The sequence below is a fragment of the Schistocerca piceifrons genome, chromosome X, assembly GCF_021461385.2.
Source record: "Schistocerca piceifrons isolate TAMUIC-IGC-003096 chromosome X, iqSchPice1.1, whole genome shotgun sequence".
NCBI lineage: Eukaryota > Metazoa > Arthropoda > Insecta > Orthoptera > Acrididae > Schistocerca > Schistocerca piceifrons.
In genome coordinates, this window is record NC_060149.1 from 64,603,679 (window position 1) to 64,675,767 (window position 72,089).

The following is a 72,089-nucleotide window of genomic DNA, read 5'->3' on the forward strand; positions in this document are numbered from 1 at the left end:
AGGCCCTAACAGACTGTATAGTGAATATTTAAAAGACACAGCCCAAATTCTAATGTCAATGTGGACGAAACTCTAGAATGAGTGCATAAAAGCAGCCTCCATTTCAGAACAGTGGTGACAATTAATAAAATGCTATATAAAAGGAAAGGAGACCTCAAGAACCCTAACAAATACAGACGCATAACATTAGAATATTTACCTTTCAAAATATTTACAAAGATAACAATATAGTGAAAAGGATAGTTGCTACTCACCTTATAGCAGAGATGCTGAGTCGCAGAAAGGCACAACAAAAAGACTGTCATAAAGTTAGCTTTCGGCCAACAAGGTCTCTGTCAAAAGTAGACAACATACACACACGCACACAAACGCAACTCTCTCTCTCTCTCTCTCTCTCTCTCTCTCTCTCTCTCTCTCTCTCTCTCTGACACACACACACACACACACACACACACACACACACACAGCGATCATAGTATCTGGCAGTTCCTGCTAAAGAGCTCCTGCTAAATAGCATATGGGAGTACCTTGACGAGAATGGCTCTGAGCACTTTGGGACTGAACATCAGAGGTCATCAGTCCCTAGAACTTACAACTACTTAAACCTAACTAACCTAAGGACATCACACACATCTATGTCCGAGGCAGGATTCGAACCTGCGACCGTAGCAGTCACGCGGTTCCGGACTGAAGCGCCTAGAACTGCTCGACCGCCATGGCCGGCTACCTTCAAGAGAGAGAAAAGTTTTATGTAGTATTTAAAGAAAACTAGTGACAAAAAAAAACTAGAGGGAACTCTAAGTGAGAACAACATAGGGACACAAATCATAAGCTCAATACTGTGATGGAAAGAAAGAAGAACCAAACATGGGCAAAGGAAAACTTCAAGATGACACACATGATCGCAAGAATGGCAATTCATGGTTTCCACCACCTTATCCGCAGTGATGTCATATCATGAACCAACACAATGTGCGAGTGTAAACTGAGTCATCGAATGGGCAAACGTTACCATATAGAACTCTATACCAAAAGGACATAATAACTAACTAACTATGCAAACCACAATATGTAAAATTTATAATTTCGTGTATTACCTCAATAGTTCTTTGAACTTGTATGGCTATTTGTCTGCAATAGACATATTATTATAAATATTGTACTGGTGCTTCACAGTGCAACATTTTGTATTTCCATCAGTGAATCTGCAAATGACAACCACACTGTTTCAGAGGTGAATGTGGCTGCCACCCCCCTCATGGGCAGACTGTATCTGTTGTATTTTGTGGCTTACCTCGAACCCTTTTAGGGGAGACATTGGCACAACGCAATTAAGAGGACCTAGCATAGTGTTTTATCTGGGTCAGTCCATAAGTAAGTGGCACTGCCTCATTCTAGAACAGTGTTGCTCACATGGCAATACTAAGTGATAGGAGCTTGCAATGAAGATGATGATCAACCTATGATGACTCTTGTAGTGATGTGAACACAGTGTGTTCTAACAACTTGGTCATTTCTGCAACCAACTAGGTACCTTACAATCTCACCTCACTTCTTGAAATGAGATTATCTGTAGAGTTCTTGGACTGGCTACGAAAGCTTCAAAATGTAATTTCAGTTTGAGTTTGGGGAAGATATAAAAGTACACAAATGTCTTCGTAATCCCGATTCCTTATATTTATCATTATCAAATTAATTTTGTGGACCGATACTTGTGCATTCTATGTCTCTTATTATGACTTTTGGCAGCTAATGTGCCCAAGAGACCAAAAAAATATTTTCTTGTTGTTGACTTGCCTTTTAATGCTAATCAACAAACAAAATGAAACTTCCTGGCAGATTAAAACTGCGTGCCATACCGAGACTCGAACTCGTGACCCATGCCTTCGAGTCTCGGTACGGCACACAGTTTTAATCTGCCAGGAAGTTTCATATCAGCGCACACTCCACTGCAGAGTGAAAATCTCATTCAACAAACAAAATCCTTGAACATCTTAAAATAGAAGGTCACAATATTTCTTGATGACAGATCTGATTTTGTTTCTTTTTTTGGTGCTGAGTATCCAGTTCTGTCCATAGCTTTCACAGCTTTAGATTTTTGTATGCAGACATTGCTCATCAATTTTCAAGAGAATGTCTCTTTGATCCAAGTTGAAGAATAAACGTACCTGCCTAGTGCAATGCTCTCTAATATGCAAGTCCTAATGCAAAGTTTGTCCCAAATATTTCTAGGAAGTTTTTAGCAATGGAATGTTGACCCACTGATTTTCCTGTACCACATTGCTGTGCACTTTCATAAGAATATCTGGTGGTATTGCAATTGCATTGGTAAATGTCCTTCATCTATTCAGCAAGAACACCTTTCTTGCCCATTTAAAAATGCCACATAAGAACATTAGTTCATTCGCTCCAGCTTTGAAACATGCCTCTGGCAAAATGGATTTCAGTTGTATGCACTACTATAATTTACTGTATAACTGATGGCAGTGGCTCATCATCTCCGAGAGCATTATGTCATGAGTTGCTTTGCCGTGACTGTCTCCAACAGGCATATGGCATCAGCGTGGAATATAGACTGGACTCAAACTCACTCACTCTCCCCTTCTCTCTCTCTCTCTCTCTCTCTCTCTCTCTCTCTCTCTCTCTCCCCCCCCCCCCTCCCCTCTAGTTGACAGTCATGGCAGAACAGATCACATCAAATAGTTCTAACTGAAGTCTTACCTGAAAAGAAGCTAACCATTAAAGTGCTTTCCTCTCTTCCACTTATGTTCAGCTAATCAAGTACCAGGTGTAGTCTGTATCAATTTGCCAGCTTGTGCTTTCAGTTCCACCAAACCAGTCGTTTGTAACATATCACAACACAGACAACTTACACTGCCCATTCCAACACTGTTACTCATAGATTCCCCTATATGTGTCTTTCAGCATCATTCAAAACAAATTTCAAGTATTTACTTGCCTTAATTTGTCAAGCATTGTCGCCAACATCTCATTTTGTCAATATCTGTGGCCTAATCAGTTTTTTTTCTAAACTAAAAGGCATTTATCACTCAGAAACATACATGTGTGTGTCACTAGAAGATCCTTATTGTGACAGTAAACCTAACGGACAGCACACAGTCTCTCAGATACACATTCTACAGTTTCCTGCATTGCAGCTCAGCCTGCATCCACATATTGTCAGTACTACACAATATTAAGCAAGATTCAGTGCTCTATATGATGCTGTTACTGGAGGGGCACCATACCTCAGGTACCTTTACTTGCAGCTTTACAATGCCTGGTTATTTGTGGTAAAAATATTATAGGCTATAACACAGCTCTGAAACAATCATAAATTTGCTGACAATGCTTGAAAATCTGAGTTATGATGTCACCATTATAAACATTAAATTGTTGATCACACAGCAACCCAGACTGTGTACAATAGGGGAGGACAGAACAAAGACTAACTAACATACATGCACAATACAGAAACCACCTACATAAATATATACATCTGACACTACGTGACCGAAATCCCATAAGTTATTTTCTTTCACACAATACCAACAGGAAGTTCCCTACAGAGAAGCATTTGCTGAGGCTTGCAGCTTTACAATGCCTGGTTATTTGTGGTGAAAATATTATAGGCTGTAACACAGCTCTGAAACAATCAAATTTGCTGACAATGCATGAAAATCTTATCTGTAAAAGTATCATCTGCACTACTGGTTTGCAAAACAATCTGGCTTCCATCAGACACAATTATGGGAAATAAAATATATGCATAGGGAGTTGAAACCAATTTCACAGCTAAACTGATTAGAATAATCATTGTTTTACCATTACATTACCTCAAACACTAGGTATGTGTTTTTTAATTACTAAAACAGTGTCGACTGTAAATCCTGCATTCTGTGAGGATATGTAAGTTACGCAGTTGATGTGATAAAGCTGGCAACTATTGCTTTTTCCTTCACAAGACTCTTCTGATTACTAAGTGCAATCAGCAGAAGGAAAGCAACAAGAGAAGAGAGCTATTACATGTTACTCAAGTTTAAGAGTGTCTCTAAACCAAATGTATTTAAAACTTGCACTACATGACATACAAAAATATTAAATTAAAAATGTACACAATTCTATTAAGAATAAAAAATTTATAAATCAATACATTTCTGCAACTTTTAGTACCTTACAATCACATTTGCCCTCTTAAGTATGTACACAAACATTTTACAAATGCATGATTGTGGAATAAATACAGTGTATAAAAAAGCCATTCAAAACTTCACCATGCAGATACATGACACAAATTGTTACAAACACCACCACATATAAACAAGTGCTTACCTTTTTAAGTTAATGGTAAACAGGTCAGAGTGACTAGAGGACATACAACTGATATGAGCACATTTAAATAAAACTATGCAAAATTCAACATATCTGCCAAATACTTAACACACATTCAGCAGACTGTCTCACTACAAGAGCAGAGGCCACAGAAGAAGTCCAAACACTGAAAGACTGAAAAATGCCTCCTTGCATTCTGAAGGAACCATCAGACATGGACTCTCTGTGGAAACGAACTTGTCCGACAATTCTGTGCCCTTTCCACTTCGTCTTGAATAGTTTCCAAAGTTTGATAGATCGTCCGGAAACCAGGTCTCGCTGGTGGTTTGCGATTCCAGCAGAGTTTCATAAGTTCATACACGGACTTTGGTGTGTTGTCTGGACACTGTAACACATTACCTTCTTTAATGTACTTCACTACCTCTTCATGTGTCATTCCGTAGTATGGTTGAAGGGCAAATGAAAATATCTCCCACAGACAAACTCCAAATGCCCAAACATCTGACTCAACTGTGTATTTATTGTAAAGGATACTTTCAAGTGGCATCCACCGTACAGGAATAGCATCGTGTTCATCACCTTTATAGTAGTCTTGTAAGTAAATTTTTTGAGACAATCCAAAGTCTGCAATTTTCACCACCATGCTGTCATCTATAAGACAGTTACGTGTGGCGAGATCTCGGTGCACAAATTTTCGATCTGAAAGGTAAACCATTCCAGCTGCCACTTGTCGAGCAATATTGACTAAGTCAACGTGAGTCAGTTGCACATCTCTAAACATATCCCCATCACCTTCAGAACTTCTGACAATGTAATTACTAGGAGAACATGAACGCAAAAACTCATTCAAGTCTCCACGACCCATGTACTCAAATAAAAGACACATAGGACGTCCGATGGCACACACTCCGAGGAGCTTAACTATGTTTGGATGGTCAAATTCTGCCAACAAGCACGCCTCACGTTCAAAGTCTACTTGTAAATCTTCAGATGCCTCATCTTTGAGCATCTTCACTGCAACTAATGTGAATTCTTCTCCTTTCACCAACCCTGGAGCTTTGGCCTGAAACATCATATGAGAGAAGCATTGTTACTACCTCCACAAGAAACTGTGTAAATCTGCTAGAATAATTTCCTGCTGCATGACTAATATTTTTTACTCTTACTATCATACAGCAGAATGATCTTAACAGGGGTAATCATGTGCTGATAGCTATACAAAAATCTAAAGAAAGCATTACTTTATAATATCTGTGATGCACGAAGGGATGGCCACAGATGGAGTCCACATATTTATGCAACGTAAATTCATTAAAAAAAACTAACATAGCTACAACTTTTGTATTACTCATACATATTAAGATAACTACGATAATGTCATTGAGAGATTAACTATAACATCTGTGCACATTTTCTGTTGGCCATTTGGAGTGACTACACAGGAAACAAGAGATGGTAGCCTCACCTTGCTAACAGAGAACTACCAACAGAAGAAATGAAACATGTTTTGCATCTATTATCAGGTGCTGACAACATGTATATGCATATCTTCAAGAACTTAGCATCTCAGATCTTCATTTATTCTGATGTAATGCAATGCAAATAAAATAATGTGCTCCAGAAGCTACAGAAAACTCACAAATTACAAGGAGTCAAGAACTACATGAAATGGGTGCACACAGTAGAATAAGTTCTGTCAAGTTCCAATTGTTTCTTCAGCTACGAGGATTAGACTGTAATAGTGAATGTCTCAGAAAAATATGATTACCTGAAAAACTCTTCCAAATGCTCCCTGGCCTAAATCTCTTATGTAAATTATATCGTTTCTCGAGAATTCCAGTTTCTCCAGTTTTGGGTTGAGCTGTGCTCCTGTTCTATGATATGCCATGTTGCTAGGTAACTTGTCCAGATCTATGTTCACTTCCTGCAACACAACACCAATTTTAGGAAAGTTCGATCTGATCACATCTCACAAAGGAATCTCTACACAGTCACCATCCAGAGTCAAACATTTATTGCATCCCTTAACAAGTTGATAAAACAGAAGTCTGCTGCCTTAGATTGTAACCAGACTATCACATCAACTTAATGTTCTTCGTCGGAGACAAAGTGTTGGAAGCCCAGCCACTTTTTCATGCAAAAATAACTTAGAACCATGTCTAGGCTGTATGGCAGATGTTCAAAAATGTTGTGTTTGACTTGATGCAACAATTTTCATGTTAGCTGAGAAAAGTGTGGCCGTACATCATCCTGATCATTCGTCCTTCCACTCTTAAATAAACTACAACCATAACATACAACGCATTAAAGCCTCAGATTTTGCGCAACTGCTATGAAATTTTCTGCCACTGAAAACCAAATTACAGAACTGATTTAACATTTCGGAGATTTTGCATTGTAGCTCTAATTTTGAATGGTTACCGTAGGCAAATGAGAAGCACATGTGGCTTTCTCACCATAACAGCTCTACAACACACTGCATAAGTCAGCATAGTGACTGTTTTGCCCCCCCCCCCCCCCCCCCCCGCACAATCCATACTTCCCATGCTACACAAAATGGATGTTACTTTGTGAATAGCACTCATAACAAATACATTGATAAGTATACACCCACTGCTGAAAAATATTTCATAATATGTTCAACATACTTCCATACACCATGCAGTCTGTACTTCCTGACTGCATCTTCCACTAAAAAAGCTAGTTTAAAATTTTTGAAATTCTGTTTTAGGTAATAATCATAATAATAAGTAATAAGTGTAGAAGGTATTGTGAAAGACATGATGATTATAAGCACTGGCACAGAATATACACTGCCAGAAAAATAAAATCACTCAAGATTTATTGTTGCAACAGTACAAAAGTACATGAAACAATTACATTTACAGATCAATAGCACAAGCAGTTATGAGGTATCAGACATCAACCCATGCTGAAACACCCGTATTAGTGGATGGTGAAGCCTCCATGGGCAGCAATGCAGGTGCTGACATACGCACCCAGTCAATCGTACAGGTGGCAAATACTGTCCTGATATACATTATGCCATGCCTGCTTGACCTGTTCATGTAGTTCTATAAGGGTTGTGGGTTGACGAGTCACTTCTCATCACATCCTATCTTGCATGTGCTTGACTGAAGACAAATCTGGAGATTGTGCTGGCCAGGGATCTTGCTGCACATCTTGCAGAGCATGTTGAGTTTCACAGGCAGTGTGAAGAGCATTATTCTGTTGGAATGACACACACCTTCCTGTTACAAGAACGGCAAAAGAATAGGTCAAACAACACTCTGAACCTACCAAACACTGGTTATTGTCACCTCCAGGAACACCAAAGGCAAACAAGAGTTGTAGCATATAACACAAGTCCTGGGGCTGGAACCAGTGTGTCTTGTGACGAACATATTCTAGGAGATGCACTCACCAGTCTATGTTGTAAACACAAACGACCAACACTCACGTGCAGGTACAATCTGCTTTCAACAGTGAAGACCACGGCGTGCCATTCCATCTTCCAAGTGATTCTCTGACAGCACCAGTCAAGCCGTCGGGTACAATCTGCTTTCATCACTGAAGACCACGGCGTGCCATTCCATCTTCCAAGTGATTCTCTGACAGCACCAGTCAAGCCGTACATGTCGATGCTGTGGTGTGAGTGGAAGATGGGCTAGAAGTGTGTGTGCGCCTGTAATTCCATTGCTAATAAAGGTTAGCAACAGTTCGTGTTGACACATCTGGACTAACAAGACCTCTTACTTGTGCTGTGGTACCTGTACAATCTGCCACTGCTGCCCATACATTATGACAACCATGGCAAGTGTTTGTACTGCATGGACGTCCAGAACCTTGTCTACAGATGTGAGAATGATTATGCGACCACTGATACCAGCATCGTTGCACAACTGACGCAACATGTCCAACACGTGTGGCACTTCTCTGAAAGTACCATCCTGCCACTTGAAAGGTGACAAGCTGACCCCTTTCAAACTTGTTAAGTTGGCCGTAAGACACACGAGTGCGTCTCTATAGTGTGGTTGCCTGCTTGTTTCACATGTTTGCACCACACTGAGCCTTCTGGCTGTGAGCATTCCCTATTAAAGAATCGACACAGACTGTGCTCTGGTAGCTATGCCACTGAGCTACCTGTTGGCAGACAATGTCGAAACCATTATCGGTAAACCTACTATCCCCCAGGTGGCATATGTCGTCATCGGATCAAAATCGACATAGTCTTTTCAGGTGCACTATTTTTTTTTTTCTGGCAGTGTATAAAGAAATGACATCAAAAGAAATTTAATTATGTAAAGACATATCTCACATCTCGAGTTGCTGTAGGATTGTAACCAACACGGTGCTTGTAAAGGCGATGACAGAGCAGAAAAAGTAGCAGAATAATAATCAGTCCAACTAAACCCACTGCTGACAACAAAAGAATGAAGACAGGTGTGAAGAATTCTTCCATTACCACAATGGCAGGTTCGTCGTCGATCTCTTCTCTTACTGTGTCATTATCTGAAATCAGCAAACACCACATGGCATTAATAAATTTCATTTATTTGCAATATTCATCTTGTTTTGTAGAAAACTGCTAATGCTGTACAGAACAACTAGAGGAGGAACAGGGTGACAATGACAGAATAATTTGGGCGCACAATAATATACTGAGAGTTCACATTATCATAGAAATCAGGATTTATAGTAAAAAAAATGCTCAAAATAAGCAACAGATTATCTTACAAGAATCTACTTACAAAATTACAGTTTGATTGAGGAATGAAGTTTTTAGACACATACACACAACTCCAATACTGACCACGGAAAAACTTAACGGGAAAAGCAGGATGAAATTTAATGCCACAGCATCCTCAAAGTCATTAAGGGCTAAGCATTAGCTCAGCTGGACACAGTTTTAGGAGGAATTCGCCATCACCTCCTTGAGGGATCAATTTCAGCATTTCCCAGAATTTATGTAAATAATTCACAGAATACTTACTATAGGGCTATTGGGTAGCCAGGCTGGGAATCATGCTCTGTTTCTCCCACAAAATAGTTCATTGCCATAATCTGTAACTCTCTCTTACTTATAAGTGATGATATAGATTACATTTATCACAGTTCATACAGAGGCATAAATTCAGTCACTCCACATTTCTGGAAGGAACAGAAAGTAAAGTTGTCCTCAGTCTGAACATTGGTTTAAACACCAAAATGCTCTATTTATCGTAATCCTGCTGGCGATAGTATTTCCTTGGCTCCCTTCAACCTGTGAACTGACATATCCAGCCTGTTATAGGCGAATTTAAAGTGTAATGTGGAATCTAAATCATAGTAACAAGAAATTATAACTGAAGTTCAATGAACCTCATAAGTATGGTGTTATGAATCATTCCTTTATTTGTACTTAACCAGTGAAAACCTCAACAAGAACAGTTGCGTCAAGATATAAAATCGGAAATCCACTGTTTTACAACCGTGTCATGTTAAGTTCCTAATAATGTGCTGGCAGTGAGCACTTTTGACTCAAACCTCTAACATTTAGTGGCTCACTGTATAGCATATAAACTTTTCTCCCTTTTCCTTTTCCACATAAATGGTAAGTTCACAATACGTTATCTGCTAATGGTTACTGCCCTTTCACATGTACCTACATTTGGATGAAGTTTTTGAGTTTACAACTAAAATGTACATTTCAGAAAGAAACTAACCACAGACAGGTATTTCACAACGCTGCCAGCGGACCGTCTGGTTCATTGTGTAACACCACGGTGACGGTTCCTCTCCACCAGCATTGCGGCAGTAATTTTCTGCATTCTGAACCTCTGGAAAAACATCAGGAGGCCTGTTATGTGTGTGTGGTACTTGAGAGTCCCACCTTTGACAAGCTAGGCCATCCTTTGTAACATTCACAGTTCCCTGATAGAAACGTCCTCTTCCACGTATACAGTCATCTGTAACAAGATTTGCACTCAGCATAGGTACAGTATAAGCATCATAATTATATTTGTGCAACACATAAGACTGTTTACATGTTAAACTAACTTTCAGGACTTTTTACATGAACTAAATATCCAGTACTGTGAAAATACTTATTTACAACAATGAAGTCAAAGAAGAATGAACTTGTTTCTGTTTACTGATAGCTACTCTGGTATTGTCAGACATGCATATTTGCCCTTTAAATGTGTCTGATGGCAAACTGTAAAGTGGTCATTATAAATATAGTCATCCACACTAGTTTGTAATTTGTATGTGAAATGATAAGACACATCATGTGCATTCTTACTTTCAGATTAGGTTGTGGTGAAAAAGGCAATAGGGACTACATGAGCAGTTTAGTTGTTGCATCCTATTAACAAGCCTGTTAATCAGCTGTGAGGAACAGAGGGAGACCTATTAAATGTGACCTCTTGCTTTTGAAAGAACTACTTCATAAAAAACCTTCAAGAATGTCATTCTCAAAACACATAACTTGATGTGTATATCATCATCTAAAATAAATGACAGCTCTGCTGTAATCTATACAAGACAACCTAAAACTAATAACTGTGTCTACAGAGCTTGTGTGCATGTGAAAAATTCTCTGTTAATCGGATGTACCATATTTGTGTTGTAGGAAAGTTCTTTTAGAGTAATTACTCCACCCCCCCCCCCCCCCCACACCCACACACACATGCATGCACGAGCACCTATGCCCAACAGAATACTGTCTGGATTAACAGTGCCATTGCTGTATTTTGGCGGGTGGACTGTTAGTGGCACGGTTAAGTGTTGCGTGGGGTGGGTAGAGTGAGAGGGAGGTGGGAGAAGGATATGGTTCAGTTGTTACAGTCCACGGTGATACTGGATGATGAGAGGACACTCCTTACTCCTTTGTAGCTTATTCTTGGGGGTAGTGGAAGGATTTGGGGTGTGTAAGGATATGGCATGGGAAATCTGTCTGTGGACTAGGTTTCGGGGGATACTCTCTCTATGTGAAAGGCATCCACGTGTGACTGGGCTGTGTGGCAGAAATTTTTTGGTGTGGAAGGTATGGCAACTGTTGAGATGCAAGTACTGTTGGTGTTAATAGATTTAATGCGGGCAGAGGTTCAGATGGTGCCCTGGGTAGAAGAGGACCAGGTGAAGCGAATGGAAGAGAAAGTGTTGAGGTTGTGAAGGAATTTGGATAGGGTGTCTTGGCCCTGAGTCAAGATCATGAAGATATAATCAATGAACCTGAACCAGACTAAGGGCCTGGGAGTGTTTCCTCTAGATGGTCCATAAACAGGTTGGCACTGAAGGGTGCCATGCAGGTGCCCATGGCTGTGCTGTGGCTTTGTACACCTTCTCTTCACAGGAAAAGTAGTTGTGAGTCAGGATATAGTTAGTAAAGTGTATAAGGAATGAGGTGGTGGGTTTGGAGTCTGAAGGACATTGGGAGAGGTAGTGTTCAATAGTGACAAGATTATAGGCATGAGGGATTTTGGTGTATAGGGAGGTTGCATTCAACAGTGATGAGTGGGGATTGAAACAGTGATGAGAAGGGACCCAGGAGGTAAAGGGGTGGGGGATGGTAGAACGTCTGTGAAGGAAGTGGTTAGTACCTTTGGTGTGGGAGGCTAGGCTTCAGGCAATTGGATGGAGGTGCTGGTCAATGACAACAGAAATTCTTTCAGTGAGAACCCAATAGCCAGTTACATAGGGCATCCAGTATTGTTGGGTTTCCGAATTTTGGGGAGAGAACGTAGAACACAGGTGCGTGGTGTATTGTTAGGGTGAGGAAGGAGATGGACTCAGGAGAAGTTCTTGGAAGGGCCTACGGATTTCAGTATGGACTGGAGGTTGTGGTGGACTTCTGGAATGGCAGAGCTCGTAGGTGGAGAGGTCACACAGTTGGCGAATACGTTCCGTTAAGTGGTCACTGCGACTCATCACAACAGTGGTGAAGCCTTTGTCTGCAGGGAGAATGCTTACGTCACGATCTGCTTTCAAGGCTGCATAGGGCAGTCCTTTTTCTGATGAAAGGTTAGCGTTCTCAGGTAGGAACCTGGGGAAGAATTGTAAGGCCAAGGTTAAGGTAAGGAATTCCTGCAAGGTGACCAGAGGGTGATTATTCAGTGTTAGGATTAGGTTGGATTTGGTTGGAGGAATTGGTGGCAAAGAAGTGTTTTGTTTTCACTTTAGAGATCAGGAAAAGGAGAGTAGGTCTTGGACAACTCCGACACGGTTAAAAGTGGTTGTGGAGCTAAAAGTGGGATGTTTGGACAGGACTGAACTACTGTGGGGCTAAAGTTTTAGTGGAAAGGTTAACAACAGCGTTTTGGGTTTGCTTGGATTCTGGGTTTTGTGGGGTGTTGTGAGTCTCGGAGGAAATGGTAAATTGAAGATGTGAGCTAGGCAGGGTATGGCTGTAAGGGGTTAATGGGGTGTTCACTGTGAATAGAATGGGTGTTGATGGATAGTGGTGCCCCAAGGCAGAAGTGAGTTGTCAAAAGGTTGGACAATTTATGGATGTTGTGTCTGGAATGCTCCTGCAGCTGCTTCACAACCTAGGCTATCTGGAACCTTCCAACCACCACCACTTTCCTCCGCTCCTGCAATCATCATGACTTCAGTCTCAGTTAACCCACTGCCCCGCACCCTCCACCCAACAGTTCCCCCTCCTCCATCCTGTCACCGTCTCTCGGTTCACATCCCCATGTAGTCTTATGTGCCACTCCCCACTGACCTCTACAATCAAATAATGTGTAGCTCATATACCCGCCACCTCTAGCTCTTGCATTCCTAGCCAGCAAACTGGCTGCCTCCCTCGGAGCCGCTAGCCACCCATCCCCGGCCCCTCTCCATCAAGCCACGCCATCTGACACTCCCCCCCCCCCCCCCCCCAACCAATCCACCTGCCAAAATAAAGTATGTGTGTTTTTACTCTAGATCTTTCTTTCAGTATACATGTATTGACAACTCAACACTTCTGCTTTTAGATGTGCTGCACTCAATCTGAATCTCTGTTACTGAGAAAATTAAGTGATAACTGAACATTTTCTAATTATGTGACATTAAATGGAATGAAAGAGAACTGAGATATTCTCCTCTGTTTCTTCATATTCTGATTTCTTTCTTTAAAAAAATGTTCATTAGTGAGTGCCTCTATCAAGGACACTGGCTTTCTTCTCAAAAAGCACGGGGCTTTACACTTGCAATGCAAAAATCACTGTAAGTATTGGACAAAGCTTGTTCAAAGCACATCAGAACTAACAAAGAACTGTAGCATCCCTCTCTGTACAGCAGCAGTATAGAGTAAATGCCTGTCCTGGTTATGTCTGTATTCTAAATACAGAACCAAATTTTGTTTAAGTTCTATACCATCAGTTACTTAATGAACAGAGGTCAACTTCCCAAAGCTGATAACCAGTTAACTCTGAAATATAGCAGAACCCGCACCATCACAGCTGGCAGAATTGCTAGTTCTATCAAGATTTATTGCATTAACTTACATCCATCACATGACATCAGAGCATAAATGGATACACTTTTTATCACTACAATCAACAGCATACCAGATAAAAATAAAAATCAACCATAATTTGTGCGCTTCAGATTGGATCTGAGCTGAAAATTAATCACAACTTAGCCAGCAATGTCAACTTCATTGATTACTTTTAAAAAATAGTGATTATCTTAAAAACAGTGACTAAAATAGTTGTAACTTTGTAATCAATTGATTATAGGTTTATTTTACAGTAGGATCTTTGGCCTGTGTGTGCAAAGCCATGGGATTTTTAATACACAATAACACAATTGTACGAAGTGATTCTTCGGTTCCAGCCTCCTAGCATCAGTCCATCAACGCACCTGATGACGACAACTCACTGGGTTATCGAAATATTGCGCATATATGATATGAAAACCTGGTAATTCTCCCTACAACTTTTCCTTAAAAAATGTTTAGGAACTCAGTCCATTCACTACAGACTCATTATTCCAATTGTAAAAACAAATCATCTGCTCATGCTGCAGGGCTTTTTGCGAGAAATATAATTAAGAAACAGTACACAAGCTTGAAGATGACCTGTAGATTAGTAATTGCTCAATCTGCTTATAACAACTTGTCACCAAACTGCAATGACAGAACCACTGTTACTTCAGTTTGGAAACATATTATTACTTATCACTGAATTAAAAATTATTTGCTTACAAGTAATTTCATCAGTCTTCATTTCTGTGAGGTGTGCATAGGAACATACAGGTGTGGTCGAGTTCTTGTACACTGGTAATGCTTCACAGTCTGGCAGTGTGAAATGTCTACGTGACTTGAAATAGATGCCTCGCTGTTTCATATCTTCGATAAGTGCCCACTCATTGTAGCAGAAGAGTTGCCGCACAGCCACGCAATCTTCTTGACACAGAGGAAGTGTCACTGGATACCCATCCCGCAACCCACATTGTGGGAATGCGTATGTACACAGCAATTTCTGAAGACAGTAACAAGCAACAGTAAGAATCTCAAATACAGGTCAAACAAAAGCACAGTTTATAAATAGTTTTGCTGTTCTCAGATGTTCAGTACTGTTTGGTTCAAAATGGTTCAAATGGCTCTGAGCACTATGGGACTAAACATCTGAGGTCATCAGTCACCTAGAACTTACAACTACTTAAACCTAACTAACCTAAGAACATCACACACATCCATGCCCAAGGCAGGATTCAAACCTGCGACCGTAGCGGTCGCGCGGTTCCAGACTGAAGCACTTGGAACCACAAGGCCACACCGGCCGGCATACTGTTTAATGCAACTAAATTCGAAGGACTGGTCTAAAATTGTGTTACCTGTAAGAAGTCGTAACTTCACTGAAGCCATTATTATAACAAAAATCGATGAAAAATCTATAAAATACTGAACAGCAGATAGATATAGACAACACACACACACACACACACACACACACACACACACACACGCGCACGCACGCGCACACACACACACACACACACACACACACACACACACACACACACACAGTGACAGAAAGTAAGAGAGAGAGTGTGTGTGTGTGTGGGGGGGGGGGGGGGGCGGGGCACGCATGCAGTTTTGTGACAAGGGGAAGACGAGATGGTGGAATTTTAAATTGATAGTGTTTCAATGTTCCACCAATTATTCAGCTATTAGCCACTTCATTTCTTTGCAGTGTGCTCCCTGATCTAATACATTCTGCTGTTTACTTGTATACACATTCTTGTTTAGCATGTGAATGACAGATTTATTTAAGTATTACAGGCATTTTTTTGCATTCAAAGTGGATCTCACAGCACTGTCTGAGCCAAATTTTGTAATCACCATATATTATAAAAATGCATGTAAGTAAGTATGTATGTATGTATGTATGTACCATATCTCCTCCTAAACCACTGGGCTGATTTCCACCAAACTTGGTACACATGTAAAGGGATGGGGCTGAAAAAATTACTTTATCCCATGGCATGTGAATACCCATAGTTTATTCATCCAGTATTAGAGAACAAGAGAAACGTTACACATAATTTCAAACCTTTACGAAATGTTTTCTCATTGACAATCCCCATAAAATGGTGAAAGGAAAAAAGATTATGACTTACTACATTTTTCAATGTTCATGCAGTAAAGCTGCTGCATGAAGCATGACATTTTGCTTTATTACTTCTTTACAACTAATTGCTTTTGTGACACATTTCGCCAACAGTATCTACATATGCCACTGAAAGTACCTACAAAAATATATTATTGTACGACGACGTCATAAACACTGAGATATGTGAAATCTGCCACATTGTGCACAACATTTTAATTTCTGAGGTCTGTTCAAAAAATTCGGGAACGTTCGTAGTTTCATGCCAATGGTAAGTTGGCTTAAAATGCGGTTGGTATCCCTGCACACACCTGTGCTTAATGTGTAACTGCTGGAAGTTTCATTGTTGTATGTCTGTTAGTTATTCTTCAGAGTTTTATTGAGTAGAATGTTGTGTCATACAGTTTAAGAATTACGAGATGACATAGTTAGAGGAGCAATGCATCTGCATTATATTTTGCGTGAAACTCAAGAAAACATTTACAGGGACACATCAAATGATGCAGGAAGCCAATGGTGATGAGTGCTTAAGCCATACTCTGTGTTACGAATGGTTCACATGGTTTAAAAATGGCTGGATGGAATTTAAAGATAACCCTCATTCAGGACACCCTTGGACTTCTACCGACAATGCTCATGTCAGCATTGTCAATGAAATTGTGCATGCCAGTCGAAGACTGACTGTCCAAAAGATTGCAGAAGAGTGTAACATTTCAGTTGGATCATGTCATGAAATCCTGACACAGCATCTTGGAATGCATTGTGTTGCTGCCAAGTTCGCCCAATGGCTCATGACTCAAGACCAGAAAGACAGTTACTTTACAATCTGTGAAGAGATTTTGGATTGCACAAATGAGAATGAGATGTTCCTTAAGAGAATCATAACTGGTGATGATACGTGGGTCTACGGTTATGATGTTGAGACCAAGGTTCTTCACAATGGGTCTGGAAAGGTTCTCCAAGACCAACAAAAGCTCATGAAATTAAATGTCAAAGTCACGCTGATGGTTTTCTTTGACTTTGAAGGATTGGTTCATCATGAATTCGTGGCTCAAGGACAAACTGTTAATCGATGGTACTATCGGGACATGTTGTGAGACAAAGTGAGACGGAAATGGCCTGAAATGTGTCTCTTGCATCACGATAATGCACCTGCACATTCATCCTTCTTGGTGTGTGTGACTATTGTATAAAAAATGAAATCACTGTGCTGCCTCATCTCTAGATTTGCAATGATACACAACATAAAAGAAAATCTGCAAACAGCACTTCATGCTATCCAGCAATAGGCATACCAAGACTGCTTCTGGAAGTGTAAACAGTGTTGGGAGTGGTGTATCAATTGCAGAGGAAAGTATTTCGAAGGATACCATGCACAGTAAGCAAAAGGTAAGCATAGAAAAACTGTGGAAAAGTGTCAGAATTTTTTGAACAGACTTCTTATTACTTCTTTACTCTATTCACAATACATTTGGCAGCGAGTAGCCACATATACTACTGGATATACTTGCACAATTATGCCATTGTATGAAATAGCTGAAGAGATACAATGTCATAAAATACTGAGCTACATGAAAATGAACTACAGAGCGAAATTCACTAGAGATACAGTTGAAATATGAGTGAAATACGTTAAATGTATGTGAAATATATTTGACAGTGTGTACACAAGCATAACCATGGATAAAATGCTTGTCTTAAGCCCCTGGAATAATTTCAACTAAATTTGATTCTTATATTAGTTACAATCTTGAAAGAAACACTGCAGGGGTAGAAACCACCCACCTCCTATTGGGGTGGGGGGTGGTAATGTTGAAACAGAGAAGGGGAGAGAGGATGAGAGAGAGAGAGAGAGGGAGAGAGGGGAGAGGGAGAGAGAGAGAGAGAGAGAGAGAGAGAGAGAGAGAGAGAGAGAGAGGAGATGGACAAAGACTGGGGAGGAGCAGATGGCCAGAGGGGATGGGGGAGGAGGGGAGCAGAAGAAATTGACAGAGGAAGGGAAGGAGGAAATGGACACAGAGAGAGGGAGGGAGAAGATGGACTAATAGAAGATTGGAAGAAATAAACATTCCTGGGCAATGCCATGTACTCAGATAGTACTCTAAATAAAAATGGGTGGTAGGACATATTCTGACGCATCAAGGGATCGCCAATTTAGTATTGGAGGGCAGAGTGCAGGGTAAAACTCGTAGAGGGAGACCAAGAGATGAATATACTAAACAGATTCAGAAGAATGTAGATTGCAGTAGGTACTGGGAGATGAAGAAGCTTGCACAGGATAGAGTAGCATGTAGAACTCCATCAAACCAGTCTCTGGACTGAAGACCACCACCACCACAACAAGAACAACATCAACAACAACAACAACAACAACCACACTTGAATACAGAAACGGACACAGTAAACTTTAGCCAACTGCATATACGCCAAATAAACTAGCACAAAATACCCGATATGCACCAGAAAGAGACAGTGGCCACCACTGCATTGAACTTTTCATGCTCTTCTTCTCTTTGAATGAGAGAGGCTGTTTTAATGACTTGGACCAATTCTTTCAAATCTACAAAGATAATTTTTGAAATTAACTATCTTAAGATGGTCACAGAAATACATTAATAATAAGAATTATAATATGACTGAAACTCAGTAGATTTCACTCTGGATCAGTGGTTCTCAAACTTTTTTCCTCTGGGCTCCCATTATGAAGAAAAAATAGTATCTGACCCACCCCCCTCCAGTCTATATTATTAACAAAAAATAATCATTTTAATATTTATTCCTTGTTTTACCAAATTCAATGTAGAAGGATTTTATGCAACAGAAACCAAAACTACACAAATTATTATAACAAAAATATGAAGTATTTTTTTTATCTTCTTCACATTTTCATGTATTCAAAAACTATGAAATGAACAATATCTACAATTCAGCAAACAAGGACTACAAGAGCATTAAAAATTTAAATCACGAAGTTCAATGTGATGGATGAACTTGCTTTTGACAAGGAAGTTTCTCAAAACGGGTGTAATAGCAGAAACAACCAATCAAAGTTCGTTGCTTGTATTTAGCTTTGAATGGTAATTTGATTTCACAGCCACCAAAGCTGAACGGCCAGTCTCGTGCAAGTACATTGTTGCAAATGGAGTCAGGATCTTCACTGAATTTTGGCTTCGTGTTGGGAATTCCTTGCTAATATGTATCCCTCCAACTTCATTAAATTACTCTTTAGTGAAATATCAAAAGTGAGATCAATACATTGTTCTTGCTCTTTTATATTTAGACACAATGGTCCAAGAGCATTTTTGAATGGATTTTTAATCCAATTAAATTTATCAAAGTCACCACTGAAATACTTTTTGAAGTGAACTTTTCGTGTAGCAAGATGACGAAGTAGTCAGGCTTTTATCTCCAATGGAAGTATGGGATTATCTGTGTCCTTTAAGAGTGACGCTACAGTGGAGAACATGTCTAGCATGCCACTTTCCATTCAGTTTTGCCACAGTGCTAATTTCCTTATGAATGCCTTCACTTTTTCATTCCAAGACACTGCAGTTGCCTGATTGCCTTCAGAATATCTAGTTTCTCAAAAAATGTCAGTGAGGTAAGCCATTTTCAATAGAAAATCTCCGTTGCTGAAACAGTCTGCCAGAGAGTGACTTTTCTCCTTTAAGAAACAGGCTACCTCATTCCTCAGTTCAAACGTTCTGTGTAGTTCTTTACCTCTTGAAAGCCATTAACTATTACTTTAAAAAAAAGGAAAAGAAAGAAAGAGAAAGAGAGAGAGAGAGAGAGAGAGAGAGAGAGAGAGAGAGAGAGAGAGCAACTGAGTGTGTTGTTCAGCACCCATCTCCTCACACAGCACTTTAAAAAGCACCATAAAAAGTATAATGCAGTGAGTCCATTCTCCATCAAGAGCCACAGATTTAACTTTTGTTTGGAATCTACCATGAGTTCCAGACACTGAGTGAGCTCCATCTGTACATACTCCTATTCACGTGTTCCATGATATCCCATTTTGATTAAAAACAATATTGATAATGTCAAAAAGGCTTTGAACTGTAGGTGTTTTCAGTACTGGTTGACAGAAAAGCAATACCTCCCGAATGTTAGCTCATTAATGAAACGAACATAAGCAATCAAAGGAGTATCTTTATGAATATCACGTCACTTCAACCACTTGTTGTTCTGCAATTTATTGATTAACTGCTCAAGTAACTAGCCAAATGTCAAAAATTATTCTATGCACTGTGTCATTAGAAATAGGAGCAAATGAGTGATCAAACGTTGTTGACACTGTATCAATCACTACCGGTAAAAACCAGATTTTCTGCAGCTGTGAATAGTTCCTTGCACTTAGCAATCCTCTGCAAAATCTGGTAAGAGGCTAAGAGAGACTTGTCACATTCACTGTTTTAGCAAAGTTTTTCTGGGTAGACAATAAAACATTTAGTTTCCTGATAAAAAATTCTTTCAGTTTTCCCATTAATTCAGGCTGTTTGGCTTCAAGACATAGGCTTCATACTATCAACAAATAAAATGTTTAAACATATTACATACTGCAGACGTTCTTCATTATTGATAGTAGTTTTCGCCACACCTAGCAATAAATAGTTCTCACTATACCTTCTCATTTTTGCCTTTGGAGTATCTGCCTCCCCTCTGCCAGTTGATGGACCACTGGTGCATTCATGTCTGTCACTAACCAGGAACCACTTCATACTGCAGCCAAGTATATCTTGTGAAGTCTGAGAGACTGTAAAGGAGGTGTCGAGATACACGAGCCAAGGCTTACTCTGCATATGATAGTTAAGGATACAATCACAGTGCAGCAACAAAGGGTTATTTTGTCTATGGCTGATGTCATTCAGCTCACCTGATCATTTCACAAAATGCTACAAATATGACTGCAGTTTCACTGTCATCAACCACATCTGGCGTAACACCAACATTGGGCGAAATTCAATCCAGATCAACGGTATCTTCTTTGTTTGAAAGAAAAGATAAATGTAATTGTTTGTTACTAATTTTTTTGTTTTGTTTTAATAGAAGGTAGCCACTATGCACGCCATACCCAGTAGCTTGGGAATCACTGGATTAGATCTTTGTCATGTACCCTATACGTACCTGACACTGCATCTAAACATGAAAGCAATCTATACACAACACCGTAATGACCTTAACAGTATTGAATGCAGTGCATCATCATCTAGTAATGCGCGACTATTTGAAGAATCAATCATGGAAAATTTACACACAGTATATAAACACAAATGAAACCTATAAAGTGCATTCTTGATTAATATCAGGTTAAATACCAAGTTTCAGATAATTATTCCTACAAATGGAGATAAAAAAAAATGGCATCCTAAGCCTATCAGAAACAGAAAACATTGTAAACTACAAAAAACATCGAAACTTCCTGGCAGATTAAAATTGTATGCTGGACAGACTTGAGCTCGGAACCTTTGCCTTTTGCTGGCAAGTGCTCTGCCTACCCAAGCATGACTTACAAATCGTTCTCACAGCTTTACTTCCATCAGTCTCTTCTCCTATCTTCCCAAATTCACATAAGCTCTCCTGTGTACCTTGCAAGGCTAGCACTCATACAAAGTTCTGCATCAGCTCACACTTTGCTCCAGAGTGAAAATTTTATCCTGAACAGAAAATACTGTCAACTACAAAACAGCTTATTTTTCTAGAGGTGGTGGGCATTTCCAGAGACAGGTGTGTGGGGGACAGTGGTGGTGGGGGCGGGGGGGGGGGGGGGGGGGCAATGGGTAGTACAATAGTTAATTAGCTTAGGAAAAGCACTATATCCTATTACAATACCATCTTATTATAATACCAAAAAAACCCATATTCTTTCAAGACTTGAACTCCCATGTATAAAGACTGCTTCAAATAACTGATTACATTACAAATGAGTTAAGCTAAGTGAGAAAATGTTTAGGAAAGGTTTGAAATTATTCTTCAAATTTGTTGGAAGTTGTGACGTGTGCTCATTACAAGACACTGAATGAATACTAAAACTAACTAAACTTGGTCCGCGCAGGCCTTGGAAGGCACAATGGTACTGACTGACTGGCAGGACGTAGTCAGTTTACGAGACCAGAGTTTCTACTTCTCAATCAAGTAGCTCCTCACTTTGTCTCACAGGGACTGAGTCCACCCCAATTGCCAGCAGCACTTGGCAGACTGGACAGTCACCCATCCAAGTGCTAGCCAAACTTGACAGGCTTAACTCTGGTGATCTGACAGGAACTGCTGTTACTACTGTGGCAAGGCCACTGGCACACTGGATGAATACAGTCTGGGTAATTTGCACTCCATTTTAAGCGAAAGCTAGTTTTTCAGGCATCTCAATGTTTATGACACTGTCTTGTGTACTATGTATTGTACAATGACATAATTTTGCAGGTACATTACGTGGCATAGGTGGATACTGTCAGGAAAATCTGTTTCTCATAAAAGTTGGTAGTAAATAATATTTATAAATTAAAATGCCATGGCTGATGCTGAAGTCTGACTGCAGCAACATCGAAAATGTACCAAGTGATAAAAGTTTCTGCCATTCATCATTTTGTGTGTGTGTGTGTGTGTGTGTGTGTGTGTGTGTGTGTGTAGGGGGGAGGATGTACCTGGAGACAAACAGTTTCTAACTATGATACCTTATTGTGTTAAACTATTAATGTAAGATTATACCTCTTAATGAATGGATTATTACGGCATTTTAATTTTTTAAATTCAGTCAATAATCACGTGAAATAGTGATAACCCAATTTTTGTTGTCTCCTGGGAGCCATTATACAGGCAATCTGCAACTCATACTGGGTTCTAGGGTACCAATTTAGTAATACAGATAACATATGTAACTACATCATCATAAATATTTTATTAGTGCTGCAGTACTGTTTCTGCACATCATTCAACTGGCAACTGTGTTTTCAGTGAATGAACTAAGAGCTTGTTTGGATTTGAGTGCTTCCCAGGCAAACCCCACAAACAACATTCTCCTGCACTAATGTACGAGTGATTGACAAACTTCCATTCACAAACTACCGCATTGGTCAAGAGGTAGTGGCCTATCCATATACATAAGTTTTATTCATTTTGTGTATTTCTAGAAGTTCGTAACTATTACTGACTATGGTTTATTTGAAGATAATTTGTGCTTAGTAAAATATGTGTTGTTGAAGCATGCTTACAAGAGTGGTCACAGGGATCTTTTAATACTGCAACCAAATGTGTTGCAATTGGACTTGCCAGACAGTTCTGCTGAGTGTTTCGATCACGATGCACCAGCAGTTTTTCAAACTTTGGAAACAGCAGCTCGAGCAGCAGCATGATCTTGAGCAGAAGTTGATGGATCTGACATGTCACAATTGTTTCCAGCAATCCCTGCTTCTCAGCCACTCAATGAAGCTCAAGAGGACTGGGAAGTGTAACAAGACTGTTTACCACTCTATTTCCAAGCAAGTGACATTAAGTACCCTGAGCAATAGTAAGAATTTCTATTATTTACAAACCTACTACAGCTCTATTATCTTGTGGAAAAACTGGCTCCCTTACATGATCATTAACACTGCCACTCACCACCCATCACTTGCTTGTACGTGAACATTTTAATACAAAAATGCATGTGGTGTCTGCTCATTAGTGTTCCCTCAATACTGTATGGAAAAATCACACAGTTAGGCATCATAGATCATATTTTGTAAGTTGTAGCAATGTTTCCACACCACTTCTTGCCTGACACTGTATAAGCCACACTTACCTCTTGTGTAGGCCATGGATACATCACCACATGGTGTCAGGGTCATTTTATTCCATAATTACCAGCTGCATTGTTCGGCATATATTATGTTCACCTCCAATATACCCACCATAACACAAGAAAACTTTTCTGAGATACAGAAGGAGACACTGACAATTATCTTTGGTATACAGAAGTTAAACATTTTCCTGTATGGCAAACAATTTCATCCGGTCACAGATTATAAGCCATTGTCTGTATTTGGTCCACAGTCAAAACTGCTTGAATGGACATCTATGAGGTTAGAATCCCAGGCTCTTTTCTTATTAAATTCCCACTACTCATGATGATACATCAGCCCAGCATGCAAATGAAGATGCACTACCACCATTCCTTAGGGGTGCTGATGAGGAATTTGATAAACAACAAGCTGTCTGCTTTCACATTAATTCACAATTTGAACAGTCAGTGGAAGAGCTTCCCATCACTTCCAGATATGTCACAGCAGCCACATGTCAGGATCCAATCTTCAGACAGGTATGTCAGTTCATATAAACCGGCTGGCCACAGGTCCTTCATTTGGCAGCCTCTGTTGAATTGCATTGTTTCTTTTCATGATGCCATACCTTTCATCTCTTCAAAAGTGATCTGTTATTGAACTGAGATGACCGTCAGTGTCAAGAGGTGATTCTGGAGGTTCCGTACTCTCATACATTGTGACTCCTGCACCAATCCCACTAGGGCCCACTTTCCCCACACCAAAGACCAACAACAGCAGATGTAAGTTCCAGCTCCAGAGCAATATACGAGGCAATGGGCACCTGGCATTTCCAATTCTCCAGCCATTGTTAACCACTTCTATGGGTCTGGACAATACGTAGGAAACCCCACAGTCTATGCCTGGTCTGATGTCAGACCCACAGCCTTCTTCGGAACCAGCAGTAAGTTGTGAATTCAAACCACTGCTGATCTCCTGCCCCTCAAGCACCAGAAGCAGGAGCCACTACTCTATTACTCTACCAGTAGCAGCATACCAAACCACATCCATGACTTCCCTGCAGGATGTGCCACATACACCTCATTCTCCCACACAACAGCCAGGATGATTCTCCCCTATGGACTGATTCAAATGGGGGGGGGGGGTGGGGGGGGGGTGGGGAGATCTCGAAGTATCACTGTATGCATAAATCAATAAAATATAATTGCCCATATGTCCAGCAAGGTGACTAGGTGCAGCACACAAGGATACAACGCCAATGCCAGGTCAGGTGGCAAAACACTTGCAGCAGATTTAAGGCCTGTCACGGACCACCATGGCCTCACTTGTCACAACAATCAGCCAATGTTTACCTCTGATATTTGGCTAGCACCCTTCCCCCCCCTCCCAAACACTCCTATGGCTGAGGGTTTGTGTGGAGAGGGGTAACAAAAAAGCATACCTCATGAACATCTGGAGAAATTTCAACCAAATTTGGTAAATAGCTGACTTCTTGTTAGAATGAAAATATTGTGAGAGTAAATGCCCCCTTCTACCCTAGAGGTAGCAAGGGGAGGGGGGTGGTAATGATGAGGAGGGCTGACATGTAGAAACATGCAAAAAAAACAATCTATTGTAATTTTTTCCTGCAATTAGTTGACTTGGAATACTTTAAAACTATGAAGTGCTATCTCTCTTATTTGGTTGTTCACTGCATCAACCACATAGTGAGAACAAACACTGAACATAGTAAAAAAACATTGCCACCCTTTTGAGGCCAAACTTTATGCCACACAGCTAAATATCGAAGATACATTTAACATCCTCTCTCGTTGCATGCAGTAAAACAGCAGATAATCTGACAGTCGCTACCAACAGCAGTGTTTTTTTGGCAGAATTACAAGTTTCTTCACAAAACTTCAGAATTCTGAAGAAACTGCAGACGGAAATTTGCAACAGATATAGATGAATGTGTGAAATATGTTATACGTGCATGAAATATATTTAACATATGTGTACACGGGTGAGGCAGTGGGCAAAAAACTAGTTGTAAATATATAAACTTATGGACATCTGATATATGTCCTAAGAATCTTACCTCAGCAGCACTTCTGCAAGGTTCTTTAAAGCCTTCAATCATTTCCTGCCACAAACCCTGCACAATATGCTCATTTAACCAGTTTCCCATGTTATCATTTGACTGGTTGTACCAAACTGAGCCACTAAGATATTTCTTGCAAACAGTCCCATTGTATGTAGTACAGAAGCCAGAAGGTGGAAGAACTGGTCCTACGTCACCTGGAAAAAAGGGCAAAATGTATATTAAACAACTAATTCAATAAAAAAAAAGATATCTGGATTTCAGTCATAATTATTACTAGCTGCATTAAAGGATTAATATAATAAAAAAATAGGTTTGACTGTGGGTACAAATTGATGAAATGTGTCCAAGTATCTTCTTACTCCAACAGTGTTCTTTGATTTAACTGCATTAATTTCAATTTACTGGAGATGGTACTGAGACGCTAGTAAATTACCTTAAAAATAACACGGTATTATCTAATGGTTGAAAACTTTGATAAAGCTCTACTGCCGTGACACTTCAGGCAGTCCCCAGGTACATGTTGAATAAATGACTCCAGGTCTGCCACCAGCTCATTTTATGTAAATTCCACAATATTCACTCAAGGCAACTGCTCAACATCATCAGGTGGTTGCTGCTGGCAAGTAGAAACTACCTTTGTCCACTCTACAGTTGTCCTTTTGTCAAGTTGTTTCCAGATGGATCAGAATACTACTAATAGAATGCCGCTACCAGGGCCATCTGCATGTATGCAGACACCAAAGCTACTCCCAGGTGTCAATGTGGCTAGGATATGAACTGAAATTGGTAGCTCCAATACTCTCCAAAGGGCATACTTTCATTTTCTTTCTTGCATTCTAATGTCTGCAGATCCAGATTTTACTCAGCTGTAAGCTTAAGTCTTTACTGAAAGCTTATGTGCTGTATGAATATGTGTCACCTCCTTCTATCACAAAGTCTCATAAGGATGGAACTGTGGATGTTACCTTTCTCTTTTCATAGATCATGAGGTACTGTGCTAAAGTTGTGTTGGTAAGGGCTTAGCACATATGAAGATGGTGTTCATTGCATGTGATGTGTCTAGCTGATAGTGTTCCACTTGTAAGGGGCCCCTGCAAAAGTGTTACAAGGATACAAGGATATTAATGAAAGAGGATATGAAATCAAATTTGTACGTGACATTGTTTTCATGGTTGAGAAATGACGTATCCCGCCCCCCCCTCCCCCTACTCCTACCTGTATACACAGTTCAACATGGTGGTTCATGTTTGTGAATGTTGCTGCCAGGGTATTGGGCATAACTGCTTGGATTTCATGGTGGATGTTCTAACTAACGTAACTTGTAGTCGTGACAGCATCTGTGAAATGTGGCAACAATGATGTTCCATGAGCAGTGTGTGGGGCTCATGTTTCAGTGTGCTCACAGTATTGTGCATGACTTACTTCTTCCAGTGTTGTTTCAGTCTGATGATGTATCGATACTCTGTGGAAGAGTGTGTGTTTCTTGTGAAACAGTATTGGATAAGTGGTTCCTTCAGACATGTCAGAGAATGTTTTGTAGTCGCCATACACCATCTAAACAATGCATTCAATGCTTGGTGATGAAGCTGGAGAGAAAAGGAACATTGTTAGATCTGCACAGCAGGAGTTGACAACAGTTATTGGAAGAAAGTGTGGGTGAGGTAAAGGCACAATTGTTGGTGTTGCCTACGAAATCTCTTTGCTGTTTATCGTAGGCATCTGGACATGTAGCACGAGTCAAAGAGCTGCTAAGAAAGCAGGTCTATATCCCTACAAGTTCACAGTCATTACATGAGAACATCTGTCAGAAATACAGGCAGTCACACCCAGTACTCTGGCAGAAACATTCACAAACATGCAGCACCATGCTGAAATATGTATATAGGTAGGGGAGGCGATCAGATCCAAAACTACTTCTAATGTTTAAGAGCATGGTGAAAAGTTATGCCTCCAAATTTTTTATTCTTTTCTCAATATTGGTTCAGGTGTTGAATGTCCCGCATATTACTCAGTCAACTTTCCCAGTCCACTGATACAAGTTGCAACCCTCAGCTACTTGAAGGCTCTGAACTGTAGTGTGTAACATGGCAGTGTGTACTGTAATTATGTCAGTGCTTGGGAACAGCATGCTGTAATAAAGTTTCAAATTTGAAAAGTTCATCAGCACAAGGAGCATCCTCATATTCAGCATGACAATGTCAGACCACACACAGGAGTGCTGCAACATCTCCAACAATCTGATGCCTTGGGTTCACTGTCATCAATCACCCTCCATACAGGACTTCCCACCTTGGCCCCAACTGATTTATCCGTTTCCTAAACACAAGTGAGTTTGTGACTCCATCAACAGGGTCTAACATTCTACAATGATGATATCAACAAATTGGTCCCTTGTTGGGAGAAACATGTTCATTACCAGGGTGACAATGTTGAGGAATAAATATGTAGACATGTAGAATAAAGATGTAGAATGTTTATAACATTCTACATTGGCATTTCTTAGTATTCAGAAAATATGGCACTGATCATTAATGATATAAATACATGCCTCATGATGTGAATTATTACATCATCACTTTATAATTGAAATTCAGAGGAGCCCTACAAAATCATACCACTGTGATCTGAAACTATCAAGCTCACTCAGCTGAACAAAATAACAGGACAAAGGAATGAAAAGAATTTGCCAAGTGTTGATGATGAAACTACAGCTCTGGGTCAAGAAACATACACTGCTGTGATCTAGATACAGCCATCGAATACAATATAGAATAGGGAATATTTATATACTCTATTACAGAGGTGAGGTAGGGTTTAAGCTGAATGCAACACATCACTAAGACAGTATGAGTTGAAGCTCTTGAAACTGCCACTGCAACAGAGAACACACCTCCAAATAAGTCAAAGCTTCTCTCACAACAAGAGCATCTCTCACACAGATTGTCTTGATGCAGGTAATACACTGGAGAGTTTAAAGTCTCATAATTCACAGATTACCAACTCCCACTCGTATACAAGCTGCTAGCAATGGTATCCACACAAAAAGCACTTTTCACAGCATAATGTCCAAATCTATCAGGTATTTTTATCACTTACCTGATCTCCATAAAATACCATGTGACGCTTCCCCTGGCTTAGTAATAGGATAATAGTTTCATGAACATTATGAACAATTTTCTCAACTGAGCATAGGTGTTGCGTGGCTTACAGCACTCAGGAACCCAATGAAATGAATCTTACCCTAGATCACTACTTGGAGTTTTATACTGAACAATGTAAATTTTATAGGGTGACTGATTTAGAAAATCATTGGTAGAAATCACTGACTAGCCCAGAAAGTTTAGGTGTGTGTGTGTGTGTGTGTGTGTGTGTGTGTGTGTGTGTGTGTGAGAGAGAGAGAGAGAGAGAGAGAGAGAGAGAGAGAGAGAGAGAGAGAGAGAGAGAGAGAGAGCACTCCGAAATTCCAATGTTCATTACAAAACTGCAACACAAAAAGTGGAATAGGCCTACGGAAAACAGCACTTAAGGTGCTTTACTACTTAACTTGAAGACACTTTGTTTGTCTTTAGTAACTGTCATGAGAGTAAGACTTAATTTTCACCATTTCTATCTCAATTAAACACTATTTTTACTAGACTTCATAAATCCATATCAAAGCCCTGTGAAGTGATTAACTAAGGAGTAATGTATATCTTTTAATTTAATTTCTTAGGTTTTTTTTATAAGAAATCCATTTAAAAAAAGTGTTGTGACAGTACACGCATCTGAGTGCATCAAATGTCTCAAAACTGATGTAAGAACTCCCGTACAGAATAAAGGTGTGTATTACAAGGAAGCTCCTCAAATTCTATTTGAGAAATCTGTGTTATGCCATCACGTATTATCCACAAGCTATGGTACAGTGCATGGCTCAGATTACTTCATACCCATATTATCGAATCCTATCCTATTCCATTTGTGTACTGAGTCATGGAAGAATGAGTGTATACATGCCTCTGCACATGCCCTAATTTCTCTTATTTTATTCTCATGATCCCTTTGTGAGATATACAATGATAGAAGCATAAAGGTAACACAGTCTCCTTTGAATACTGATTCTCTAAATTTACCCAGTTGGGTTCTATGAGAACTACATCAACTTTATTCCAAGGATTCCCATCAAAGTTTCTAAGCATTTTACACTTTTTATGGGTTATGTTATGATCCCAGCAACATGTCTCTGAATTTTTCCAATGCCTATTGTCATGCCTACTTGATGAGGATCCATACAATGGAACAATACTTTACAACTGGTTTCCTGTACAGTTGCACTGTACTTTACCATGACTCTTCCAACAAATCTAAGTCTTCAATCACTCTCACTTTTCATGTCTGGTGATATTTAGAGGCAGGTCACTGCTGTGGACAAGAGACAGGTTCATGTAGTAGCCTGCCCCTTGTCTTTTTACATCACCCTGATCATATTAAAATTTGATTCCTGTTTCTTACTGTGAAAAATTACTTTCTAGATGTGAAAGGAAACAGTATTGAACTTTTATCCTAATTGCATAATATTACAAATTATGTATGTGTATGGTGTGGTCTGACCACACAAATACTTTTACTTAGTCAAAAAAATACACATAGTGTTCTCAATTTTTCACTTAGTACTGCAGCTGCTCTCATATATTACATAATAACTAACTTTTTTCGTTGATGTTTTCCAGATGTCTAACTTGTAAGTTTGGCAATAATACGTATGTAGCTTCTCAAAAGCTTTCAAATGCAATGGCAGTAAGAAAATCACATGGCTTTACTAAAAAGTATTTTTATTTGTATGGAAACTGAACATACTTTCAAGACAAATCAACAGATCACTTTCTACAGCAATGGTGTATTACGTACTTATCTTCAAATGAGTAGATATTTCTTTATACAATGCAATGATTTAAAAATTGATTTTTTGCATCCTGTAGCTTTAGCGGCATAACTGTCTTGAAATGCCAGCTTATGAAAGTTTTGTGCACTTGCTGGTACCAATAAACTTTTGTTGTTGATTTATACACAATTATTCTACAAAGCAGTGACAGAAGAATCCAGCAATACAATAAAATTTTGATTCAACTTGGAAACTAATGTCAAGAAATAGTTGTTGAATGTTCTGTGCACCTGTAGTGGATAACTAACATTTCATTTTTCTGCAGTAAGTATACAATCTCTTAAGAATCTTCTGTTTGCCCTGCTACTTCTTCCATATGACATAAGAGTGTTAAATTTCGTTGTGAGAGCCCCAGTCCCCTCCCCACAAGTCAGTTTTATTTCATGCATGGTTATCGCCTGATCTCCTTCAACACTAAGATTATCTGCAGGGAAATGCAGAAAATCGACTGTGACTGCACTTCATCTTATAATGCAAGTAACATTTCCAACACATTATGCCACAAGTCATCCATATGGGTTGACTATCACTACTGTATTTCTATTAGGAGTATTTTAATGGAAGGAAGCTGAAGTTATGTAGAAAAGTGTTACATTTGGTATTCAAGTGCCCGTTGTTTGGTCATCGCATCAAAATGTCACAGCTAACTCCAGAAAAATAAAATGATAACACTCCTCTTAGCTGATGATCTTAATTGCATCAACTGGAATAAGAATGGAATCACAAGGTGTATTTGTGAGTAAAGGAAGTACTTTGCACCTGCACACTCTGCAACCTATCACAAACTATCCATGAGCTGACACAACTAAGTGTGCTAAGTGTGATGTGTCGAGCACAAGGCTGTGTCATTAGGTGAGGTAGTCTCTCTCTCTCTCTCTCTCTCTCTCTCTCTCTCTCTCTCTCTCTGTGTGTGTGTGTGTGTGTGTGTGTGTGTGTGTGTGTGTGTGTGTGAGAGAGAGAGAGAGAGAGAGAGAGAGAGAGAGAGAGAGAGATAGATGTTTCTCTTAACAGTAGCCAGTGGCTGAATGTGTTATACAGTATGGGAACTTTCTCTGCAACATACTCAAATCCTGCAATCATACTGGACCTGACCTTTTCCTTTTTCTGTGCCCCCCCCCCCCCCCTCCCCTCTGGGCAACACTTTCCTCTTGGTTCTTAATCACACTGTTCATACCACACTATTCATTCCATGTCTTATTTCTATTCCTTGCAATAATTCTTCTTGTCATCCTGTTCTTCTGTTAACCCTTGACAAAAGCTGGTGCACTGCTTACTAGTGTATCATCATTGACCTCCAACTCGCTCAGACTCCTCTTCCTTCATCTTTGTCTCCTCTTGTCCTCACATCATGTGGGTTCCTCTCATCCTGGAGTCTTGCTGACATGCACCTCCTTCCCAACCCTTTGAAACCAATCCCTCTTTCCTCCTTAACAAATGAAGTTCCAAAAATTAGGTATAAATTTCTTCTACCATTATTGTGTCTGTCAGCAGCACTGGAATTTTGCTCCCTGGAGGTAATTACTAGCCAGCCATATAGCTTCTTTGTAATTTGGGTTTTCCCTAATGAATTTGTATTTGATATGGAAAATAACAACTGCAAAAGAGATGGTAATACAATACATTAATGGACTGAGCTTCACACACTAATCTTAGGAAAAAGTAATTCTTCTCATATTTTGATTGAACAGCTCACTTAGTCTTTTGATCAACATTCCCCTAACAGTGAATCAACTTCCACCAATAACAGAACCTTACTTGTGCAGGCATACCTCTTAACTGACTTCATCCTAAACAAGTGCAAGTGTTCACCCTACCAGTTACCACAGGAATTTGTCTACCACTTGATTGGATGTGAGCAAGGGACTTGCAGCAGTTATAATCTGTTCATAATGAACAATGTAACTGCAGATATTGGCCTTAACATTCATACACTTCATTATCTTTATTTGTTGAGGACTCTTACTCTCTTACAACATGGCAGACATATCATCCTGCCATCCTATTAGAGACTGGAGACCTAATCAAATCATACTGGTACTCTTCAACTTTGAAACATAGTAAGTATGACTGAAGGTAACACTCAACTTCCTCAGAAGATAAATTTGAAACCCATATTTACAACCATTTTTTAATTCATTTACACGAGAGGAACTAGTTTCAACACTGAAGAGCAACAAGAAAACTTAGAATTCATTCGTTTACTGTTGATGGTGTGCATTTAAAAGCTAAATATAGTGGAACAGAGAAAAATATTAGCATTTAATATCCCAATAACAATGAAATCATTAAAGACTACAAGTAACAGGATCACACGCTCAGAACGGATAATGACGTGGAAGGAAATTGGCTGTGTCCTTTTCAAAGAAAATCATCATAACATTTGCCTTAAGCAACTAAGGGAAACCACGGGAAAAGCTACATCTGGATGGCCAGAGATGGATTTAAGCGATGGACCTCTCAAATGCAAGGCCAGTGTCATAACAGGTGTGCCATATTGCTCAATACCAAATATAAATAGCAACAATGAAAAGTGTCATGTGAGAAATCCAGTCTATTAAATGAAGAAGTTTGGAAGAGTGCCGAGCTCTTATGAAAATAATTTCCACCAAGAAAGTGCTGAAATAAAATGCATCACCATCAAAGTAAACACCTATTATTTTAATGTGGACATCACACAGTATCTAAATATTTGTTAAGGGTTGCAGATCTTAGCCTACACATCCCACTACATGTCTTATGTTAGTTTTCAGAATTAAAACAAATGTTGTATTTACAAGAAAATATGAGACTACAGTTTCTATGTGACTCCACAAAAACACCAACAGCAGACAATCTTGTTAAACAACCTGTTGACCGGAGATACCCCCAACACGTTTGATGGGTCAAATTCCAGGAAAATGTGCAGGTCAACAAAGCAGGAGATGGTTGGCATATTACTCGACACATCTGGTCTGACATTCTCATTTTGAAAGATGGCATGTTAAGTTGACTTTGACTGGAAGAAGGGTACTACTGTTCGTTTTAAATCTGTCCTAAAATAGTCTCCGTTTAGAGTGCTCTCAAGTAATAAGTATCTAGATTGAATGTCAAATCCGACACTGTCTGCTACGTTTGTCAACAGTGTAGACCGTTAGAATGTAGTCATCATGGTAGCACTCGACACATTATGTGACCATTAATGTAAGACAGTAAGAAGTGGGATTCATCTGAAAACTTCTGCCACTCAGAAGAAAATCAACAACATTTACATGCCAACTGCAGTCAAAGCACTTATGGTTTCTAGACAATGGAGGCCAGCCCAACAGTAGGTGTGCTAGAAGTTCAACTCACTCGAAGCATTGTCAAACTTTCGACACAGCAGGCTGATTGCCACTGCTGTGCTCCACAATTCAGTGATCACTGTAAACAAAGCTGCATGGTCTCTTATGGTAACTCCACAAGAACACAATTATCTCATGCTTAAGTTGCAGCTGGTTGTCACTCTGTATGACACAGGTTCCAAATGCTCAGCACAGAGTCCTTGGTGGGATTGCAATTTTCACAATTTTAGTGAATTAACAAAAGTTATTTATTTTTTATTCAATCAGAAATTTCTGTCAGTTACACAGCCCTTTGAAATTTGTTAACTTACACAGACCTTATTAAAAAGAAAAGAAAAATGCCCTTTACAAGCCAAAATATCATGCTATGACAAACAAATTCTCCAGAAAACCATAATTCTGCCTTGTGCAAACTCAGTCACAAACTGATAGTGCACTGTTTGACATGGCCAATGTATACTGCTACTTGCTTTCACATTCCCACCTTGTACGATGGTGCTTCTATCAATGACCTTGGGGTAAGAATGACCTTTCCAGTGTCACAAGAGGGAGATGCTGCTGGGCCACTGCATTTGCAATATTTGTCACTTACTGTGCTCTGCACAGCTTCTGAATTCAGATTCATTCACACAATCCTTGGCCAGACTTGCAATTTTCTCAATTTTAGTGAACTAACCAATGTTATTTATTCAGTCGGATACTTTTGTCAGTGCCACAACCTGGTAAAATACACTCTTAACTTACACAGATATTATTAAAAGAAAAGACAATAAACAATAAAACATACACTTACAAATAGCAAATATTATGTTTCTGCCACTGCTGATGATGATATGAGCAACAGTGCGTGTTAGGTACTCCACACCAAATACAATAAAAAAAATTGTTACACTTCCATTATACAATAAATCTCATGAATTTAAAAGTTGTTGATTCATCTACATACCTAGGGATTATAACTGTGAAAAACTTGAACTGAAACCATCACACAAAAAATGTTGTTGTAAAAGTGAACCATAGACTGCTTTATTGGCAGAACACTTACAAGGTGCAGTAAATCTATTATGGAGACTGCCTACAATACACTTTTTCATCCTCTTCTGGAGTATAGCTGCATGACATGGAATCCTTAACACAGAGGACATCAAATAAGAGTAAAGAAGAACAGCTCATTCTGTGTTATAGCAAAATCAGAGAAAGAGTGTCACAGATATGATAATCGAGGTGGCATGTTTTGTCCTCCAAATATAAAATTATTTTGTTGACTCTCCCCTACAAAGGAAGAAATGAGGATCTTAATAAAATATAGAAATCAGAGTTTGAATGGAAAGATTTGGTATTCATTTTTCCCTGTACTATTTGGAAGTAGAAAGGTAGAGAAAGTGGTTCTATGAACCCTCTGCCAAACAGAATAATTGTGTAGATGTAGATGTGCTGACTGTGGCCTCTTAGAAGTAAGTACAAAAGTGTGAAAGTTGAGTGACACTCGTCACTACTTTTTATGAACCCACACACCCTCAAAGTTGCTTCTTCATCATAAAGAGGTGGGCTGCCTTCATTCATTTTGTTCTGTCAAGTGAAGTCTATTTAGTTTTCTGTAAATACCCATGTTTCTAATACTACTAAAGGTAGAAAAAATCACAACACTTACAAAATTGATAGGGAATGTGGTAGTCATTCCTGACCAATAAAACACAGGTTTAATCCCTTATATTTCCTTTTGCTGCTTGAAAGAGAAATGGACTGAAAATGGGAGGAAAGAGGAAAGACTGGGGTTTAAAGTCCCATAGACAATGGTATCATTAGAGATTGAGCAAGAGCTTAATCAGACATGATGGTGAATGAAATCTACTGTGTCTCTGTTATCCCAGCATTTGTCTTAACTGACTAAGGAAACCAGAGAAAACCTAAATCTAGATGATTAGATATGATTTGAGCCCCGATCCTCCCAAATGAGTCCAGTGCCGTCTCATAATGCAAATGTACAGGGAGACAGGGTAGCAACAGACAACAAATCCATACTGAGAGCCCCAGTCCAGCAGACCACTGTAGTGCACTGAAAGAACAACATAGACAATGATGTTTGATGTCAGAGGGATTAACCTTTTATAAGAAACACCAGTACTGCAATGATGACATCTAGCATGAGACGAAAAAAAAAAAACAGCAGCAAAAAATGCAAGTGTTGGGACTTAAATACAGGTTGTGATACATGTAATTTACTCAGACACTTTTAAAAAATCCAATTATTTCTCATGAGAAAAATTCATGTGACTCTAAAAATTAACAACTGTCAATTTCCTTCTTCAATGTCTGTAAGCAACTTAGCCCCACAATATATTGGCAGTAGATAATTACTATGAGTGCTGACTACGAGATGGCAACAAACAAGCTTTAGGAATTTTGTGACACAATTACACTGAATTCCATTTAGTCTCTTAATTAACCAATTTCGGCTGAAGATTACTTACCAGCACACAGTACACTGCTTGGCAGTTCCAGTTGTGCATATAGCCATACTGCAAGTAACAATGGAAATGGTGCCATCATTCAATAGCAGCTTCCTCATCAGACAGCATGTCACACATTAGATATGCCAGTTCATGGCTACTTGTGCTGTTGTCATTTCCCAGCAAGAATACCTAGTGAAAAAAAATTACTATTAAAAAGGGAGGACGAGGAAAATATCTAATCATGTTTAGTAACAGGATCTCACAAATTAACACCTGGATTTTTTTCCCAAGCTGATCATTACTATAAGCAGAAAATTAACCAGTGTCTCATTCATCACTGTAGACCAGGGGTAGTCAATCTTTTTTACCTACTGCTCACTTTTGTATCTCTGTTAATACTAAAATTTGCCAACTGCGGACTGGCTTCACAGTATTTGATGATTTATAAAGTAAGCAAGTAACTTTACTTTCAAAAATTATAAAGCAGAGTTCCAGCAAGTTAAAGCCTATAATAATGTTACTTACCAGACACTTAAGTCTTTTTTTTTTACTCTAATGAAAATGTTTTTGAAACCCCTACTACCTACCATAAAAGGTGGAAACCGACTAGAGGGCAGTAGGGCCCAGGTTGACTACCACTGTTGGAGGTTGATGGTTCAATGAGAGAAAAAAGCTCAGAAACTCTGACACAAACACAGTGTAGCAGGAATATTTAGGCAACCCTAGAATGAGATGACTATATTTAGACAGTAAGCCAATGCTGTTATATAGTTGGATAATTTACTACACTTTTGTGTGTGTCTCCCGGCAGTACTGATTATTTTACCTGCTGAAAGTAAGTACTGGCCAGTAATTCTGTCTTGTAATTTTATCATAGTAGTTTGTTGACATTACAAAATCTAGGCAATTTACTGCACATTGTTTAATGATTGAGTGAACCAAACTGCAGCCTCTCATACAATAGTACCAAAATTTTATACTGTCACACAACATCAGCTCATTTTTGTGTTTTCATATTCGATTTATTTATTCATGAAAATTACACATAACACAATATACTGTTGACTATTCAAAGCAATACCTACGAACCATACTCTACACCCAGAGTGAATGTTCGCTCTGCAGTGGAGTGCGTGCTCATTTGAAACTGCCTGGTAAATTAAAACTGCATGCTGGACTGGGACTAGCACCTGGCACCTTTGCCTTTCATGGGAAAGTTTGCTACCAACTGAGCAATCCGCACATAACTCAACCTCTCACAGCTTTACTTCCACCAATACCTCATCTTCTACATTCCAAACTTCGCAGAAGTTCCTTTCATCTGGGTGTGTTAGTGTCTCATGATATGCAGGACACCTTCTGTGAAGTTTCGAAGATAGATGAGGTGCAACTGGAATTAAAGCTGTGACTGTGGGTTGTGAGTCATGCTTGGATAGCTCTCTTGGTTGAGCACTTGCCCATGATACGCCAAGGTTCAAATCCGGTCTGGCACAGTTTTAATCTGACAGGAACTTCCAAATCAGCACACACTATGCTGGAGAGACAAATTTGTTCTGGAAACAATCCCCCCAGGCTTTGGCTAAGTTATGTTTCTGCAATATCCCTTCTTATTGGAATGCTAGTCCCACAAGCTATGCAGAGCAACTTCCGTAAGTTTAGAATGTAAGAGATGAGGTACTGGCAGAAGTAGAGCAGTGAGGGCAGCTAATAAGTCATGCTCAGATAGCTCAATCAGTAGAACACTTGCCCGAAAAAGGCAAAGGTCCCAGGTTCAAGTCCTGATCTGGCACACAGTTTTAATCTACCTGGAAGTTTCATACTTTATTTCCTGTTAATTACAAACTGTAATTAACAACAGTATCTCAAATAGAATGTGCAAAAATCACAGCTGCAGTAAATGTATTTTTGACTGTAAGTTTGGCCAAAAATTTTTGATCTTCTCTACTGATAATTATTTATTTTATTTATTTATTTATTTTTGTTCATAGAGATGTATGTCATCAGTCTTTGGACTGAAGACCTTAACAACAACACAGTTCAGCATTTCATTAAACCTTTCAGTCATGGTGTCCTCATATAAGGACATACTAAATAAATGCTTAGTGTATTAAAATTTTGATAAATTTTATCATTTGTGGCTGTTGTCCTCATATTGTCACAAGCAGAGAGTTTATTTGAGAACAACGTCGACGTCTCCTGTCTATCTGTGGTACTACAAAACAAAACTGAATGTGCACAGTCATATGGCCACTTCCAGTAATCTTTGTGCCTCCAATCAGCCAGTTCATATCTTCTGAGTTTAGGTAAAAAAATTATTTGTGCATAGAAAGGTGCATTCTTGAAGGTGAAAACTAAAGGTGTCTTTCAGAACGAAAGGAAAGTGACATATTTATAGCTTTATAAATTTCTCCAAATAAGGACACTGTGATAGAAAGGTTGTAATACCATAGAAATTTAGGACATTATTCCACTGTCTTTTTAGTCATCTTACAGTGATTTCACAATGCCCCGAGTCCAAGATAGATGAAGGCCACTTACGGAAGAAGTAGTTATAGAGCTCCTCAATTCACCTGAAACTGATGATCTATCAGACGATCCTGGCGATAATTTTGAATAAGAGGACAATGATGGAGATAGTGTTACACATTTTATATCATACTGTATATTGTAAGCTCAGTAGCCTAGACGCAAAGCCTGCTAACTGACTGATAAGTGACACTGAGATAATAACAAAACACTAGTCCCATCCAAACAGCCATCATGTAGGTGCACAAAAAATCTATATGACCGTGTGTCCACCTCAATATCAACATATAATGAATTTAGCTGCCTTTTCATCTGGGCTAATCAGATGTAAGCTTTTTTATGAGTTTTTACTTTTGTAATAGCATTTTTCATTATAGGTTCTGGAGATCCCTTATCATTGGAGCGTAAAATAATGACAATGAACAAGACCATCCTGAAATAGATATTATGCCTGAAACTGATGTGATGGACATTGTTGATCTAGAGTGGCATCATAATTTTGGACAATAAACACCTAATAAAGATATTCGGTGGAGGAAAAGAGGAGTCACTTATATATCTCCTTTTATCGAATGGTACAAATGTTATTCTGAGGCAGTGAATAACGTTGAGAGTCCCTACCAATTTTTTTAACAAAAATGTCACTAATGTTCTTGTGCACAAATGTGTGGAATGTGCAAATATTTCCGTAGTTTACAGAAGTGTAGGTAATTTTGCTCCTATGACAGAAAAAGAATTCTTTTGCTTATAGGAATTCACATTCTGATGGGAAATTTGAGATACCCCAGGATTATATATTACTGGGAGCTGCAGGTACATAAGTTATAGTAAAACAATGGTAAGACAACAAGCCATTGGTAATGGCACCGAAGTTTGTGGGAACTGGAAACAAATGTGTGTGTAAAAGATGGGATAACTGAAAAGAAATATGTTACAATTGACCGGCCATAAGTTATTGACGTTTACAATCAACATATGGGAGGGGTCAACAAGATGGATATTCTGATCACAATTTGCTGCACATTCATCGGATCATGAAAGTGGACATTTTGCATGTCTGCCCATGCAATGGTATCGCATGTGTAAATGCATGGATTGAGTACAAGAAAAATGCATCAGAGTTAGGTGTTCCTAAAAATAAGACCCTTGATTTGCTTCACTTTAGGGCAAGCATGGCCAAAGTACTGACAAAAATAGATAAGCCAGCTGCCAGGATAAAGGGGTGTCCCACTAGTGAGAGCCCAATGCCATCTGCAAGTACATCACAACGAGCCAATACGTAAGTTCGTCCAGAAGGTGATGTTTGTTTGGACAACACTGGGCATCTTCCAGTGGTCAGTGACAAAAAATCATTTGACACATGGAAGAAACTGGATTGCAAAGGCAAAACCAAATGTTATTGTGTAAAATGTAACATTAACTTCCCTCTGTATAGAAAGAACATTGTTTCTTTCACTATCATTCTTCACAAGTGTAAATCATAGTTTATTTGTACACTCCTGGAAATGGAAAAAAGAACACATTGACACCGGTGTGTCAGACCCACCATACTTGCTCCGGACACTGCGAGAGGGCTGTACAAGCAATGATCACACGCACGGCACAGCGGACACACCAGGAACTGCGGTGTTGGCCGTCGAATGGCGCTAGCTGCGCAGCATTTGTGCACCGCCGCCGTCAGTGTCAGCCAGTTTGCCGTGGCATACGGAGCTCCATCGCAGTCTTTAACACTGGTAGCATGCCGCGACAGCGTGGACGTGAACCGTATGTGCAGTTGACGGACTTTGAGCGAGGGCGTATAGTGGGCATGCGGGAGGCCGGGTGGACGTACCGCCGAATTGCTCAACACGTGGGGCGTGAGGTCTCCACAGTACATCGATGTTGTCGCCAGTGGTCGGCGGAAGGTGCACATGCCCGTCGACCTGGGACCGGACCGCAGCGACGCACGGATGCACGCCAAGACCGTAGGATCCTACGCAGTGCCGTAGGGGGACCGCACTGCCACTTCCCAGCAAATTAGGGACACTGTTGCTCCTGGGGTATCGGCGAGGACCATTCGCAACCGTCTCCATGAAGCTGGGCTACGGTCCCGCACACCGTTAGGCCGTCTTCCGCTCACGCCCCAACATCGTGCAGCCCGCCTCCAGTGGTGTCGCGACAGGCGTGAATGGAGGGACGAATGGAGACGTGTCGTCTTCAGCGATGAGAGTCGCTTCTGCCAGCGATGAGAGTCGCTTCTGCCTTGGTGCCAATGATGGTCATATGCGTGTTTGGCGCCGTGCAGGTGAGCGCCACAATCAGGATTGCATACGACCGAGGCACACAGGGCCAACACCCGGCATCATGGTGTGGGGAGCGATCTCCTACACTGGCCGTACACCACTGGTGATCGTCGAGGGGACACTGAATAGTGCACGGTACATCCGAACCGTCATCGAACCCATCGTTCTACCATTCCTAGACCGGCAAGGGAACTTGCTGTTCCAACAGGACAATGCACGTCCGCATGTATCTCGTGCCACCCAACGTGCTCTAGAAGGTGTAAGTCAACTACCCTGGCCAGCAAGATCTCCGGATCTGTCCCCCATTGAGCATGTTTGGGACTGGATGAAGCGTCGTCTCACGCGGTCTGCACGTCCAGCACGAACGCTGGTCCAACTGAGGCGCCAGGTGGAAATGGCATGGCAAGCCGTTCCACAGGACTACATCCAGCATCTCTACGATCGTCTCCATGGGAGAATAGCAGCCTGCATTGCTGCGAAAGGTGGATATACACTGTACTAGTGCCGACATTGTGCATGCTCTGTTGCCTGTGTCTATGTGCCTGTGGTTCTGTCAGTGTGATCATGTGATGTATCTGACCCCAGGAATGTCAATAAAGTTTCCCCTTCCTGGGACAATGAATTCACGGTGTTCTTATTTCAATTTCCAGGAGTGTATAATCATTAAGTAAGCTCAGTGTAATTTATGTATTTTCGTCAAATAAAATACTTTGACTTTTCGCCTTAGTCTTCACCCACTCGAACACAATGTCCTCATTTGGGGATGCATTGATCCCCTCTTGGGGGGCACCTTCAAATATTTTACAAATCTGAAAAATCATAATTTAATTCAAAGAACTGGATAGCAGGATAGCAAAGGCATTTTTTTTAGAAAAAAATGAATTTGTAACTGAAAGGGTTAAACAACAGAAATTACAGAAAACTGAAAAATATTAACTGGAGGAGGCCACTACTAGCTATACCACAACATTTTCTGGCCAGAATGCTTGTTAAGAGGGGTGTGTCTGGCATACACTTACAAAACACTGCAACATCACATATGCAGCACACTATGAGTGTAAAAGCAGAACTTTCATTTAACTTAAATGTTTATTCCTGTCTGTAGAGTTGTGTAACTTATACCACTCAGTGTCAATATGATTAACTTGTTTGTCCACGGATTATTTTAGAATGATACAGGCTGTGTCAGCTGAATACACGAAACACACAAGCCATATAGACAGAAATATGGCCTCGATGAAGGATCTAGCCTGGCATTTATATTAAATGATTTAGGAAAACTATAGAGAAACTAAACAATGATGGCCAGGCAGAGTAAGAACCTCCAACCTCTCAAAAGACTCCGAGGCCAATGTTTTAACAAATGCACTGTCATTTTGTCTTTTAAAGCTTTTCACTGCACACAGCTTCACATACTTGCAGTTGACTTTAGGACCATAGCTCTATTACATCTCCATGTCTCCCCTTACACCAGTCTGACAAACTGAGTCAGCACCTGCTATTGATGAGTGAGATGTTGGATAAAAAGGATAGATATTAGAATTACGTGCTAGTAACCATCTTTTATTTTATTATTAAGCTCTACTTGGAATTAATAAGTAAGCCTTATCAGTGTAGTATGCAACTGTTCTGAATTCCTTTCTAAATGAATGCATTTTAGGTCTCTTTTTCATTTCCTTGGGAAAATACTTATACAATCATAATCTATGACAGAAAATGATGCTTTTAATTTTTTTTCTTTCAATCCTTCCAATGAGCCTGACTACTACTTTTAGTTATTATTATTACAGCCCTTCTATGCAGTTTGAAAACTGTGTTCCACTTTTATGTATTTGATCCCAAGAACAGAATCCCATAGATAAGAATTGAGTCTAGTTAGGAATTCCACATCACTACAAGCCAGTGGCTGTTACACAATGATGAATGGGCCCTAAGGACATAACATACTGATGACATATTCTTCAGTAGTATCTTGTTTGTTAAATCCATATAACCTAACAATCAATATCCATTCCTGTCTTTGTTAGACAGTTTGTAGATTTATTATTTATGTTTAAAGAGACAATCTTTTGCACCGTATTCCGCAAGCATGACTAGAACCACTCATTGGCTATTCTCTTCTTTCTAGTACCTAAGTTTGTTTATTATTTTATGGTCAATACAGTCAAAAGCCGTGGTTAGGTCTAAAAATGTAACTGTAACCAGTCATCCCAGCTGAAAGCTTCAAGCTCTACTTTCATAAATTCTTGTACATTTGTAAACTGTATCATAGCCAATCCTACTTCTGCTAGACCGGTAGCCAAACTCCTTTTCATTAAAAACATTGCATTATTGCAGTAACTAATTAGTCTGTCCTTTCATACTTGATTCTATTACTTTCTAGACAGATGAGAGTACAGGAAATGGGCTGCAGTTATCGTATTTTCTACATTATCTTTCTTTAGTAGGAACATAATTCTTGCATACTTAAGATACTGACCTGTATAACTTTATACAGGATTAAAATAATTCCCAGTAGGATGCAATTCCTGGTCCCTTAAGTTTTACTGCTCAGTTGCTTGATGCTACAGAGCAGACAGAGTATCCTACTTCCACATCGATTCAGAAACTATGCTACACATTCTTATAAATGAAGGATAGTACGACATTCTGCTGCTACAGAGTAGTTGTGTATATAGAAAAGTAAGAATAAATTACAGTGTGAATATGGATAGAAAACAATTACTAGCAAGATCCAGAGATAGGGCATGTAACACCTTTTAACATTAGATAAGAGATAAACACAGACAAATAAATGTTGTTAAAATCATATGTACTGAAGCAATCTTGGCCATGGTGGAGGCAAGAAAATAGCGGTGTGTGTGTGAGAGAGAGAGAGAGAGAGAGAGAGAGAGATCGCAGGTGGAAAGAGGGGGGGGGGGGGGGGGGGCAGCAGATAGGAAGGCAGTTACAAAAGACTGTGATGGTGTGACCATGCAGGAATAGGCAGGAGAGGTTGCTGGCAACAAGGCAGAAAGGCAGGGACCGGGTAAAGGTTAGAGGCTGCCAGGAGAAACAGTGACTAAAAATTACAGGTGAAGAGTGGACAATCCGGAGTATGAGAAAGATATAAGGAACAGAAGACACAGGCATGCAGATGAAGTAGAAAAGTGACAAGAGTAATATAAGGCTGCAAAATGCAGATTATTGCTGTAAAAATTGGAAATTAAAATCATATATGCCTGTAACATAAGTACTACATAAAAAATACTTTCAGCAGTTACTTATGGACAAAAGACAGTTGGATTAAGGAATGAATAATAAAAATAAGAAGTAATATAGGATGGAGAACTGATGAAGAAGGTACCAGACATAGCCTTTCAGTCATTATATACTATTCCTACGAACACTCAGTTCTTAACTACAGGATTCTTTTCTAGGGGCCAGATGCACAGATGATAGCACAATTTTAAAACACCAGAAAAGGTTCATAACAGAAGACTACAAAAAATAGTATTTGGAGTCACTGTAAGAAAATAGTTTTTAACAGATGGCATTGTTACTTGCTAAGTCAGTTCAACTACCAATCTGTTGTAGGCATCAGCAAAATATTAGAAAATTTTCACAAATAGTTCTGTACACAATTAAGGAACTAGAGTCAGCTTGGATCTACATTTATCAAAAAAGGGGGGGGAGGATGAGGAGGGGGAACTACACAGCATTTTCTATCAGGTATTAAAATTGCATAATAATTTACCCAAAGAGATGAGATACTTAATGTCCTTTAGTTAAATTGGCAATCAAACCATACCACTTAAATAATGCATACAACACAATTAAAGAATAAGCAGGGATGTTAATACATAATAATAATAATAATAATAAAGTAAAAGAGTATTATTATTAGCAAAAAGTGGATGCTGCTGTTAATACTAATCTCTCACCATTTTTCTGAGTTCAGCATCTCAACCTATCATGAAGTGATATTGGTTAGTCTTTTAGATTGGCAGAAGGGAAGACATGGAGACATATCAAAGGTGCAACTGCACAGTCATGGTCCTAAAGTCATCTGCAGCTGCTTGTGGTGTGTGCAGTGTGGAGATACAAAGTGAATAGTGTATTATAAGTTTTCATGTAACTAAGATAATTTAATCCAAATGTGAACAAAAAAAGGACAACTGTGTGTTACATATAACTGAATGAGGTAGGGTATTTGTTAAGACACTAACCTCAGATTGAGGAGGGAGACTCATGCTCTGTCCTGTCATCTTGATTCAGGTTTCCCCAAATCACTTCAAGCAATTCCAGGATGATTCCCTCAAGAAGCCCACATCTAACTATCTGTATTCTGCTCATTAAATGTGTGTGTATGAATATACATGTGGTTATAATTAAAATTTTACTACTTGAGCCAGTGTAGGCAGAAAACTATTCATTGTAATGGGTACCCAACGTTATAGGAATGATGCCCAGCCTGCATGCTGCAGGCTGTGTCTTCTTAGTAATATTAGTGTCATGACTTGCTATTAGGCACTGGTACTGGTATGGTGACAAGGGTTGAAGGACAAGCATAAGTGTTAATTATAGTTGCAGATGGTCAACAGTGGTCTGGACAAGGGGATCAAGGCTTTACTCGTAAAGCTGCTTCATCAAAACAACAGCTATAGTGCTGCTGCTGTCCCAGGAGGAAAACAGAAAGGTCGTCTTTCTGCACCGGGGTTGAACAACGTGATTTGGAAGTTCAAATTAACTGGAAATTTGAGAATAGCTTCTGGGAGTGCCACTAACTGTTGAAAAAGTTACTGTTCCCCTGGCTGAGAATGCTTGACGCATGTGATCTTTAAGCAGTGCACATGCTGTGTCACAATAGCTGAACATTCCATGGTTCAGCATTCAAACAGTGCTGTGAGTAACTGTGAAATGGTATCTCTAGTGTGTTTCCACACTATCATGGATGTAGATGGTCATCACACTGAGCAGCGTTTGTAACCTGGAATGTAATCATGATATGCAATTAACAAATGTAATCCTCTCATGTGGAAGGTAAAAATTTGTTTATTTCAATGGTTTATTCATTATTTCTCTTCTGTATGTCATTACAAATGTTTCCACAAAGTTTCATTGTCCTACAATCACTCATTTGTCATGGATGGGGGGGGGGGGGGGCTCCAAAATAGTTAAAAGACTAATTACAATCATCCTGTACATACCATTTGCATTTTCCTTGTATTAAGGTGACATGATCCTTGTAAAAATAAATCACTACACTTAGAATGAACAAATAATTAATTCAGTGGTTGCATAAGAACACACCATATGTTTATACCGTAAACCTTCTGTGATGTTCATTATTTAGTTACTGAACTGATTGGTGAAGCACAACCACTTAGTTCTTTCAAACTGACAAGATGATGACATGGGAGAAATCTCTCATATATCTCAAGGAGTGTTTCTGGTGTTAAAAATTGATAAGGCAGTTTTATCCTCAGCTACAAAGCATCTCAGAATTGCTGTTGTTCACAGCAAATTACCTGTCTGTAGCACTTTGTTAAAGACAGTCACAGTGTGTCATCGTGAAATATGAATGACATCACTTAATTTGATCCCGAAGGGAAGTCACATGAGGTAAATATAGGCAAATGGAAACAGTTGTTTTGAAACAGAAGTCACTAGCATTAATTACTCATACACTGAACTTAAACAGAAACTTACAGAATCAACTATGGTGATGCTAATCATCAAGGACTTTCATATGAGAGCTCTAGGTAGATGGAATTGGTGATGAACACTTGCATGAGATACATATTTGACATTCGTTTTTCCAACCACATCACTCCTGTCAACTATAAAAAAGGTCCCAAAAAAGGTCCCTTGCACAAAGCATAAAAACTATTTAAAAATGAAATGTTTGTGAGAAGAATAATTCATAGCTGATGAGTATTTATGTACAAAATAGTAAATATTAATGAATTATGAATGTTAATATTAATTATGAAGCATAAACCTGGGATGATTACCTCAAACGTGTATCTTAAATCTTCTATGCAATACCGTATAAACGCAAACCAATATACTATACTGCAATATAAGCAAAACAACACCAAGAAGTCATCAAAATCACCATTTCATGATTGAATATGGCTACCATGTGACCATTAAAAAAATCAAATCAAGAGATTTAGCAATGAAAAACTGGGAAATATGGACTAGAATTAACAATGATGTGTATCATTGGTAAGACAGTATTTTAACTAAGAGTCACATTGCAATGGTGATAGTCCAGAGATTTTCTGTCAAATTTCTGAAGAATAATACTTCAGCTCTCAAGCAAACACTTTGAGCATCCCAGTTTTAAGAACACAGTCCACAAATGATATGCTTACAAATAAGCGTATTAAGAAGATACAGAGAAAAGTAGCATGATTAGTTGCATATCAAGGCCGAATACATCATGGGTGTCAACCCTTCTCATTTTATCACTAAAAGTTCCACTATACCTGTTTAGCACCAGCTCAGAGGCCATCACATATTCATATAACATTTGCTGTAACGAAGGTATGACTTCCCACCACAAAATAAAACACACTCAGTTACATTTCAACTGATTAAACTGCAATACCTGTTGCGGTATTATTGTTTGAAATGCAATACTAGAGCTGTGGTTGCCCCACATATCAAGTACAAATCCTCCTGTTAGATGAAGAAGTCATATCAATACGTAATGCCTCATTCTTAGCTATATCAAGGGAATTTGTTTCCACTCATTTCATTATAAATTATGAAGTGGATTTACTGTGTTCACTATAGTTGCTACTGCTGTCTTCAGTGCGAAGAATGTTTTGATATAGCTCTCCCTGCTACTCTACCCTGTGCAAGCCTCTTTATCTCCGAATAAATACTGCAATCTACATGCTTTTGAACCTGCTTACTGTATTCTTCTCTTGGTACCCCTCTGTAACTTTTTACTCCCCCTGCACAACCCCTTCAGCATTGAACTGGTGATCCCTTGATGTCGCAGAATGTGTCCTGTCAACCAATCCCTTCTTCTAGTCAAGCTGTGCCACAAATCTCCCCCCCCCCCCCCCCCCACACACAATTCTATTCAATACCACCTCAGTAGTTACATGATCTACCCATATCAAGTTCTTCAGCATTCTTCTATAGTAGCACACTTCAAAACTTTATTATCTTCTTGTCTATACTGTTTCACTTCGTACAAGGCTATAGTCAAGATAAATGGTCGGTTCTCTCAAAGATCTTAATAATTTTGTGTAAATTTCACCTACAGCATGTGCCTTGTTTAGACCCAGACATTTAGGTACTGTCATATTCTTCTTGCAGTTTCAACTTATCCATCTATTCATCCACTTCCATAATACTGTCTTCACATGGCCCTCCTAGATCCTGTATTCTAGGCTTCTCTTCTTTTTCTCAGTACTAGCATGACACTGCTGGTGCAGCTGCTTTCTTATTGCCAAAGGATTCTTTGATTTTCCTACACACAGCATCTATTTTTCTTTTAGTCAAGGATGGTTTAACAGCTTTGCATTTATTACCCTGTCATTCCTACTTTCTACCAGTCTCATATTTTACTATCTGTATTATCTAGTGCCTGCTTCATGTGCTGCATACTTCCATTTCTCCCATGAATTAAATTTATTATATTTTGTGTTATTCTAGGATTTCAGTTGAATTCTGTCTTCTTGCCTCTGAAGACATAAATATGGAATCTCCATGCTTAGAAGCTGATACTGAACAAGTATATGGTAACTGAGCTTGATTACAAAATGGTTCAAATGCTCTGAGCACTATGGAACTTAACTACTGTGGTCATCAGTCCCCTAGAACTAAGAACTACTTAAACCTAACTAACCTAAGGACATCACACACATCCATGCCCGAGGCAGGATTCGAACCTGCGACCGTAGCAGTCGCGTGGTTCCGGACTGCGCGCCTAGAACCGCTAGACCACCGCGGCCGAACTGCTTGATTACAATATTACAAAAATATTAAGAACTAGTCTCACAACCAAACAAATCAATATATCAACACACACTGCCTGAAAGAAAGAAAGTAAAGCACTCAGATGGGGAGGAGGAAACAAATGAAACTACATGTGTTAAAGGGGTATGTGATGTTATTTCAGTGATTATAAAATTGACTGGAGTTATTAATAACTTGGCAGTATGAGCCCACTTATCAATATGACATTGCACCCTCTGTGGCCAAGATGCATGCATTAATGCGTTTGGGAAGTGTCTCATAAAGCCATTATATCCTATCTTGAGGCAATCTGGCCCCACCACTGTGTAAGTATTCCTCGGCATTCTGGATACTAGCACTGGGATGAGTTGACATCCTAGTTACTCTCTCACTTGTTCTATCGGGGACTGAGCTGGGAGTCTTGCTGGCCATGAAAATAGCTAATCATGCAGACAGTTCATGGAGCCATGTGCCCTGTGGGGACGAGCACTGTCCTGTGAAAAACAGGTACAATGATACTGTTACATGAGAGGTAATACATGAGGGCACAGGATGTCTGCGACATATCATGGTGTCGTCAGATTCCCTTCAATCATTACCAGTCGTTCCTTAATTCATACCTGATGGCCGTTTTACTGGGGAGTAAACACTGCTGTAACTCTCCAAAACATTGTAAGAATGGTGTCTTACTTACTGACGGAGGTTTTACAGGGTAGTGTGAACCACAATTCACTGCTGAACACAATGCAACGCCATTAATCAGCAATCCATGTTTCGCGGTCATAGCACCACTCCAAATACAGTCATTTGTGTTGTGTTAACAGCAGCCTATGCCTGGGACAGTAACTCGCTGGTCTGGCTGTTGCTAGTCTTCGATCAATGGTGTGGAGTGAAACAGAATGTTCAGAGACTCCACTACTCATTCTTTGATGGAGGCAGAGATGTGAAGAAGCTATAATATGCTTGGTGCACAATACGGCTATCTCCGTTCTGTAGTCAGACACGGTTGAGCGGAGCCTTGATGACAAATACGCCTGTCTAACATGGGGCTATTATCACATACGAATGCCCCACAAAATTGGATACTGCATGATTCAACCAGCCAGTCAAATAGAGTCCCACAATGAGGCCCCTTTAAAACTCTGTCAGGTGCTGGTAACACTATCCCAGACAAGTATGCGGCACTTCCTTGTCCTTCACAGTAATCACTCAACGTCTGACATTTCATACACCCTACCGAGCCTAGTAACATCACTAGACATGAATGACACTAACACAGTCCAGTGGCCATTCTACCTGTATAGAGAATTGCAGCTCTAACAATTTACAAAACCACCAAAGGTGTGTGCATGTACAAAGTCACGTTAACAGACGACCATGTCCTTCTGGGGTATACCAACCTCTGAACCCAGTGAGGTGATCTGCAACAGTTTTAATTGGAGACATTTAAGTGTGTAATGCCTTATTCCTCTACTTCAAGATTTGTATGAATACTAAATAGGTAACTGTTCTCAGATGAGAATTATAGGGTTCACACCCATTGGATAAATAAATGAAATATGTTTTCACACAGTATACTTCAAAAATTACAATGACTTTCTAAAAATTAGACAAAGTTGCTTATCCACAGTTCTGAAATACTAAAAATATGATTGAAATTGTGATAAATTTTAATCAAAATAACTTTAAAAATCACACTTAAGTGAATCAAGATTCAATGTACACCATAATCCATCCAGTAGCTAGCTAGCTCTCTCTCTCTCTGTCCCTCACAACATGTTCCTATTGTGATGTTATTATGTTGGAACACAAAAGTGACAATGAAAAAAGTAAGTATGAATGAATGAGGAGTAGAGTGCAGTTATCCTATGGCTCATGTTAAACATAACTGTAAACTACTAAATGTTAGGTGGTGAAATAATACTCAGCTGGAGAGAAGGCCAAGAATAAGTAATTTCTGCCACAATGCTCATTACCTTGATAGCCACTGCATGATCAAATACAATTTATATGAGTATTATCCGCCTCCGCAGCATAGCGGTAGCATTACCGCCTACCACGGAGGGGGACCGGGTTCTATTCGCGACAGGGGACCTGAATGTTGTGTGTCCTCCTTCATCATTGACTCGCAAATCACCAAAGCGGCGTCAGCTAAAAAGGACTTGCAATACGGCGGCCTGAACTACCCGAATGGGGTCTCCTGGCCAACAACGCCGTTATGATCATTTTTCCATATGAGTATTATTTGCATTTGGACAGGTAATTTCAATGATGATGCACCTTCTGCTGTTGCCCACACAACAGCACCAAACTATTGAGAAAAAAAGAAAGAAAAAGAAACATGGTGGAGGGGGAAGAAAGAAGATTAGGGTTTAATGTCCCATCGACTTCCAGGTCATTAGAGAGGGAGAACATGCTTGAGTAGTTTCAAGGATGGAGAAGGATATCAGCGAAGCCTTTTCGAGGGAATCATCTCAACATTTGCCTGGAGCAATTTAGGGAAATCGTCGGAAACCTAAATTTGGATGGCTGGACAGGGATTTGAGCCATCATCCTACTGAATGGACGTCCAGTGAGCTAAACCACTGCACCACCATGCTCGGTATCATGCAACCAATTTTTTCCACCTATTACAATACCTTCTGTGAGGTGCAGTTCAACAGAACTTTGCTAAATCTAATGTATAAAGCAGCAATAGTGATATGTAATAAGGTTTTGTATTGTAGCATTTGAATTGTGTGAAGAAAAATAAAGGAAAAATTAGGGTCAACATACTGTACTTGGTGTGGTCATTACAAATACAGAGTTCAAGCTTGGATTGAGCAGGCAATCATTTGCGTATTGCATTTGCCTTAAGTGATTTACAACTAAAACTTTATCTCTTTGTTGTAAAACATACTGACTGAAGCACACTCAAACATGTATAAAGTAAATCAGATACACTTACTTAACTGTGTTTTGGACTGCACGATTTAATATAAAAGGATAACCCTAAAATTTCTTGAAATATAACTAGACAACAGGTTATGTATCAGCAGGGTGGTACAAACAAACAAAAAGTTATTAAATCAAGCCCCCTTCAAACATATGTGGAAATAATTCTGGCTGATTTAATTCCATTGTGGTAATGAAACTCAATTAAAAACAATTAAACTGCAGGGAAAACTGTTCATGTGAAGACAATTCAGGATTATGTATCTGATTTGTCACTCTGGTTTTCTCAAATCACAGGCCACGGTAGATACATTCTTGATTCCGTGTCCTTTATTGAATTTTGCAAAAGAAGTATATTTTTAAACAGCTTTTTTGTTAACACAGGCATCATATTTACTTCCACAGTGGTATTTTATATTTCAACTCGACTTTCCTTCACACAAAAATTCAAAGTGTATATTGACATGTTCATGGCCATATACCATTGTCACACATGTCTGATGAGAAAAAAGGAAATCAATACACTGAGCAGCTTGTACAGAACAATACATTTGCTTTCTTAGTAAAGTCTGTCAGAAAGTAACACCCAAATGTGTGCACTAACCAGGCTGGCACCCAGTAGCCACTAACTGGATTTCCCTTTAGGACATACCTCTTGGAAAAATATTTATCATGCAAAAAAAGGAACATTATAAAATAAATGTTTCTTATCATTCCATGTTTCTTCATGAGCCCAACATCTTGCCTGTAATATATTCATGAAATAGAGTTGCATACATGCATATAATTACAAAGCAAAATGTAGTCCACCAGTACCAAATCAGTTATACCAATTGTGGATACATTGTATATGAATGACTATATAAAAGATATAGTTCCATAAAGCAAATGGATTTATGTCTATAAAGGTTGCCTGGAAGCTGAATGTCTGTTCATGAACGTTAATCACTAATTCCTTACAGGTCTTTACATTGTTTATAATTATGACTCCCTAGAATAATTAGTGTAAATCACAATCATCATATTTTTAAATGAATGACACCCATATAAACCGTGTACTGTAAGAATAGGGACTATTTACTAACATCATTTGCTGTTTTTAATAAACACTTTAAGAACTATAAATATGTACTGAAGGTCCCCATTGATTGTCTAATCTCTAAAGTACCTATTTTCGCCAGAGCAACTTGTTTTGTTCAAAGTGACATTCGTACATTGAGGTTTATGTAAACTTTCTTCTGCATATGAGTTTACTTTTGTGTTTATGCATTACCAATTATGTATATACTACCACAGTGTTCGTTTTAACTCAAAACACATAGCTTCGAACCTCATTCATTTTATAAATAAGCACTTCGATTGTTATGTACGTATCACACTAAAGCCTAAAGTATCAGTTTCTTTCTAATGCGTTCCACTGCCAACGACATGTGACCATCTGAATGTGTAGTTCCATTTTCTGCATACCTGTAAGCAAAAACCACTTGCACCTTGTCTCGATCTCCCATAAAAATTCAAGTTTTTTTAACACACTTCCAGTCATGCTATTTCTAAGTCATATCTTTAGAACTTTATTTAAAACTCTGTTGAGCAGAAATTCGTTTATCATGCATGTTCTCTCATTCCTTTGTACTAAATGATCTTGACGTTTCAGCAATTTGAAGAGACTACGCCTATTACTTACAAGGTAGGTTTTTCCCCTTAATAATCGATGTGTTTCTTCGTGTTATTGTCGTGTGAGCAGTGACAACAAATATCGTAGGAAAAAAATTACATGGGCACAGGTCTCTGCCATCTCGTGACGATATTACAAGCCGAATAAAGCAACACGAAATAAATAAAGGTGAGACATTGTCACATTTTGCATGCGTCACACTTATTCTTGACCATCAGTTCAGTCTTCTGCTTTGTGTATGAAAAGTTGGGCTGAAACCTAGGTTTCTAGAAGTCTATAAATAATTAACAGCACATATTCAAATACATCATTTTTACTGCAACTAAATAATGAAATGAGACTACTTTGTTTTAATATACATCGCAGACAGCATATCACTAAATTACTGACACTACAGGCTCGTGTATTATAGAACTTTCAATTATGTGGTTGTAAACAACGCATTACACACCATACTTATTTTTCATTTTTGTTGTGATGCACTTCATGTTGCTAGCGTCTCACCGCTATATCCTAAAACCACAAAACAACATCATCCACACTTCAATGTACCCACTTCTCCACCGCAAACACGCCCGAACTATTGTGTCACGGAATATCTTTGCATCGTCATACACACAAAAGCGGAGGATCAGTGAGTGAAATTGGTGTTTGTTGTTTGTTAATGTTGTCTGGCGAAACAGAAGCAACTAACCCTCCAGAAAAAAATATTGTTTTTCTGTGACATATTCGTCTTGAGCCTACAGTCAGTTTTAAAGACAATGAACTATGTAGCGGCAACAAGACAAAATATACATTTCGTGTCGGAATAAAAATTTTTTACATCCATTTTGCAATTCTGGGGACTAAATTGTTCATATTTTATCTGGCAGAAGTTATTACTCTCTATGTGAAATGTACTGCAGCTTTTTGCCGCGTAATGCTTTCAATCCAGTCAAAAATCCAATAACATATCCATCTTGACTTATTTAATAAACGTTTTTATTGGTCAGTATATTGTACACCGGCCTCAGATTCAGAAGGATTAGCTCAGTCCGGCTATCCTGCTTTACTTTTCTGCTATTTTCCTAAATCACTTAAAGCAAATTCCGAGATGGTTCCTTCAACAAGGTTATGGCCAACAATCTGTCCTCTCTCCACATTAAACATATGCAGGCCTACCGTTTATATTCCTTCTGTTATATATATCACATACGCGCAAACAAAGTTGACAATCGTCGCGGTGGCCGATGGGAGCGACCGTAAATGCATTTTCCATTTACAGTCGTTCCTATCAGCCAGCGCGCTGAGTGTCAACTTTGTTTGCGCGTTTAATTCCTATGTTTTCCTTGTATTACGCTGGCGGATCTTATATCATTGTAAAAGGATCATTTGGCGAATAAATCACTAGTGCTAATTCTTCTACACTGATGAGCCAAGCCATTATGACCACCTGCTTAATACCCTTGTCTGTCCGTCTTTGAACAAAATACATCCCTGATTCTGCGTATCAGGGATCCGACTGTTTCTTGGTAGGTTCGTGGAGGTATGTGGCATTAGATGTCTACCAGCAGGTCATGTAATTCGCATAAATAACTGTATGCTGATATTCGTACGTGGTGATTGGGCACATAGCGACCCACATGGGTTCCATAGGATTTATATCAGGCGAATTTGGTTGCCGAAACATCGTGGGTTCACTACAAAAACTCCTCAAAACCGCTGTAGCACAGTTCTGGCTCCAAGACACGGACAATTATAATGCTGAAAGATTAGCTCCAGGGAAAACATCAAGCATGAAGAGATGCAGGCGGTTTGCAGCTGTCAGCATGTCTTCGATTACCACCACAAGTCCCATGCTAGCACAGGAGAATGTCTCCTATAGCATAATACTGCGCCCTTCAACCTGCATCTGTGGCACACTGCACTATTCGAACCCCCAATCACCTCTTGACGGTGTTTGTGGAGACGACCTTGGACTTGGTGTACCAAAAATGTGATTCACACGAAGAGCCGACGCATTTCCATTGATCGACGATAGTATGCACATGGTCCCATGCCCACTGTGATAGTAACTGACGATGTAGTTGGCTCAACATGTGAACACGTACGAGCAGTCTGCTGTGGAGCCCCAAGTTCAACAATGTACGATGAACGATATGCTCCGTAACACTTGTGCTTACACCGGCATTGTGCTCTTTCTTCAGAGATGCCACAGATTAACATCTATCATGCCTTACAAAGCAGATAAGCCTTTGAACCCCAAGTTATGTGAAGAGCCATGGACATCCTGCCATTTAGCACCTAGTGGTAGTTTCACTGTTCATCCACCTCTTTCCATAGACGCTCACGACAGTAGCACATAAACATTCGACCAGCTTCGCCGTTTTCGAAATACTCGTTCACAGACTCCGTGTCATAATAATCTGCCCTTTATCGAAGTCCTTATCTCAATGGATTTCCCCATTTGCAGCCAATATCTTCGCTATGATGATCCCCCGTGTATGTCTGCTCTACTTACATACTTCTGTTGCAGTGTCATGTGCCTGCAACACCACCTGGTGGCATCCAACGTCGCTGTGGGTAGCGGTCATACTGTATTAGCTGATCAGTGTAGGTTACCTTGTATGGCTGTCAAATGTGCAATACCACACTTATACTTGTCTGCCCCCAGTAGCTGAGTGGTCAGCGCGACTGAATGTCAATGCTAAGTGTCCGGATTCGATTCCCGGAAGGGTCGGAGACTTTCTCTGCTCAGGGACTGGGTGTTGTGTTATCCTAAACATCATCATTTCATCCCCATCGACGCGCAAGTCGCCGAAGTGGCGTCAAATCGAAAGACTTGCACCCAGCGAACGGTCTGCCCGACAGGAGGCCCTAGTCACACGACATTTACATTTTACACGTATACTTCGCAGAGCTTTGATGTTTTTATCCACAGACATGTTGTTGTAGCTGTTAGCAAATGTCAAATTTCATGAAGTGTAAGTACTGATGTTCACGTTTTTTATTGCTGCAATTGACAAATTTTATATGGCTGAATGAAAGATATGTAATGGAGATGCAACTCTTGGAAACACCAGATTTATAGTACACAGTCGTACAACGTTTAATGAGAAATGAAATTCTGCTCCTATAGATTTGTACGATATATTGAGGCTTTTACCATTTCTTTGTATCATGATGGGTCATATGTGAAATAAAACTGTGGTTGAGAGGTGCAGTAATATGTTAAGTTCAAAATGAAAAACTTGTCTAACTGAAAGATAAGAAAAATTCTATAGGCAAATCAAAAGGACTGAAAAAAGTTGTCAAGAAAAAGTCATGGTACACCACAAGACTGGCAAACACCAAATGCATTGTTCAGATACTGAATGATTAGGTAAAAGCAGCTATAGGTACTGACCTTAAGAATGCACTTTGTTGAAATTACCTTCTGGCTAAAAGAGGCTACAGGAAGGAGATGGAACAAACAAAGAAGAAAAACAATGTTAAATTCATGTAAAAATCTCACAGTCCTTGCAAGACAGTGTGGAATCTGGTCAATGATCACCATAAAAACCCACTTCTGGCTCTAATACGTGTGGTCCAGATGAATTTAATCAATATTTTATTAGGATGGTAGAAAGAACTCTAACTGAATTTCATGACTTACAAACAGATCCTGCAGTTTCTGTGAAACGTTGCAACCAGTGAAGTATGCAGAAGTGTAAGATGGTACACACAAATGACATTGTAAAAAAGTAGAAATCAACAATGAGCCCAAATTCTTACACCATGTCTTTTTAACTTTTCTGAACATGTTAATATAATGAAACTGCTCAAACACTAACTCAAGTAATTAATAAATTCCTATCTACTGGTGGATTCCCAGACTTCCTAAAAAGGAGTCCACAATGAAGTCTCACTGCACAGATCCAGCTCCATAACTCCAGTGTTGGTCCAGTTTGACTAATATGACAGAATACACAGTGAAACGCCAACTTTAAACTTATCTGGAAGACAACAGCGTCCTTCATGGTGCACAGTACGTTAAGGGAACAACAACAACAACAACAACTGTCGGTAAAGATAAATCAAGCTTTTGAAGAAAGAGAGTCTAAAGCACTGGAGCTGTGTGATGTAGGTAAGGCCTTTAGCTGCATCTCACATAAGGCCCTACTTACTAAATTATAAAGTCCTGCAAAACAGAGGGCTCTGCCCTGGTAATCCTTGAATCACATTTAACAGACATCAAGTTCTAACAATCGAAGACACAGTTTTGTGCGAAGGTACCCTGGAACACAGTGTGTCATAAACATACATACTATGTCCCATGGTGTTTCTGTTCTTTGTTAATGACATAAATTCAGATTGGCACATTATACAGTTTGCAGACGACACAACATTGTTCGCTAGTGGGAAGAGTAACATGGAGACTGTACGATAAGCAGATGTTCTGTTTGATGACGCGAAAGAGTAGTTTAATGTACACAAGATGAAAATAAAACACAAAAGATGACATATAGCCTCAGTGGCACTGGAGCACTGGGCAACATTGGAGATGAAATTTTCACTCTGCAGCGGAGTGTGCACTGATATGAAACTTCCTGGCAGATTAAACTGTGTGCCGAATTTGCCTTTCGCGGGCAAGTGCTCTCCAACTGAGCTACCCAAGCATGACTTACGCCCGGTCCTCACAGCTTTAATTCCGACAGTACCTCGTCTCCTACCTTCCAAACTTCTCAGAAGCTCTCCCGCATATGGTATGTATCAGGGTCATGTGATTAGCCCAGTCAGGGTAAAAACTAACCCCAATATTGATAGATGCAGTTCATCATTTCCCATCAAAGCAGACTATGAAGCAGATACAGACAGCTTTAGGGATATTTAGCCATTATAGAAAATTTTTCAAGGGATTTGCTGACATTGCAAGTCCATTGAGACATTTGTTAAAGAAGGGCGCAAGAGTCCAATGGATGGCTGAATATCAAGGCACATTAAAAAAATAAAATGAGGCACTAATGACTAGCTCTGTATTAATATTTCCAAATAATGAAGAAGAATTTACCCTGTCCTGTGAGACAGGCAACCAGGTTATAGGATAAGTTGTAACTCATGAAGTGAATGGGAAAGAGCACCCAATAGTGTCTGCATCAAGACAATTAAATAAAGCCACGAAAAATTACTTAACCACAGAAAACGAAATGTTGAGCTTACTACGCAGTGTCACACACTTGAGGTGTTACCCATACTGCAGAAAATTCAGAGTCTTAACTGTTCATGCAGTGTCAAAATGACTATTCGGGTTAAATGAGCCACTGAACTGGTTGACTCAGTGGCCATTGAAATGAAGCAAATTCGACTCTGAGGTAGTCCAAAAACTGGGCAAGTAGAATGGCAATGCAGATGGGCTAAACAGAAAGATTAGCGTCATATGAGTGCTTGGATGGAGCCTTGTAGAATGACAGAAGGCTCAAACTGCTGATGAGGACAGTAAGCTGTTAAAAACACAGCTACACTTTGCTGTATATGATGGGTTGCTATGTAGGACAACTAAGCTTTGGCCACGCATTGTGGTGCCTGCAGCACTAAGAGAAGATGCATTAAAGGAAGTTCAGGACCATGTGTTATCAGGACATGGAGGATAGAGAATAACAGATCGTAGGATAGGTGAATGATATTGATGGATGATGCAAAGATAGGACATTGACTTTATTTGAGGAATTGTGTGCCACATGTACAACATGCCGATTTGAGCCATCAGCAAATGTCACCTCAAAGACTGTAGAGGCATCCAGGCCATTTGAACTGGTAGTGATAGACATCTTGGGTTCATTTAACCAAGCACCATTTGGTAACCACTACATGTTAACTATCGTTTTTCGTGTTATGTTCTGATGTTGTGGTGATTGACATTTCAAATCAGCATGTGTATACAGTAGCACAAGCAATGATGAATAACCGTTTATTGGAGTCTGGCATATTCCACACAATGATTACTGATATGGACACCAATTTCATATCCGAATCAATGAAACATCTGTGTCAACTAGTGCGAATCTGGAAAATAAAAAATAGTCCCTTTCACCCAAAAGCTAAAGGGAGGACTGAGCGTGTTCACCATACCATCAATAAATTGTTAAGCTATTATGTAAACAGTCACCACAATAACTGGGGCATTTATCTACCCTGTGTCAGTGCTGTTTACAACTCAAGGGTGCTCAAGGTGCTTTTCAACAAGTGCCAATGTCGCTACCTGCAAATCAGATTGGGGGCAATAAATGAAGAAAGAAATCACTGAGCGGTCTGAGGCGCTGCAGTCATGGACTGCGCAGCTGGTCCTGGCGGAGGTTCGAGTCCTCGCTCAGGCATGGGTGTGTGTGTTTGTCCTTAGGATAATTTAGGTTAAGTAGTGTTTAAGCTTAGGGACTGATGACCTTAGCAGTTAAGTCCCATAAGATTTAACACACATTTGAACATTTTTGAAATCAGAAGTTCGCGAGTAGGCTGCACGTGAGGTACCTTACACAGTTAGACCATGCCAGTAAGTGATGAGGCTTTCAGAATATATGGTGAAGCTTTGTGGTAAATTTTGTTATATTCTTATCATCGTCTTATTTTTTGGGTTGCCATGTTTTGTTGGTATAGGGAGGTTCGTATTTTCATGTTGATGTTTCCTTGTAATGGGGCAGGTATTACAATGCATGACTGGAACAGAGGTATGTCAACATAGTAGGATGAGATGTATCATTTTTGGTATGTGATAATGGGCCAGAGGCGTCCAGTTTTTCAAGAGGGAGAAACAGAGTGATGGGTTTTCCTTTCTCCCAGGTTGCATTACAAATGAGGACAACTGTAATGTGTGTGACAATTCTGGCAACGCAACACCTCTGCAATGGAGAAGTTGTGGATGCACTACAGTACCAGCAACTCAAAGGAGGAGTATTGCTCTTTGGGCAGGAGGACGTTGTATTAATTAGCCACCATTAGATACTGAGGTTGACTTGCAATGCATGAGAAGCAGGGAATGAGGTGCAGAGGCTGGAGGAGACATTCGCTGAATTACATCTCGAGGCCATGAGTAAGGGAATATTGGAGGATATATGAGGAGAATGCCAAAGGTCCCGTCTCTTGTATGACTGACTATGGGAACAGTCACCAAGTGACAGATCTAGTGCCGAACATATTGCTGCCTGAAAAACTTGGGATGGTTAGATGCAGATGGGAAATTATTAAAGAGACTTTGGAACTACAAATATTGACGATGCCTGGAAATTGGATGACATGCTGGGACAAGTGCAAGAAATATCAAATAGGAATAGAGCTGTTACAATATGGAATACTACACAAATAACAACCTTTGAGCAGGGGTATAAAACTCAAATGTTGCTGAGATTGACTAAAGAACTAACATCGTATATTAAAGCAATCATATCGGGTTACAGACTCGTCTGAGCCTCTAAATACTAGCATCGTACTAGCAAGGCCCCTAAGATCACTAGTGAATAGGATAGGGGATGCAATATTGGAAGTAACAGCAGTACGTGGGCAATTGGGTACTACACTGCTACCGAGCGAGGTGGCGCAGTGGTTAGCACACTGGACTCGCATTCGGGAGGACGACGGTTCAATCCCGTCTCCAACCATCCTGATTTAGGTTTTCTGTGATTTCCCTAAATCGTTGCTGGCAAATGCCGGGATTGTTCCTTTGAAAGGGCACGGCCGATTTCCTTCCCAATCCTTCCCTAACCCGAGCTTGCGCTCCGTCTCTAATGACCTCGTTGTCGACGGGACGTTAAACACTAACCACCACCACCACACCACTACACTGCTACCTTCACTACAGTTTTTGGGTCGCCTGCAGAACTTCCAGAAAGATCTTATAGCAAACCTGCAGCATGTAGAGAAACCAAAAGAGCGGAACTTGTTGTTATTCTACCATATGGTGACGGTAGAAATTACCATAGACCGAGTCTGACTTCATATACTAGTTGCAATTCCAGTAATGAGTGTTGATGTACATTGCAAATATTTTACCGTGCACCCCTGTCCAGGAAAATGGGAAGCTTTGGGCAACTACACACATGTTAAGACGCAGGAAGTAATGCTGATCTCCAAGGAAAGGGGAAGTTGGATGTTGACCTCGGCTGATGAGTTATGTTGATGCCGGAGGGAAGTGTTACTATACACCTAATGAGAATGGTCCAGACCCACATGAAAACATGTGAAATGCAGTTATTCTTAGAGAAAGGAACGCAGGAGGACGTCAAAAGGATGCCCTGGCCCTGCACCCTTACTTCCAAAGGGCTGACATGCATTGGATTTACTCTATGTTTGCACCTAAGATAGTGATTATAAATTGATACGAGCAGGGAAGAGCCAAAGGAATGATGAGGCTGGAATTGCAAAGTAGCAGGTCATTGTTTAAAGGTAAATCTGTGATATAGTGGCAACTACTTTTCGCCTCCCAGCTATTATCACTGTAACCACAGTACTAAATTTGACACAGTCCTCACTATACCGGCAGGAAAACACATTGGAGATGCTACGAACACGGAACCAAACTTTCCAGCCGGCCGCTGTGGCCGAGCGGTTCTAGGAGCTTCAGTCCGGAACCGCGCTGCTGCTACGGTCACAGGTTCGAAACCTGCCTCGGGCATGGATGTGTGTGATCTCCTTAGGTTAGTTAGGTTTAAGTAGTTCTAAGTCTAGGTGACTGATGACCTCAGATGTTAAGCCCCATAGTGTTTAGAGTCATTTGAACCATTTGAACCTAACTTTCATAGACAACACCTTGAAATCCGACCTTCTCTGACAGAGACACAGACTGGCGTATTCTGCAACATCTGCATACTAAACGAGTGTTGTTTTGTCCTGAATATGCTCCCTTGCTCCATAGCACCTGGTCATTGGGCTGATAGTAGCTTCTTCTCCTACGATATCAATCTGTTGATCCGGTGCTTGACAGTACACATGTTTCACGGATTGACATAAAAATACAATATTCTCCGATTCTCCTTACTCTACTTTAGCTGTTTATTAATTTGAATGCTATTTCCCAATATTAACCCAGTCTATTCGCAACTGGTGTCTTGGAAACTCTGCTGGTTGGGTGGTTTTCTGCTTAAAGTAGATACAGGTTACACGAGGAAGTGTCAGAATCACAATGAAAGCCGACGTTGGGTCAACTTACAGCTATGTCAGGGCGTCTGGAAGAGCTGACTGAACAGGAAAACAAGTCTGGACGAAGTCATTGTTGTTTAACAGGTACACCCAGAGCTCCCACCTGTTATTATTTCTGGGCTGAGGTACTGCCATTGGAGGAACATTAGCCATCCTAGCTAACATATATGCCTCTTAATTTAGGACCTCAATCTCAGTATGCTCATTGTACTGATTGGTATCCAAGAGTGTATGTATACTGAGAGACGCAGTTGACATCAGTCGATAACTGTGCGAAGAAGAACGCCTGCAGCAATTCAAGATGAAGTAGCCAGCCACTGCTGTGTGCAGTCAACTTGGTCACTTTGCACAGATGAATCACCTTCTGGGTGACTACCTTCTGTTGATGGACACCTCCCTACAGGAATGTGGGTTTGAGCTTGGGTCAGTTAGCTGCCCAGATACACTGTCGCTGTCCACTGGCCCATTCAGACCTGCATTGTCACTGTCCATCGCCCAGAGTGGGCACATGGTATAATCTCCAGTCATGCTGGAACATTGGTTTAACGCTACTTGTTCTGGTGTGTAGTACGTTTGTGCTATGGGCGTGACCAAGCAGCCAGGCCTGCGCCTGTCATCTGTTGTCTCTGATGTACTGCCTTACATCAGCTCTCTATGGCTGTACTGACAGGAGCAGGCGCCGCCACCAACAAGCACAACCTCCCTGGTGCGCAATCCCTGACCCGACACACTCCAGCAACTGAGGCAGACTATATCACAGCGGCCACCAACTCCCTCTCCAGCTACAATTTCGTTTCTGTAACTGTCATGAATTAAAGACTGCCTTTACCAGGGATGTTTTAGTGACAGTTTGCTGTTCAACATCAGCCGCAACCACCACTGTATCAGCGTGCATGCGCGGGAATGGCACTCCATCCCGACTTGCCAGCAGCCCAGTTCACCTGCCAACATAGGGCGTCACACCCTGACCTCTACATTTTGGTATCAGAAGTGGCCGCTACAACAATGACAACTGCCATCTGTGGATAAGAAGTGATTTCTTGATTTCTTGCACCCATACATTTTGGTGTTAGAAGATTTTGGTGACAGCAGTGGTCATCAAAACGTCAATGGCTGCCATTTGTGGAGAGGACGCCCCAGCAGCGATGTCATCATGAGCTACAGTCTGCAGCACGGTGTTCAAAAATGGCTCTGAGCACTATGGGACTCAACTGCTGAGGTCATTAGTCCCCTAGAACTTAGAACTAGTTAAACCTAACTAACGTAAGGACATCACAAACATCCATGCCCGAGGCAGGATTCGAACCTGTGACCGTAGCGGTCTTGCGGTTCCAGACTGCAGCGCCTTTAACCGCACGGCCACTTCGGCGCAGCACGGTGTGCTGAGTGGACTCTCTACTGTTATTGTGTGCAGACATCATAGAGAATAGCCCGCATCTCGTGGTCGTGCGGTAGCGTTCTCGCTTCCCACGCCCGGGTTCCCGGGTTCGATTCCCGGCGGGGTCAGGGATTTTCTCTGCCTCGTGATGGCTGGGTGTTGTGTGATGTCCTTAGGTTAGTTAGGTTTAAGTAGTTCTAAGTTCTAGGGGACTGATGACCATAGATGTTAAGTCCCATAGTGCTCAGAGCCATTTGAACCATTTGAATGGAGAGAATAGATGGTCTTTAAAGGTGCAGTTTCTGAAGGCTGATGGGCATGCAGAATTGTCTGAGTTAAACGGTAACACGAGAGAACAATCAGTAAGGTGCACACAGTGGAAGTTGTTAGGCCACGAATTGCTTTGCACTCAGTTAGCACCTGTTATGTGTAGTGCGTGCTGGCAAGGCTGCTGAGAGCCAGGACTGTCGTCTGATAAACAAAGTAAGAGCCTACGGAATATCAGACCAGCTGTGTGGTGGGATTGAAGAGTTTTTAGCAAACATAACACAGTATGTTGTCCTCAATGGAGAGACGTCTACAGACGTTAAAGTAACTTCTGGCGTGCCGGCCGAAGTGGCCGTGCGGTTAAAGGCGCTGCAGTCTGGAACCGCATGACCGCTACGGTCACAGGTTCGAATCCTGCCTCGGGCATGGATGTTTGTGATGTCCTTAGGTTAGTTAAGTTTAACTAGTTCTAAGTTCTAGGGGACTAATGACCTCAGCAGTTGAGTCCCATAGTGCTCAGAGCCATTTTTTGAACCTCTGGCGTGCCACAGTGGAGTGTTATGGGACCATTGCTTTTCACAATATGTATAAATGACCTAGTAGATGGTGTCGGAAGTTCCATGCGACTTTTTGCGGATGATGCTGTAGTATACAGAGAAGCTGCAGCATTATAAAATTGCAGCGAAATACAGGAAGATCTGCAGCGGATAGGCACTCGGTGCAGGGAGTGGCAACTGACCCTTAACATAGACAAATGTAATGTATTGCGAATACATAGAAAGAAGAATCCTTTATTGTGTGATTATATGACAGTGGAACAAACACCAGTAGCAGTTACTTCTGTAAAATATCTGGGAGTATGCGTACGGAACGATTTGAAGTGGAATGATCATATAAAATTAATTGTTGGTAAGGCGGGTGCCAGGTTGAGATTCATTGGGGAGTCCTTAGAAAATGTAGCCCATCAACAAAGGAGGTGGCTTACAAAACCCTCGTTCGACCTATACTTGAGTATTGCTCATCAGTGTGGGATCCGTACCAGGTCGGGTTGACAGAGGAGATATAGAAGATCCAAAGAAGAGCGGCGCGTTTCGTCACAGGGTTATTTGGTAAGCGTGACAGCGTTACGGAGATGTGTAGCAAACTCAAGTGGCAGACTCTGCGAGAGAGGCGCTCTGCATCGCGGCGTAGCTTGCTGTCCAGGTTTCGAGAGGGTGCGTTTCTGGATGAGGTATCGAATATATTGCTTCCCCCTACTTATAACTCCCGAGGAGATCACGAATGTAAAATTAGAGAGATTCGAGCGTGCACGGAGGCTTTCCGGCAGTCGTTCTTCCCACGAACCATACGCGACTGGAACAGGAAAGGGAGGTAATGACAGTGGCACGTAAAGTGCCCTCCGCCACACACCGTTGGGTGGCTTGCGGAGTGTGACTGTTCCAAACAGAAAGGTTAACAATGGCAAGGCCTCTGGATCAGGTGAGACACCTGTGAGATACTAAACAGATTATACAAAAGAACATGTTCCTATTCTAACAACAGCTTATGGTAGTGTACCAAGTGACTGGATAAAAGTACAGATCAGTTAATTTTCATGAACGACTGTCAGATAGACCCCTATATTTATAGACTTATATCGCTGATGCCAGTCAACTGTAGAGCTATGTCACATGTATTATGGTCACGCATTATGACTATTTTGGGGAACGAAAGACCCCTCTATAAAAATAGGTATCGATGCCGCACAGAGACATGTCGCAAAACCCAGCTTGCTCTATTCGTCCATGAAATCTGGAATGGCGTAGACAACGGTGTCCAGGTTGACACATGTTCCTTCACTTTCGGAAGCGTTCCGTTACAGTTCCGCGTTGTCGTTTAGAGAACAATATACGAGATTACCGAGGATCGAACCAAACTTACTATTCTAATTAGGATACCCTTGCAGATACATTGATGAGCCAAAATATTATGATTACCTGCTTAACACTTCGTTTGTCCGTCTTTGGAGAGAAATACATCACTGATTCTGCTTATCAGGAATCTGAAAGTTTGTTGGTAGGTTTGTGGAGGTATGTGATATTAGATGCTTACGCACATGTCATGTAATTCTCGTAAATAACGGGTCGCTGATTTGCGTACGCAGTGATGGTGCTCGATAGCGACCCAGATGTCGTTCCGTGGGATTTACATCAGCTGAATTTGTGTGCCGATACATCCACGTAAGTTGACTATAATGCTAATTGGACCACTGTAGCACGCTTCTGGCTCTGACACATTGACAATTATACTGCTGGAAGATAACATCGCCGTCGGTGAAGACCACAAGCATTAATGAATGCAGGTTTTCGCGGCTGTCAGTGTGTCTTCGATTGCTGTGGTCGTATGCAACTGCAGGAGAATGTCCCCATTGCATAATACTGCTGCCGCCGCCTGCATCCGTTGCGCGCTGCACGTGTCGAGCCGCCCTTAACTTCGATGACGGCGTTTGTGGAGACGACCATCGAACTAGGGTAGCAAAAATGTGATTCACCCGAAGAGCCGGCGCGTTTCGAATGATCGACGGTCAAATTCCGATGGTCCCGTGCTAACTGCAATCGTAACTGAAGATGTCATTGGGTCAACATTTGAACACGTCTGCTGCGGAGCTCCATGTCCAATAATGTACGATGAACGTCGTGCTCCGAAACACTTGTACGTGGATCAGCATTGGGGTCTTTCGGCAGAGATGCCACAGATTACCATCTATCCTACCTTACAGAGCAGATAAACCATCGAATTGCACGTTCTGTGAAGAGTGGTAGACGTCCAACCATTTAGCGCCCAGTGGTAGTTTTACTGTCTTTCTGCCTCTTTCCGTAAATGCTCATGACAGTAGCACATGAACATTCGACCAGCTTCGCGGTTTTCGGGCTAATCGTTAACAGGCTCTGCGTAATAATACACTACTGGCCATTAAAATTGCTACACCAAGAAGAAATGCAGATGATAAACGGGTATTCATTGGACAAATATATTATACTAGAACTGACATTTTATTACATTTCCACGCAATTTGGGTGCATAGACCCTGAGAAATCAGTACCCAGAACAACCACCTCTGGCCGTAATAACGGCCTTGATACGCCTGGGCATTGAGTCAAATAGAGCTTGGATGACGTGTACAGGTACAGCTTCCCATGCAGCTTCAACACGGTACCTCAGTTCATCAAGAGTAGTGACTGGCGTATTGTGACTAGCCAGTTGCTCGGCCACCATTGACCAGACGTTTTCAATTGGTGAGAGATCTGGAGAATGTGCTGGCCAGGGCAGCAGTCCAACATTTTCTGTATCCAGAAAGTCCTGTACAGGATGCAGGGATCGAATGAAGGGTAGAGCCACGGGTCGTAACACATCTGAAATGTAACGTAAACTGTTCAAAGTGCCGTCAATGCGAAGAAGAGGTGACGGAGACGTGTAACCAATGGCACCCCATACCATCACGCCTGGTGATACGCCAGTATGGCGATGACGAATACACGCTTCCAATGTGCGTTCACCGCGATGTCGCCAAACACGGATGCGACCATCATGATGCTATAAACAGAACCTGGATTCATCCGAAAAAATGACGTTTTGCCATTCGTGCACCCAGGTTCGTCGTCGAGTACACCATCGCAAGCGCTCCTGTCTGTGATGCAGCGTCAAGGGTAACCGCAGCCACGGTCTCCGAGCTGATAGTCCATGCTGCTGGAAACGTCGTCGAACTGCTCTTGCAGATGGTTGTTGTCTTGCAAACGTCTCCATCTGTTGACTCAGGGATCGAGACGTGGCTGCACGATCCGTTACAGTCATGCGGATAAGATGCCTGTCATCTCGACTGCTAGTGATGCGAGGCCGTTGGAATCCAGCACGGCGTTCCGTATTACGCTCCTGAACACACCGATTCCATATTCTGCTAACAGTCATTGGATCTCGACCAACGCGAGCAGCAATGTCGCGATACGATAAACCGCAATCGCAATAGGCTACAATCCGACCTTTTAATCATAGTCGGAAACGTGATGGTACGCATTTCTCCTCCTTACACGTGACATCACAACAACGTTTCACCAGGCAACGCCGGTCGACTGGTGTTTGTGTATGAGAAATCGATTGGAAACGTTCCTCACGTCAGCACGTTGTAGGTGTCGCCTTCGGTGCCAACCTTGTGTGAATGCTCTGAAAAACTGATCATTTGCATATCACAGCAACTTCTTCCTGTCGGCTAAATTTCGCGTCTGTAGCACGTCATCTTCCTGGTGTAACAATTTTAATGGACAACAGTGTAGCTTTCCCTTAGAGTCGCTTATGTCAATGGGTTTCTCCATTTGCAGTCCGTATCTTTGCTAGGGGGATCCACCTTCCGTGTCTGTTCCGCTTATATACTTTTGTTACCGCGTCACTTGCTCGCAACACCAACAGGCGCATCCATCGTCGCGGTGGCAGTGGTCATAAGCTTTTGGTTTATCAGTGTACCTCAACATATCGTCCCTAACGGTAGAGATGTAAAGATAATTTCGGAAATACCCCAAGGGAGCGTTAAAGGGCCGTTACGGTTTTCAACGTAGATACATAAATGATCTAACAAATAACTTCGGATGTTTCGTGAGGCCGCTTTTTGTGAACCCTCGTTTCCAGTTTTGCAAAGGCCTACTATGGAGGCCGAGTTGCCACTGTTGTTATGGTAGGCCGAGTTTGTGAGTTCGTGAAACGGCCTCTGGTGCAGTACACTGCCACTATTACACTGCTATGCCCCACGGCCGGGTAGTAAGATACGAAGACTGTACAACACTCCAACAAATTAGTAGCAAAGTTAAAAAGTTTTACTTATCTTTCTGATTTGTTGGAAGGCGAGTCTGCAACACTGTTTCTAATATGCTTGTAATATAACACAAAAAAGGCCCTCAACGGCTAAGTGCAAATAAATGTACGTAAACATGACAGTATGTAGCAAATGCAATTTGCAACTGTCTGTTCACTGCTAAGAGTTCAGTACACGACGTCCCCTGTCTAAGTCAGCCCTGGATGACGATCTGTAACAAAGTGGGCGAGAACTGCTCTTCTGCCTTCCGAGTAGGCTTCTGTCCGTTGTCGTCCGGCGGTGACTAGCGAACTGTACTCGGCCGGCTGTTGGCCGAGGCGAAGTCGATATCTTCATCATCAGCGCCGCCCCTGGCGCTACTGGAACTCTTGCAAGTGGCGAGTCTCTATGGCACTGGCACCAGCTCGCATCTTTGCGCCTGTGGTGCTTTTGCCCTGGATGTGTCTTGTTAGGACGACACAGCACAGCTCGCAGACGATACTGTGGTCTATATCGAGGATGCAACGCTAGAAGACTGTAGCGAAAGGCGGACGATTGATGGTTTGTACTGGGACTGCCAGTTCATCCTGAAGGTAAATAAATGTAACGTATTCCGTACACTAGTAAATAGGCAAAAAGACCCATTACTGAATAAAATATACTCGAGCTTACAGCAACGTCAGGTTCCAAAAAATCATTACTGTTCGACTGCGTTGTTGGCGATAAATAACTGGAAACTGTAACAAGTGTAAGATATCTAGGAGTAACCTTTCGCAGCACCTAAAGTGGACATATAACTTGGTGTATAAAAATCAGATGCGAGGCTGAGATTAACTGGAAGAATCTTGAGGAAATATAAGTTACCCGCCAAAGAAATGGTTTACAAACTACTTGTTCGATCTATTATTGTGTAATAATCATCAGTCTGGGACCCTTATAAGGTTGAATTAACAGAATAGAGATAGAGAGAGAGGGTACAGCGAGAAGCTGCACATATCGTTTAGTAAACACGAGAGCGTTACGGAGTTGTTCAACGAACTTCAGTGGCAAATGCTACAACAGAAGCATTGTGTACCATATAGAGGTTTCCTTCTTCTTCTTCTTTCTTGGCTCTACAGCTCATGATGAGCCTTGGCCTCTTCTACAATTTCCTTCCATCTCACTCGGTCCGTTGCCAGTACTCTCCAGTTTTTATAGCCCATCTTCGATTACTCCATGTTCCCATCTGGCTCTTGGTCGACCACGTCCTCTCTGCCCTCCTGGCTTTCCTTGTAATGTTCTTTTTGGTACTTCTGTATCATTCATGCGAGCCACATGTCCTGCCCACCTCAGTCTGGATGATTTCACTATCCTTCTGATGGGTTGGTCTTTGTATATGGCATACAACTCATGGTTGTATCTCCTCCTCCATCTTCCTCTTTCACAGATTGGGCCGATAATTTGTCTAAGTACCTTTCTTTCAAATGCATCCAGTGTTTCAATATCTTTAGCTGTTAATGTCCAGGCTTCAGAGGCATATGTAAGCACTGGTCGTATAAGTGATTTATACATAGCTAATTTCGTGGTACGAGTCAGGAGCCTTGAGGATAGAAGTCTTGTTAGGGCAAAATAGGCTCTGTTGGCCAGTATTAATCTCTGCTTAATTTCAAAGGAGGTATCATTTAGGTGTGTAACTGTCGAGCCCAGATACTTGAAATGTTCAACTCTCTCAAATGTATAATTGCCCATTGTTGTTACATTTGGCATATTTTCTCTATGTTCTTTTCCAGTTGCCATATATTTTGTTTTTTGTTCATTAATAATTAACCCCATGTTCCTACTGGCCTGTTCAAGAGCTGTAAATGTCTCTTCCATTGCTTTTTGGGTTCTTGCTGTTATATCTATGTCACCTGCGTAGGCCAGTATCTGCACCGATTTATAGAAGATCGTTCCTCTGTTCAGAAGGTTTGCGTTTCTCATCACCTTCTCTATGGCGGCATTAAAGAGAAGGCATCCCAATGCATCCCCTTGTCGCACTCCATTTTTAATACTCAATGTGTTGGAAGTCAACCATAAATAGAGAGCAGTTATATCAAGCTCTAGGTGAACTGGGTATCTCTAGAAATTTGGTAAGGCTGGTGAGAATGACAATGAGCGAAACACAAGGTAGTGTAAGAATAGGAGGAATGATGTCCAACACATTGAGTATAGATGTTTCCTCACCACTGAAATTCCGTGATAGGTCGACTGAGGGGATCTGTTAGATGTGGAAGTCATTCGGTAGCTGGAGGAGGTTTTAACAGAAGAGAAGTTCGAGTAAATAAACTGCATTTTTTCTGTCGTAACTGGAAATGTTTTGATTTTTTATGCAGTCCTTAAGTGACGTGGCTTACAGCAATTTTCCTGCGTTGTGTTTGTGGTGATTTCCGTAGATGTTGAGGTAACTAGTTGGAGGCAGTGATTGTTAGTGGTGCACATTTTCCAATCCAGTGATCGAATTTTTTATGATCGAGTCACATTAATGCGACCACCGCCTGCCTACGTTCGACGTCAACGTGTAATAACCACTCACAGACGGTAAGTGGTAACACTAGCAGTGTAGGGTATATAGAGCTTGTAGTAGGGGACGCGAAAACAGTGCAGTCGTTGAAATGGAGAAACAGAGGGATTTATCTGACGTACAA

The 72,089-nt window shown here is 40.5% G+C and overlaps 1 protein-coding gene across 2 annotated transcripts; it reads right to left on the bottom strand.

Moving 5' to 3' along the window:
• Positions 1-4,130: 4,130 nt before the first annotated feature.
• On the bottom strand, positions 4,131-54,425 carry LOC124721374 (tyrosine-protein kinase transmembrane receptor Ror2). Of its 2 annotated transcripts, none has more exons than XM_047246306.1 (8): positions 54,270-54,425; positions 36,458-36,628; positions 25,743-25,942; positions 14,507-14,783; positions 10,038-10,280; positions 8,651-8,844; positions 6,101-6,256; positions 4,131-5,395 (listed from the first exon to the last, which is right to left on the bottom strand). In XM_047246306.1, exons 2-8 carry the CDS (start codon positions 36,534-36,536, stop codon positions 4,541-4,543), a joined length of 2,004 nt encoding a protein of 667 aa, XP_047102262.1. In that variant the 5' UTR covers positions 36,537-36,628; positions 54,270-54,425; the 3' UTR covers positions 4,131-4,540. The 2 variants fall into 2 exon arrangements, with proteins under 2 accessions (XP_047102262.1, XP_047102263.1); XM_047246307.1 differs by lacking the exon at positions 54,270-54,425 and adding an exon at positions 53,828-53,846.
• Between the last annotated feature and the right edge of the window lie 17,664 nt (positions 54,426-72,089).

What these genes read in the sequence shown, in the direction of transcription:
- LOC124721374 (XM_047246306.1), bottom strand. Translation starts at nt 36,536, where the DNA reads ATGATGGCACCATTTCCATTGTTACTTGCAGTATGGCTATATGCACAA. An exon ending in ATCCTACAGCAACTCGAGAT is followed by an intron (nt 6,257 to 8,650) that starts GTGAGATATGTC and finishes GTTGTGTTGCAG; the next exon opens with GAAGTGAACATAGATCTGGA. An exon ending in CATTTGGAAGAGTTTTTCAG is followed by an intron (nt 5,396 to 6,100) that starts GTAATCATATTT and finishes ATGATGTTTCAG; the next exon opens with GCCAAAGCTCCAGGGTTGGT.